Source organism: Triticum urartu, chromosome 1A, assembly GCF_056163025.1.
Source record: "Triticum urartu cultivar PI428250 chromosome 1A, HENAU_Tu73, whole genome shotgun sequence".
Lineage (NCBI taxonomy): Eukaryota > Viridiplantae > Streptophyta > Magnoliopsida > Poales > Poaceae > Triticum > Triticum urartu.
The window spans coordinates 462249017-462321105 of NC_141873.1; the positions used below are offsets into that span (position 1 = coordinate 462249017).

General features: G+C 44.2%; 3 protein-coding genes across 3 annotated transcripts; 2 read left to right on the forward strand and 1 right to left on the reverse strand.

Annotated features, from left to right (window-relative positions):
• The first annotated feature begins 17494 nt into the window (after positions 1-17494).
• On the forward strand, positions 17495-28462 carry LOC125518868 (zinc finger CCCH domain-containing protein 19). Its single transcript, XM_048683753.2, has 21 exons — positions 17495-17853; positions 18487-18566; positions 18903-19099; positions 21377-22247; positions 22559-22692; positions 22912-22971; positions 23729-23779; positions 23990-24060; positions 24210-24379; positions 25202-25255; positions 25444-25500; positions 25595-25648; positions 25710-25754; positions 25835-25888; positions 25953-26009; positions 26096-26149; positions 26217-26279; positions 26915-26971; positions 27253-27315; positions 27477-27539; positions 27904-28462. Exons 1-21 carry the CDS (start codon positions 17678-17680, stop codon positions 28227-28229), a joined length of 2757 nt encoding a protein of 918 aa, XP_048539710.2. The 5' UTR covers positions 17495-17677; the 3' UTR covers positions 28230-28462.
• Positions 28463-32467: 4005 nt separating this feature from the next.
• On the forward strand, positions 32468-33353 carry LOC125535497 (uncharacterized). Its single transcript, XM_048698561.2, has one exon. The coding sequence runs from the start codon at positions 32591-32593 to the stop codon at positions 33131-33133; it is 543 nt and encodes a 180-aa protein (XP_048554518.1). The 5' UTR covers positions 32468-32590; the 3' UTR covers positions 33134-33353.
• A 10704-nt stretch (positions 33354-44057) lies between these two features.
• Positions 44058-46253, reverse strand: LOC147991705 (protein FAR1-RELATED SEQUENCE 5-like). Its single transcript, XM_087538773.1, has one exon. The coding sequence runs from the start codon at positions 46236-46238 to the stop codon at positions 44058-44060; it is 2181 nt and encodes a 726-aa protein (XP_087394899.1). The 5' UTR covers positions 46239-46253.
• Between the last annotated feature and the right edge of the window lie 25836 nt (positions 46254-72089).

The following is a 72089-nucleotide window of genomic DNA, read 5'->3' on the forward strand; positions in this document are numbered from 1 at the left end:
TTCTTCGGGCTGGTCACTTCGTGGTTAGCTTCATTAAGACAAGATGTCAGTCTAGTCACCTCTTCTTCAAGCATTCCGACTGAAGCAAGCTTCTTATCTGCAAGAGCGGTTTTGTCTTGGGCTGCTTTTTGCGCGGCGGCGAGGTCCGAGTCCTTGTCCAGAGCCAACTTCATTTTCTCTGCAAAAGAAATAATCGAATCAAAAAAGAGATCAAAGAGATATATTGAAATTCAGTCGGCAATCAGTTACCTTCCATACCAGCGGCCTCGTCTTGAGCTTTTTCCAGATTTTGTTGAGCCAATTCCAAGTCTAAGTTGAGTTACCTCTGCTTCTCTTCGAGTTCGGCAAACTTGGAGATAAGAGTACAAGACTTCTGCAGGAGGCAAGAGACAGATCAATCGATAGGTTCAAAGGCAGTTCATTTCCGAGTGAATAAAACCTAAAGAAGTGGACAACAAGCTGTTCAGACCCCAGTCGACTGCCAGCAGTCGACCGCGGTCTTGGGGACTACACCCAGTGGGTGCACTTGGCGTGCCCCCACCGGTTCTGATCCCACTCGACCGGCCCGCCGGAGTCGAATGCAAGGAGTAAAAAAGAGAGAGAAAGAACAATTGCGCCGTCAAGAAAGAAGAACTCAGACCACAGTCGACTGCCAGCAGTCGACCGCGGTCTCAGGGACTACACCCAGTGGGTGCACTTAGCGTGCCCCCACCGGTTCTGATCCCACTCGCCCAGACCGAGTGGAAGAGCAAAACTACCAAAAACGACAGCAACACCCAGTGGGTGCTCTAATTCAACGCGAACAACAGGAAATTGTGCAGAAGAAGATTTTTCAAGAAAAAAACAGTCAGAAAGTCTACTCACCTGGACGTTGGCCCGAAGGGCGACACTAGCGTCGTAGGCAGCCTGACTGCTCTCGTGCACTATCTTCACCCGCTCCATCATCATATCAGCCTATCGGATGGCTTCCACAGCCGCTTCCGACTGGTTGTCTGGGACGGGGTAGCTGGTGAAAAAGTGTGCAGACGACCCAGGTGCGGCTCCTTGAGGCTCCATAGTGTGGAGTTGGATAGTTGAAGGAACCATAGGCGCGGTCGACCACGTGGGATGCCCACTCGACAAGGGTGCAGCGAACGTCACAGTGGCCCTGCCCGCGTCTTCAGCTTGACGGACAGGAGGCGTTGCAGTTGGTTCTTGCCGAGCCACCCTGCCAGCTGTTACCTTCTTGCTCTTCCTAGGGTTAGGAGCCACATCTTCGTCGTCGTCCGGAAGATCAATGATGTTGGGTGGAGCTGCAAGACAGAACATTTGACCCCAAGTGAACCACTCGACCCTAAAAGGATCAAGAATCGAAATCGCAAGAGTTCATACCTGGGTTAGAGGTTACCGCATCCTCCATTTCCTCGTCCCGATACTGGTATGAAGAGGTCCCTGACGTAGTAGCACTACAAAGGCCCGCATTCAATCGGTTACACCCAGTTAATTGAATCCACATAAAGGACAAGTCAGATGGTTACCCGGAGATAGTAGGAACGGTCACTTTGATCCGGGGCAAAGCTTTGGGCGGTTTGGAAGAGATGGCTTTCGGCACTTTCGGCGCTGGAAGCGGCGCGACCTTGGATTGCTTTGGAGGCTTCTTAGCCGGCGTCGGGGAAGACGTCCTGGGGCGCTTCGAGGATTGCCCGGTCGGCGCAGCCACCAAGTCCGGAGCGCGTGCCGGGTCATGAGTGTGCTTGGACCTCCTCTCCCTGCGAGGAGGTGAGTCGACTTCTTCCTCATCGATCGATTCATCGCTCTCCTCGTCCTCCTCGGCTTCCGAATGCTCCTCGCTGCTCTCGCCCCCGCTCCCTTCTTCTTCAGCACCTGGGTCCTGCACTCCGTTGGGCATCGAGTACATTTCAATGAGGGCCTGAAAGGATAACAATCAAAAGACATTCAGTCGACCACAAACGGGACATCACGTGGTGAATCGGAAAGATACTTGATAAAACAGAAATATACCTGCTCCGGCTGGTGCGAGTTGTCGAATGGAATCACCCTCCTGGATCCCCAAGGGTTTTCTTTGTTGCCAGTTATTCCCCTCAACCAGTTCTCCAAGATATCCTCGCTAACCTCCTCCAGGTGGATCCGAGTGGTATCCTCAAGCCCAGAGTACATCCACATCGGATGATCGCGCGCCTGAAGAGGTTGGATGCGTCGACCGAGAAAGACCTCCAGCAGATCCATCCCGGTCACTCCGTCGCGGACAAGCTGGACGACCCGTTCAACCAGCTCCTTGACCTGCGCCTTCTCTTCTGGAACTACCTTCACGGGAGCAGGCTTCTCCACTCGACCCAAGGAAAAAGGAGGAAGTCCAGTCGACTGGCCAGGGGTTGGCTGATCCTTGCAGTAAAACAAAGTCGACTGCCAGCCCCGGACCGAGTCAGGAAGGATCATGGCTGGGAAAGTACTCTTGCTCCTCATCTCGATCCCCAGACCACCGCACATCTGGATCACCCGCGTCCTCTCGTCACTCGACTTGGCCTTTTTGACCGACTGGGAACGGCAAGTGAAGATGTGTTTGAAAAGCCCCCAGTGCGGTCGACAACCCAAGAAGTTTTCGCACATGGACACGAAAGCGGCCAGATAGACTATGGTGTTCGGAGTGAAATGGTGGAGCTGAGCCCCAAAGAAGTTCAAAAAACCCCGGAAGAAAGGGTGGGAAGGCAGTGAGAATCCGCGATCTATGTGGGTTGCGAGGAGGACACACTCACCCTCTCTAGGCTGCGGCTCGGTTTCGTCCCCCGGGAGCCGAGCCGACTTGTGAGGGATCAATCCCCCCTCCACCAGGTCGTCGAGGTCATCCTGCGTGATTGCCGAGCGGATCCAGTCGCCCTGGATCCAGCCCACCGGCAGGCCGGACCTTGACTAGGATCCGCCCCGGCTGGTCCGCTTGCCCTTCGCCTTCGCGGTCGCCTTCTTCACTTCCAGCGCCACCGTCTTATCCTTCCCCATGGTGGCGGATCGAGCTCGAGCGGAGGTCCGGCGATGAGGCGGAAGCGAGAGTGGCGGAGGGATTGGGAGAAAGAGAAGAGAGAATGGGAGCGTGCGGAGCAGAGGCCTGGCCCGAGACCTTTTATAAGGCCTTCCACCGAGTGGCTGACTGGTGGACCCAAGCGATCTAAACAAATCCCGCAACAGTCGCGCGCGCAGTACGTGGCGAAAAAGGTGGTGCGGGGATCGAGGAGACTTGCCTAATCCGTCCCGATAACCTCGGTTCCTCCTGTCTGGCGCACTTCCCAAAATTCGAATCCCGCGAGATCCGCGGAGAGTAGAACAACCTGTCAGACTGAAGACAAACACCCTCTACATCATCATTCGGAATTCTACCATGAAAGTTCACTCGAGAACAACCAAGAATGGACCAAGGCGATTGAGAAAGGAGTCGATGTCGTCACCTCAACTCATTGTTTCAGGACAAGGCATATTCATAGCACAAAGAGTGGGTCGGAAGTGTTCTCAACCCCTTCCTCACTCAAACCCTGATCCATTCGGGGGCTAATGATGAAGCTATGTACCTAGGGTAGGGCCATGGATCTGTCCAGCATGCCCTCCCCAAGGACATCTTTACAAAGAATCAAAAGCAGTCGAAGAGAAACCATCATCCACTCAACCGTGGAGATGCGCTCACTCGACCACCTTGAAGACACTCGACCACCAAAAGATGAGGAACCCTCCACTCTGCAACGGTTGGGACTTAAACCATAGCATTATGAGCATTTATGACACTTTACTGTAGACATTACCAGTAACGTCTTTCCTTTACGAGCATTGAACCCTGTGTAACGGAGGGGAGCTGGGGTCCTGGCGCACTCTATATAAGCCACCCCCTCCTCTGGGACAAGGGTTCGCACTTTTGTAAACTCACACACACACATATAATCCAGTCGACCGCCTCAGGGCACCGAGATGTAGGGCTGTTACTTCCTCCGAGAAGGGCCTGAACTCGTAAAACTCGTGTGTACAACTACTCCATAGCTAGGATCTTGCCTCCTCATACCTACCCCCCATTCTACTATCAGTCTTAGATCCACGACAGCAGCCTCACACCGAAGCTGAACCAGTGAACCCTCGTACTCCTCTCAGCGTGGGCATCCACTGACGCATCGTCCCCGGCTCCATGTCGTCCCCTTCCTAGGCCTCACCGTCGTACACCGCCTTGGTGTTCTCGGCGCGGCGTGGTCAATGTGGTCAAGGAACGACTTCCATCGGAAGAGTACTGTATGTGGCGAGGCTGACAGCTGGGTCCACGGCTACAGCAAGGAAGTGCCTCCTTATTACGCATAAAATAATGATTCCTTCACCTGACAGCAGGGACCCACCGGACATGCCACCCTATTTCACGAAAAAACGTTTCCCCCCTGACTGCTGGGACCCACCAGTTACATCTTCGCACGCATGGAAGTGCGTCCATATTTCAGGCAAAAAAATGATTCACCCCCTGACTACTGGGACCCACCAGCTACATCTTCGCATGCAAGGAAGTGCCTGACAGTCGGGACCCATCTGGTCGAAGCGTACGTAGCGTCGTCATTCTGGTCGCGAACGTGTATGTACATACTGGTCGATCGATCGGTCTACAGGCTGCAGCGATGAACCATGGCCGTGTAAGGAAGGGCGCGTGTCGTAGTAGAGGCGCGCACATAGCATGTCACGCAGTCCCGTTAATATCGTGTACACGTACGTACATCGGCCAGGGTGCAAGAAAGTAAATACGGCCACGTACGTACATACGGGTGGGGTCTCGAACGCCTACTCGCGCATACGTACGGCCAGGGCTCATGTACATGGCTGGGTCGGAACGGAGAAACCGCTTCATCGTCGTGTTCATCGGGAGCCAACCGGCTTGAACGGAACAGCCGATCAAAACGAGGCCTGACGTACCGTAGAACGGAGGAAACGGCCTTGTGTTCGACCGGCCATGGTCGAAACGGGATCCTGTTCATTAGGAGGTGGTGTACCACAAAACGGAGGAAACAGACTTCTCTTGGACCTCCTACTGTCGAAATGGGGTCCTGTTGATCAGGAGGGGTGTGGTGTACCGCAAAACGGGACTCCACGGGATATTGTTCATCTCCACCTCGACTGCCTCCACGGGCTACTGTTCATCCACCTGAAGGAAATATGCCCTAGAGGCAATAATAAAGTTATTATTTATTTCCTTATATCATGATAAATGTTTATTATTCATGCTAGAATTGTATTAACCGGAAACATAATACATGTGTGAATACATAGACAAATAGAGTGTCACTGGTATGCCTCTACTTGACTAGCTCGTTGATCAAAGATGGTTATGTTTCCTAACCATAGACATGAGTTGTCATTTGATTAACGAGATCACATCATTAGGAGAATGATGTGATTGACTTGACCCATTCCGTTAGCATAGCACTTGATCGTTTAGTTTGTTGCTATTGCTTTCTTCATGACTTATACATGTTCCTATGACTATGAGATTATGCAACTCCCGTTTACCAGAGGAACACTTTGTGTGCTACCAAACGTCACAACGTAACTGGGTGATTATAAAGGTGCTCTACAGGTGTCTCTGAAGGTACTTGTTGGGTTGGCGTATTTCGAGATTAGGATTTGTCACTCCGATTGTCAGAGAGGTATCTCTGGGCCCTCTCGGTAATGCACATCACTTAAGCCTTGCAAGCATTGCAACTAATGAGTTAGTTGCGGGATGATGTATTACGGAACGAGTAAAGAGACTTTCCAGTAACGAGATTGAACTAGGTATTGAGATACCGACGATCGAATCTCGGGCAAGTAACATACCGATGGCAAAGGGAACAACGTATGTTGTTATGCGGTCTGACCGATAAAGATCTTCGTAGAATATGTGGGAGCCAATATGAGCATCCAGGTTCCGCTATTGGTTATTGACCGGAGACATGTCTCGGTCATGTCTACATAGTTCTCGAACCCGTAGGGTCCGCACGCTTAAAGTTTCGGTGACGATTGTATTATGAGTTTATGTGATTTGATGTACCGAAGGTAGTTTGGAGTCCCAGATGAGATCAGGGACATGACGAGGAGTCTCGAAATGGTTGAGACGTAAAGATCGATATATTGGACGACTATATTCGGACATCGGAAAGGTTCCGAGTGATTCGGGTATTTTCGGAGGTACCGGGGAGTTACGGGAATACGAGGAAGAAGTAATGGGCCTCATGAGCCAAGTGGTGGGAGAGAGGAGGCAAGGCGTGCGGCCCCCCTAGCCCAAACCGAATTGGACTAGGGGGCGACCCCCCTTTCCTCCTTCTCCTTCCTTCTCCTTCTCCTCCTCCTTTCCTCCTCCTAGTAGGAGTAGGAAAGGGGAGTCCTACTCCTACTAGGAGGAGGACTCCTCCTCCTGGCGCGCCCATAGAGGGCCGGCCGGCCTCCCCCCTTGCTCCTTTATATACAGGGGCAGGGGGGCACCTCTAGACATACAAGTTGATCAGTTGATCTCTCCCAGCCGTGTGCGGTGCCCCCCTCCACCATATTCCACCTCGGTCATATCGTAGCGGTGCTTAGGCGAAGCCCTGCGTCGGTAGCAACATCATCACCGTCACCACGCCGTCGTGCTGACGGAACTCTCCCGTGAAGCTCTGCTGGATCGGAGTTCACGGGACGTCATCGAGCTGAACGTGTGCTAAACTCGGAGGTGTCGTGCGTTCGGTACTTGGATCGGTCGGATCATGAAGACGTACGACTACATCAACCGCATTGTGCTAACGCTTCCGCTTTCGGTCTACGAGGGTACGTGGACAACACTCTCCCCTCTTGTTGCTATGCATCACCATGATCTTGCGTGTGCGTAGGAAAATTTTGAAATTACTACGTTCCCCAACAGTGGTATCCGAGCCTGGTTTTATGCGCAGATGTCAGATGCACGAGTAGAACACAAGTGAGTTGTGAGCGATATAAGTCATACTGCTTACCAGCATGTCACACTTTGGTTCGGCGGTATTGTTGGATGAAGCGGCCCGGACCGACATTACGCGTACGCTTACGCGAGACTGGTTTTACCGCCGTGCTATGCACACAGGTGACTAGCGGGTGTCAGTTTCTCCAACTTTAGTTGAACCGAGTGTGGCTACGCCCGGTCCTTGAGAAGGTTAAAACAACACTAACTTGACAAACTATCATTGTGGTTTTCGATGCGTAGGTAAGAACGGTTCTTGCTCAGCACATAGCAGCCACGTAAAACTTGCAACAACAAAGTAGAGGATGTCTAACTTGTTTTTGCAGGGCATGTTGTGATGTGATATGGTCAAGACGTGATGAGATATAAGTTGTTGTATAAGATGATCATGTTTTGTTGAAGTTATCGACAACTGGCAGAAGCCTTATGGTTGTCTCTTTATTGCATAAGATGCAAGCGCCAAATAATTGCTTTAGAATTATCGCTATGCGATAGCAATAGTTGCAAGAGCAATAGTTGGCGAGACGACCATGTGACGACACATTGATATAGATCAAGATGACGGAGATCATAGTGTCATGCCGGTGACAATGGAAATCATGACGATGTTTTGGAGATGGAGATCAAAGGCACAAGATGATGATGGCCATATCATGTCACATATTTTGATTGCATGTGATGTTTATCTTTTATGCATCTTATCTTGCTTTAATTGATGGTAGCATTATAAGATGATCTCTCACTAAATTTCAAGATAAAAGTGTTCTCCCTGAGTATGCACCGTTGCCAAAGTTCGTCGTGCCCAGACACCACGTGATGATCAGGTGTGATAAGCTCTACGTCCATCTACAACGGGTGCAAGCCAGTTTTGCACACGCAGAATACTCAGGTTAAACTTGACGAGCCTAGCATATGCAGATATGGCCTCGGAACACTGAGACTGAAAGGTCGAGTGTGAATCATATAGTAGATATGATCAACATAGTGATGTTCACCATTGAAAACTACTCCATTTCACATGATGGTCGGTTATGGTTTAGTTGATTTGGATCACGTGATCACTTGGAAGATTAGAGGGATGTCTTTCTAAGTGGGAGTTCTTAAGTAATATGATTAATTGAACTTAAATTTATGATGAACTTAGTCCTTTTAGTATTAGCATATCTATGTTGTAGATCAATAGCTCGCCTTTAGCTCCCCTGTTTTATTTTTGATATGTTCCTAGAGAAAACTAAGTTGAAAGATGTTAGTAGCAATGATGCGAATTGGATCCGTGATCTGAGGTTTATCCTCATTGCTGCACAGAAGAATTATGTCCTTAATGCACCGCTAGGTGACAGACCTATTGCAGGAGCAGATGCAGACGTCATGAACATTTGGCTAGCTCAATATGATGACTACTTGATAGTTTAGTGCACCATGCTTAACAGCTTAGAATCGGGACTTCAAATACGTTTTGAACGTCATGGATCATATGAATGTTCCAGGAGTTGAAGTTAATATTTCAAGCAAATACCCGAGTTGAGAGATATGAAGTCTCCAACAAGTTCTATAGCTAAAAGATGGAGGAGAATAGCTCAAGCAGTGAGCATGTGTTCAGATTGTCTGGGTACTACAATCGCTTGAATCAAGTGGGAGTTAATCTTCCAGATAAAATAGTGATTGACAGAATTCTCTAGTCACCATCACCAAGTTAGTAGAACTTCGTGATGAACTATAGTATGCAAGGGATGATGAAAATGATTCCCGAGCTTTTCATGATGATGAAATCGATGAAGGTAGAAATCAAGAAAGAGCATCAAGTGTTGATGATTAACAAGACCACTAGTTTTAAGAAAAGGGCAAAGGGAAAGAAAGGGAACTTCAAGAAGAAAGGCAAGCAAGTTTCTGCTCAAGTGAAGAAGCCCAAGTCTGGTCCTAAGCCTGAGACTAAGTGCTTCTACTGCAAAGGGACTGGTCACTGGAAGCGGAACTGCCCCAAGTATTTGGCGGATAAGAAGGATGGCAAAGTGAACAAAGGTATATTTGATATACAGATTATTGATGTGTATTTTACTAGTGTTCATAGCAACCCCTCGATATTTGATACTGGTTCAGTTGCTAAGAGTAGTAACTCGAAACGGGAGTTACAGAATGAACAGAGACTAGTTAAGGGTGAAGTGACGATGTGTGTTGGAAGTGGTTCCAAGATTGATATGATCATCATCGCACACTCCCTATACTTTCGGGATTAGTGTTGAACCTAAATAAGTGTCATTTGGTGTTTGCGTTGAGCATGAATATGATTTGATCATGTTTATTGCAATACGGTTATTCATTTAAGTAAGAGAATAAATTGTTGTTCTGTTTACATGAATAAAACCTTCTATGGTCATACACCCAATGAAAATGGTTTGTTGGATCTCGATTGTGGTGATACACATTCTCATAATATTGAAGTCAAAAGATGCAAAGTTAATAATGATAGTGCAACTTATTTGTGGCACTGCCGTTTAGGTCATATTGGTGTAAAGCGCATGAAGAAAATCCATGCTGATGGGCTTTTGGAATCACTTGATTATGAATCAGTTGATGCTTGCGAACCGTGCCTCATGGGCAACATGACTAAGACTCCGTTCTCCGGAACAATGGAGCAAGCAACTGACTTATTGGAAATAATACATACTGATGTATGCAGTCCGATGAATGTTGAGGCTCGCGGCGGGTATCATTATTCTCTGACCTTCACAGATGATTTGAGCAGATATGGGTATATCTACTTGATGAAAAATAAGTCTGAAACATTTGAAAAGTTCAAAAACTTCAGAGTGAAGTGGAAAATCATCGTGACAAGAAAATAAATTTTCTACGATCTGATCGCAGAGACAAATATTTGAGTTACGAGTTTGGTCTTCAATTAAAACAATGTGGAATAGTTTCACAAAATTGTGCCACCTGGAACACCACAGCATAATGGTGTGTCCGAATGTCATAACCGTACTATTATTGGATATAGTGCAATCTATGATGTTTCTTACCGATTAACCACTATAGTTTTGAGGTTATGCATTAGAGACAGCTACATTCACGTCAAATAGGGCACCATCTAAATCCGTTGAGATGACACCATATGAACTATGGTTTGGCAAGAAACCTAAGATGTCGTTTCTTAAAGTTTGAGGTTGCAATGCTTATGTGAAAAAGTTTCAACCTGATAAGCTCAAACCCAAATCGGAGAAGTGCGTCTTCATAGGATACCCAAAAGAAAATGTTGGGTACACCTTCTATCACAGATCCGAAGGCAAGTTATTCATTTCTGAGAATGGATCCTTTCTAGAGAAGGAGTTTCTCTCGAAAGAAGTGAGTGGGAGAAAAGTAGAACTTGATGAGGTAACTGTACCTGCTCCCTTATTGGAAAGTAGTTCATCACAGAAATCTTTTCCTGTGACTACTACACCAATTAGTGAGGAAGCTAATGATGATGATCATGTAACTTCAGATCAAGTTACTACTGAACCTCGTAGGTAAACCAGAGTGAGATCCGCACCAGAGTGGTACGGTAATCCCGTTCTGGAGGTCATGTTACTTGACCATGACGAACCTACGAACTATGAGGAAGTGATGATGAGCCCAGATTCCGCGAAATGGCTTGAGGCCATGAAATCTGAGATGAGATCCATGTATAAGAACAAAGTATGGACTTTGATTGACTTGCCCAAAGATCGGCGAGCCATTGAGATTAAATGGATCTTCAAGAGGAAGACGGACGCTGATAGTAGTGTTACTATCTACAAAGCTAGAATTGTCGCAAAAAGGTTTTCGACAAGTTCAAGGTGTTGACCACGGTGAGAATTTCTCACTCGTATCTATGCTTAAGTCTGTCCGAATCATGTTAGCTATTGCTGCATTTTATGAAATCTGGCAAATGGATAAACAAAACTACATTCCTTAATAGGATTTATTAAAGAAGAGTTGTATATGATGCAACCAGAAGGTTTTGTCGATCCTAAAGGTACTAACAAAATATGCAAGCTCCAGCGATCCATCTATGGACTGGTGCAAGCATCTCAGAGTTGGAATATACGCTTTGATAAGTTGATCAAAGCATATAGTTTTATACAGACTTGCTGTGAAGCCTGTATTTACAAGAAAGTGAGTGGGAGCACTACAGCATTTCTGATAAGTATATGTATGACATATTGTTGATCTGAGATGATGTAGAATTATTCTGCAAAGCATAAAGGAATGTTTGAAAGGAGTTTTTTCAAAGAAAGACCTCGATGAAGCTGCTTACATATTGAGCATCAAGATCTATAGAGATAGATCAAGACGCTTGATAAGTTTTTCAATGAGTACATACCTTGACAAGATTTTGAAGTAGTTCAAAATGGAACAGTCAAAGAAGGAGTTCTTGCCTGTGTTACAAGGTGTGAAGTTGAGTAAGACTCAAAACCCGACCACGGCAGAAGATAGAGAGAGAATGAAAGTCATTCCCTATGCCTCAGCCATAGGTTCTATAAAGTATGCCATGATGTGTACCAGACCTATTGTATACCCTGTCCTGAGTTTGGCAAAGGAGTACAATAGTGATCTAGGAGTAGATCACTGGACATTGGTCAAAATTATCCTTAGTGGAATAAGGATATGTTTCTCGATTATGGAAGTGACAAAAGGTTCGTCGTAAAAGGTTACGTCGATGCAAATTTTGACACTGATCTAGATGACTCTAAATCTCAATCTAGATACATATTGAAAGTGAGAGCAATTAGCTAGAGTAGCTCTGTGCAGAGCATTGTTGACATAGAAATTTGCAAAATACTTACGGATCTGAATGTGGCAGACCCGTTGACTAAACTTCTCTCACAAGCAAAACATGATCACACCTCAATACTCTTTGGGTGTTAATCACATAGCAATGTGAACTAAATTATTGACTCTAGTAAACCCTTTGCGTGTTGGTCACATGTCGATGTGAACTATGGGTGTTAATCACATGGTGATGTGAACTATTGGTATTAAATCACATGGCGATGTGAACTAGATTATTGACTCTAGTGCAAGTGGGAGACTGAAGGAAATATGCCCTAGAGGCAATAATAAAGTTATTATTTATTTCCTTATATCATGATAAATGTTTATTATTCATGCTAGAATTGTATTAACCGGAAACATAATACATGTGTGAATACATAGACAAATGGAGTGTCACTGGTATGCCTCTACTTGACTAGCTCGTTGATCAAAGATGGTTATGTTTCCTAACCATAGACATGAGTTGTCATTTGATTAACGAGATCACATCATTAGGAGAATGATGTGATTGACTTGACCCATTCCGTTAGCATAGCACTTGATCGTTTAGTTTGTTGCTATTGCTTTCTTCATGACTTATACATGTTCCTATGACTATGAGATTATGCAACTCCCATTTACCAGAGGAACACTTTGTGTGCTACCAAACGTCACAACGTAACTGGGTGATTATAAAGGTGCTCTACAGGTGTCTCCGAAAGTACTTGTTGGGTTGGCGTATTTCGAGATTAGGATTTGCCACTCCGATTGTCAGAGAGGTATCTCTGGGCCCTCTCGGTAATGCACATCACTTAAGCCTTGCAAGCACTGCAACTAATGAGTTAGTTGTGGGATGATTACGGAACGAGTAAAGAGACTTGCCGGTAACGAGATTGAACTAGGTATTGAGATACTGACGATCGAATCTCGGGTAAGTAACATACCGATGACAAAGAGAACAACGTATGTTGTTATGCGGTCTGACCGATAAAGATCTTCATAGAATATGTGGGAGCCAATATGAGCATCCAGATTTCGCTATTGGTTATTGACTGGAGACATGTCTCAGTCATGTCTACATAGTTCTCGAACCCGTAGGGTCCGCACGCTTAAAGTTTCGGTGACGATTGTATTATGAGTTTATGTGATTTGATGTACCGAAGGTAGTTTGGAGTCTCAGATGAGATCGGGGACATGACGAGGAGTCTCGAAATGGTCGAGACGTAAAGATCGATATATTGGACGACTATATTCGGACATCGGAAAGGTTCCGAGTGATTCGGGTATTTTCGGAGGTACCGGGGAGTTACGGGAATACGAGGAAGAAGTAATGGGCCTCATGGGCCAAGTGGTGGAAGAGAGGAGGCAGGGCGCGCGGCCCCCCTAGCCCAAACCGAATTGGACTAGGGGGGCGGCCCCCCTTTCCTCCTTCTCCTTCTCCTCCTTCCTTTCCTCCTCCTAGTAGGAGTAGGAAAGGGGAGTCCTACTCCTACTAGGAGGACTCCTCCTCCTGGCGCGCCCATAGAGGGCCGGCCGGCCTCCCCCCTTGCTCCTTTATATACAGGGGCAGGGGGGCACCTCTAGACACACAAGTTGATCAGTTGATCTCTCCCAGCCGTGTGCGGTCCCCCTTCACCATATTCCATCTCGGTCATATCGTAGCGGTGCTTAGGCGAAGCCCTGCGTCGGTAGCAACATCATCACCATCACCACGTCATCGTGCTGACGTAACTCTCCCGTGAAGCTCTGCTGGATCGGAGTTCACGGGACGTCATCGAGCTGAACGTGTGCTGAACTCGGAGGTGCCGTGCGTTCGGTACTTGGATCGGTCGGATCGTGAAGACGTACGACTACATCAACCGTGTTGTGCTAACGCTTCCGCTTTCGGTCTACGAGGGTACGTGGACAACACTCTCCCCTCTCGTTGCTATGCATCACCATGATCTTGCGTGTGCGTAGGAAAATTTTAAAATTACTATGTTCCCTAACACCGCGTCGACCTCCACCATCCTCCACCTGTGACTGTTCATCTACGGGCTCCTGTTCATTCAGCCTCCACCGCTCCTCCACCGGCTATTGTTCAACCAGCCCTCTCCACGGGGTCCTGTTCAACCACCCCTCCACGGCTACTGTTCATCCAGCCCTTCACGGGGTCCTATTCATCCACCCCCAACCGGCTCGATCGGGGTCCTGTTCATCCAGCGGCAACGAGCTCTACTACCACGGGGTCCTGTTCATCCAACCCCCCACCGGGAACTGTTCATCCAAAACCCCCAACAATGCTCACTGTTCGTCCAGAGGCAGCATCGATCGGCTTCAGTTAGCAGCAGTAGAGAAGGAATCGCTCGATCGCATTCAGTTAACAGCCATCGATCGATCGCTCGGATTCAGTAACGCGTGGCCTGTAGTGCAATCGCTCGGGTTCAGTAGGCGAACGCCTCACTCGGGTTCAGTTAGAGCCCAACGCCTCGCACCCACGCGCGTACGTACGTGTACAAGAGAAACGTGCATCGCTCGGCCCCCAACCACCCACCGTAACTGGGAACTCCCCCGATATTTTCCTCGCCCTCGCTTCTACCATGGTTTTTTCTGTCATGGACGGCCCAAGGAATGTCATGCAGTTGCGTCTCCGGCCCGCCCAGGACGAAAAGCCCATTTTTCTGTCATGATTTTTTATCATAGAAGTAGGAGCCCACCACATCTATGATGATACCAGGTTTTGTCACAATTATCGTCATAGAAGTGTCATAAGCATGACAGAAACAAATTCTGTTCGACCCAAAATGTCACGGCTGTGTCTTTTTTTGTAGTGAACCCTAGAGTTCGCACTAAAATAACACCATATGATACACATCAATCAACTCTAATGTCACCTAGATACTTCAATGTCACCACAAGTATCCGTGAGTCAATTATACAATATGCATCAAACAACTTCAGATTCATAATATTCAACCCAACACAAAGAACTTCAAAGAGTGCCCCAAAATTTTTACCGAAGAAAGTACGACGAAAACGTGCATCAAGCTCTATGCCTAGATTACTCTAATGTCACCACGGGAATCCGCAAGTTGATTGACAAAACATATATCAAGTGAATCAATAGAACACCCCATTGTCATCACGGGTATCCACATGCAAGACATACATCAAGTGTTCTCAAATCCAAGAAGTATTTAATGCAATAATAGTAAAACCTCAAAGGTAAAAACTCAATTCATCACAACAAGATAGAGAGGAGAAACACCGTATGATCCAACTATATTAACAAAGCTCGCGGTACATCAAGATCATGCAAATCAAGAACACGAGAGAGAGATCAAACACATAGCTACTGGTACATACCCTCAGCCCCGAGGGTGAACTAGTCCCTCCTCATCATGGAGACCGTCGGGATGATGAAGATGGCATCTGGTGATGATTTCCCCCTCCGGCAGGGTGCCGAGACAGGGCTACAGATAAGATCGCTTCAGTACAAAGGCTTGCGGCGGCGGAGCGGAAGTTCTAGGGTTTTCTAGATTTATACGAATTTTTGGCGTCGGTTTCACGTCAAGGGTGCCCATGAGGAAGCGACAAGCTCAGTAGGCCCTCCCTACCCCCAGGGCGCGCCTACTAGGCTTGTCGCATCCTCGTAGCTCTTCTGGTCCCTCCACGAAGCTTCGGGGGTCTCTTCTGGTCCATAAAAAATCACCATAATTTTTCAGCCCATTCTGAGAACTTTTATTTCTACATAAAAAACAACACCATGGTAGTTCTGCTAAAAATAGCGCCAGTTCGGGTTAGTTCCATTCAAATCATACCAAAACCATATAAAATTATTGTAAACATGACATGAATACTTCATAAATCATAGATACATTGGAGGCGTATCAAGATGGAGACGGCTCCGTATTGTAAAACGCAATGAAACTTTCTTTCTGATTTTTTCCCTCAAGAAGACAGATTATATAGCGCTGGAATTAGGTCAGGAACAGGTTCAGGGGACTCATAAGCATGCCCAGTGCATTGGGGGTGGGGGGTAGGCGCGCCCCTAGGCTTGTGAGCGCAGGGTGGCCCCCTCCGGCACTTATTAGCTCTAGTATTTTACATTCATTCCAAAATAAATCTTCATAAAGTGTCATCCAATTTCGAGAATGTTTTATTTCTACACAAAAACAACACCAAGGCAGTTCTGATGGAAACATCGTTAGTCTGGATTAGTTTCACTCAAATCATGCAAATTAAAGGCCAAAACAAAAGCAAAAATATTTGGAAAAGTAAATACGTTGGAGACGTATCAGGGGTCAACATCCAAGTCCTATGGCCCAACCCTCAATGGCTTATTCCCTAAACTAGCCATAGCTAATAAGACTACAACCACGAACTCACCACTCCTCTTACGTCCTATGTGACTCCTCGAAATGATGAAATATCGTCTGATCACCAAGGAACTCTTATCCAACTCTCGGATCGGTGATCTCCAGTTCTCATCACTATCTCCCACTGTGTCGGGCTTCCATCAACTGCTTATTGTACTCCCTTGTCGCCCGCAACAGGCCACCCACTGGAGGAGGACGTGTTGGTTCTAGACTAATAATCCATCATCACTTGAATTTCAGACTTTTTTGTACCTTTTCAAAATGTAAACACTATATATTGTACCAATTGGATAGCCATTTGGTATAGGATACTCGTTGGGTATGGGCATGGCCGCATGGGTATCAATTTGTGCCGGTGAATATTGAAATGGGTGGGTATAGAAAGTTTTTATGGGTATAGATTTGGGCAGAAGGGGGTTGTACCCACCCATACCCTACGGTCCCTACCCATTGCCATCCCTAACTCCAATTTCAGCCGTTATACTCTATGGCCCACTTTTGAAAGTGAAAGGATCCCAAAAGCCGAAGCACATACGAGATTAGGAGAATACTATGGGTGGAGAGATATGGCACGCGTGAGTAATATATATGATACATATAATTTTTGCTTCGAATCCACATTCATTCTTAGAAGATGGTATGCAAGGACACGAAGTCGTCAAATATGGACATATGTACAAATTTTGGTCAGCCATAGATATAGTATTGTTAATACCTGGCGGGCTACTTTTTCTTACAGATTATCCCAGGTTATCAATTCGAATTATTCAATAAAATGTCTAATTAAACCAAAAACTGCAATCATTACATGTAAATATAACATAGTCCTCGTGCGAGCACTATCATCGACATACAAAGTCGTGGTCATCGCATCACCATACATCTGTGTGTCGCCGGTTGCATTTCTTCGATGGTCCAGTGGTCCAACAAGATGGACAACGTTGTCGCCGATGGTATGACCAATGGAGATGAGCGGTCTGCTTAACATGGTTTCCTAGATAAATTTCTTGTTCATGTTGTTTGCCCAATAGAAATAAAAGTATGTCCCTTCGCGTGCATTCGGCTGATATATTTTATCCGTTTCCATTCCGAATTCATAGTCCGGCATAGCCCGCATCCGAATCGGCATCCGGTCATTATCCGATTCGCTTCAAACCCGACAAATAAGAATGAGCCGAAGCGTTATCCAATCCGACCCGATCCGCTTACACTAGCGAAGAAACAACGGCGCAGATCGTCCCGGCTAGATCGGACGGTCGAGAGGAGCCTACGGGCGCACCATCTCCCCTCCTTTTCCCTTTCGAGGGGAAGGGAAGCAGACATATCTGGTGTACCCACCCGCACTGCAGTCACAGTCAACACGACCCCTGCCCCCTCGAAAACCTCGCCCCTCCCCCCGCTTAAAACCCCCCTCCCCTGTCTCCACTCTGTCTCCACTCTCCACTCACCACTCCGCCGCCCTCATCGCCAAGATCCCCTCCGCCCACAAATATTTTCTTGATTCTCCCTCCACCCACACCTTGATCGCCCCCGGTCCCTTAATCCCCCCGCCGGCTTCGACCGCCTCCGTCCCGTCCCGGAGTCGGCGCGCGGGATGGGGAAAAGGAAGGCCAAGAAACCCGCCGCGAGGCCCCGCAGCGGCGCGGGCGGGAGCGTGCCGCGGCCGGTGAGCGAGGGCGAGACCGAGACCGAGCCCGAGCCCGACGGGGAGGAGGGCGACTTCTGCTTCGTCTGCAAGGACGGCGGCCACCTCCGCCTCTGCGACTACAGGTTCGCGCCGCTCTCGCCCCGGGCCTCGTCTTCTTGTCCGTTCCTGCCCTGTCCCCGCAGCCTGAGGAGAAAGCGGAATGCCGGTCGATGATCTAAGAACCGGCTCGTAGGTGGAGTTCCGTCGGGTCAGAATTGATGGGGTTCGTGCTGTGTGGATTGAATTTGTGTGAGGCACGCTGTTGGTTGCTGGGTTGGTTGGTTCATCCGCGTTCTCCTAGCCAACTGCATTGTACGACGACATGTCCAGTAAAACATGTGCAATGGCAAGTCGTGGTGGGATGAGGCCCAGCCCCTTCTCTGCCTATAGGATAACAGATACAACAAACTGCGCTGCTGAAGCAGCAGCCTGTTTACCTGGTCCTGGACAGAATCCTGATCACCTTTGGCCCGTCGCTGTCTATTTTTTTCTTAGCATGAGTCTGTAAATAATTGTGCATTTTGGCACTCCCTTGCGCTTTTCTGACCAAAGCCTTAAGCGCAGTTATGCGCACATTAAGCGCAATCAAGTGTGCCTCTTTTAACTATGGTTTTAGTATATGCTAAATGGGTGGAAACATTGTTTTAGTCCATTGCATTGTTCCAGAGTCCCAGACATTTTCACAGCATATATTAATACCTATCAGTATCTTCCAGGAACTGCAACAAGGCTTACCATCCCAAGTGCGTGGAAAAGGATGAGGATTTCCTCAATTCAGATGAGGACTTCATCTGCGGTGAGTATCTACATCACTACATGTACTTTATTTACCATTGCTACAACTGCCACTGCTGTGGAACTCTTGTGGTTATGTGGGTGAATAAAGTTGCTCTGTGAAACCTGAAATAATTTTACTTACCTTTATTGCTCTGTTTAGCTAGTTCCTTCAGACACTATGACATGGCGCAGCAGTATGCTAAAACACGATACCTTAGAATTCCTAATGGATCTAACAAAACATGGCTCCTGATTTTTTGTTAACAGTAGTTTCAGCTGTCCAAGTTGTCTTTAATTCCACCAAATGTTATTATTTTTATTTATTACTGACCCTACTGGTTGCTAAATGTGGCAGGTTGGCACACATGCTGTATCTGCAAAGGGCATTCATACTATCGGTGCCTCTGCTGTCCAGTTAAATCGGTTTGTTATGGTTGCCTGAGAGAAGCAGACTTTGTCCAAGTCGGAAGAAGGCAAACAAAGGGATTATGCGCTAACTGTCTAAGGCTGGGAATCATGATTGAGAATAATATTCAAACCGACTCTGATGGGGTAACTAAGTACATATCCTTCAATCCTTGATAGAATTTCAATCCACCGTCCAGCCAGGTGCAGATCCCCTTGGAGTGGCCCCTAAGAGCATCTCAAAGGGCACCCCTCAAACCTCCCCCATATGTCTGGGCGGACAGTCTGATTCTGTCCGGACACAAAACGCCTGCCCAACGGGCTTCCCCAAATCTGCCCCATATGTCCGGACTTCCCCAAACCTGCCCCATATGTGCGGGAGAAATGAGGCTGTCCGGACATGTCTGCCACATCAGCTCCGGCCCATGTTGGACCACTTTCTTTCTTTCCTTTTTCTCTCTCCTCTCTCCATCCCCACCCATCATATGCATGTGTTGGACAATTGGGGGATAAAATTGGGGAACATAATTGGAGGGGAGGACAAATGGGGCTCAACTCTTTGCTGTCCGCGCACATACGGGGACTGAAATTTGACACTTGCGGGCTTGCCCTTGGAGTTGCCCTAATTTCATCAAGTGGATTTCAGCAGATTGATCCTGGCACTTTGTTTAGATACCAAAGCCACTCTTTTTGTTTGCTTGAATCACGTCCCTGCCTTCTTCCCATGTCATAACTTCTCTAACCATTTAGATCTGGAGTAGCTAAAATCTCTGCCCCGCCTTTTTTTTTTGAATTTTCACCGGGGGGGGGGGGGGGGGGGGGGGGGCGGAGGGAAGCCCTTCCACCACCTGTATATATTGCGTAAAGGGGGCAAAAGCCACCAGAGAATTCAGTCGTTACAAGAGGGGGCGAGAGCAGAGTGCAACTCTCAGGATCCGCAAGCCTCGCGGCTCATCTAAGTACAGACAACCAAACGTCGATGTGGGACTGATCGTCGGTCTTCATCCGGCCACGCCAAAGCACTGCATCATCTCGACAGGCTTTGAGCGTAGCAGCAAGGGACATCGTGTCATCCTGGAAAACAATTGCATTGCGACGCTTCCAAAGCCGCCAGCAGCATAGCAGGACGAAGCCCGCAGGAGAGTTGGTGCCGACGGCCGGGGACGCGTCAAAGCGATGAAGCGCACAAACCGAACCCGCAGCGGGGGGCAGCCCGATCCTACGCCAAAACTGCACCGCGAACGGGCACCCGAAGATGAGGTGGTCGGCCGTCTCGAGCTCCGCCTCGCAGCAGGGGCATCCGGCCTCCGCCGCAGTGAGGATGGTCTTGCGCAGCAGCACGTCCCGCGTATGCACACGAGACTGAGTGAGCAGCCACCCGAAGAACTTAACTCGCGATGGGGCACGGGAAGACCAAAGGAAGGAAGCCGCACCACGCCGCCGTAGTGGTAGAGGGCGTAGGCGCCCCGTGAAGAGAACCCACCACCACGGCCCGCACAGAGCGTGACAGACCGGGCGTCGGGCTCACTTGGGGGGGGGGGGGGCACGCCGCAACTAGCAGTTGAACCGCCTCAAGTTCCTGGGCCGTCCGCCACCAGCATGGTGATATTCTCAGTAGAAAGTGGTTGCAGCAGCCAAGGAGACGTTGTCGAGAAGTAGATGATGTGGGTGCTTTAAAAATCTGGGCATCTACAGCTATGTTTTTAAATGCAATGGTCTTTACACAAATGATTCAAGTTTTCCAGCGGTCATTCTTCTCCAGTCACATGTTTGTGTGAAAAGATAGAAGGAAATTCTAAACACCACCAAAAAAGAAGATCCAAAACTATGTAGTGTTGGGCACTTTTTGTTGTCGATGTGTTCTTGGGAGTTCTCTTTTGAGGACCAAGCACAGTTGATAGGTAACAAGAGCATGGATTTTGGATGGAGAGAGAAGGCTAACATGGTGCTGATAATACATAGAAAACAATCACAGGTTAAAATCTGCTGATATCCACTTGGTGGAGTAGGGATAACTCTAGGGGATCTTGACCATTGGGGATTAACTGTTTTTATTTTTTTATTGAACACGGGCTTAACTGTTTCCTTTCTTTTGTTATTTGGCTATCTTTGATAACCTTCTATACTGGATATATTTGTTGGCTTGCAGCAAACATCAGTTTGTGCAGTGTTGTTTAACTATATATTGTGGTATTTAACTATATATTGTTTCCTTGCATAATGCATATTGTATTTCCTTGTAGCAATTGCTCTAATGCAGAATGTAACATCTGACATGTAGAATGCTGCTGCCATTAAATTTATCTTATGTGCACATTTCTGATGGTACTTAGTAGTTACTCTTTGGTGATGGCATTTGGCCCTTCGAGTTTCTTTTTACTCTATATATGCATATGTTCTGATGGTAGATTCTCTGTTTTCTAGGAGAGGGTTGATTTCAGTGACAGGTCAACTGTTGAATTTTTGTTTAAGGAATACTGGGAGATAATTATAAAGAAAGAGGGCTTAACATTGGATAACCTTCAAGAAGCTTATGCTAGTTTAAATGATGGCCCGGATCAGATGTCAGATTCTGAGAATTTTCCTAAAGTACAGGACAGCTCAGATGATGATTTCTTGGGCAATAGTGATGGTGGTGATGCTGAGCCAATTTGCCCATCTAATTTAAATGGAACATCAAATAAAGTGAAACCCTTTCTGAAGCATGCAAAATCAAAGAAGAATGTCTATGTTGGCTGGGGTTCAAAAGAGCTGATTGGATTCCTTGAATCAATAGGCAAAGATACATTCAAATCTCTAGATCAATTTGGTGCTGCTGAAGTTGTCAAGGAGTACATTCGACAGAAGGATCTTTCGCAGAAAGATAAGAAAAAGCATGTCATATGTGATGAGAAACTCAAGAAATTGTTTAGAAAATCAAAGATTAAGTACAACAAGATATATAGCTTGCTCGAGAGGCATATTGCTGCAAATGACACATCTGAGGATGAAACATTTGCCAGTTCTGAGGATAACAGTGATTCATGTATGAAAAAGAGAACTCGGACCATGACCTCTGGCTCTGGGTTCACTACTTCGAAAGGGACTTCTGAAATAAACAAGAGATGCTTTGCTTCTCTTGTTTGTGACAACATTAAGTTGATATATTTGAAGAAATCCTTAGTTGTGGATCTGCTAAAGCAGCCTGAGGCATTTGAAAATAAAGTTATTGGTTGTTTTGTTAGAGTAAAGAATGACCCCAAAGACTATAGTTACCACAAGCCTAAAGCATTCTACCAGATTGGACAAGTAACTGGTAATATTCAACCTTTTACGTTCCCTATATTCCGTTTTACTACTCTATGCTCCATTTGCCTGGTTTAGTGTTCTTCCCCTAATAGAGAACTGTATCAGTTTCATGTGCATGTTGTTTAGGTCTATTCAAATATACTGTCTTCCAGCAAGTAAATAAGAAATAATGATGAATTCTACAATCCATACATTACCAGGAGCTTAACTCATGGGAATAAAACTCCATTTCACAGGGCATGTGAATAAATACTCTATTCTGTATCTTTTGGCTACATCGCATTTAGTTATTGTTTGCTGATGAGAGATATGCAACAGGCATTAGGAAATCCTCAGAAGAATACAAGGTAAAGGACAAGGTAAAGGACATGTCTACAGATATGCTTTTGTGTGTTTCCAGCTGCTGGTCTGAAGTCAAAATTTCCATGTTATCAGAGGAAGATTTTGGGGAGGTAATTTATAACGCTTTTTATTGTGAGAATTACACTTCTTAATGTTCCAACACTACTAAAGCAATTCATAGAGATAGAAGATTGGCACCGATGACTATTAAATATGAATCAAAACAAACTTATGATCTATAGGTTCTTTCTGCTATTATTTTATTTTCTTCATGTATGCACTTAAACTTTGCACATGTTGTTCAAGTTTTTTGTTGTTGATAATAACAGGACGAATGTGAAGATTTTCGCCTGTTCGTCCAGAAAGAAAACTCTAAAAGGCTCACTGTTGTAAGTTAATCTTTTCCAATTTCTAGTGTCCCAAAATGCAGTTGTCCTGATAGTATTTGATGTAATGCAGACTACTATTATTTTTGTTTCAACATGCATAGAAAGTTAGAAGTTATAGGAAAAAGATAACTGTCGATGCTTGGCTATATTCTTTGTCCAACATGATATGTAACTAATGAAGCATATTGCAATTTGTAAAGTTAAATAGTGGTATTGGTATCAGTGCCTCACATGTAATTATTTCGGATTTCTCATCATATGTCCATAGATACTTAGATATACACAGTTTGTGTTGTATCTGAATTGTCTTTGTCACAAGTGCATTCTTCATTGGAAAATAGATGACAAGCCCTGCCAGCCTTGAAGTGCTCGGGTGTGAAACTGTGATATCTGCGGATGTGCTAGACAGCCTGGGATGTTTGAATCGGAGTTCCAAGTTATGTTTTTATGGGAAACAGGGCCAACAACTTCATTTAATGACAAGAGGGTTAAATGTGCAAAATAACTCAAAACAAAATCTGGTGTGACAGTTAGCCAGTTGCACCTTGCAATGTTTTTTATATATTTGTGTAATATCCTTATCAGAGAGTGAGACCAACTCAAGTATTCAGTATTTGCTTGGAGTCTTGGATGCCAGTTATTTGACATATTTCTTTCCTGCGTTTCCTTCTTTTCTGGTTTTGGAAAATGTTACAGATATTTGTTGGGTCTCTTTTTTACTTGATTGTTGATTCCATGAACGTGCTGGTTTTTACAGGCTGAGCTTGAGGAAAAAGCGAGAAGTGTACACAGAGATATAGTCACTCATGTAAGTCTGTTAGGAAATTATACCAACATTATGTATTTGTCTGGTACATTCTGCATTTTTTTATGCATCATCATTTGATATTAGCTCATTTTATATTCAAAATAGTATTTCAGTGACATATTCTAGAGTCTGAACTCTCCTATTTTAAGTTTACCTATTAATTCTTTTTTCTGTTAGAATGTTAACGAAATCGCCCTTTCCCCATTCCAGTGGATCGATAAAGAACTTAAGAGACTGGACAATTTAATTGAATTGGCCAATGAAAAAGGTTGGCGCTGCGAATATCCTTGTCAGATAAATATCTTTCTTTCATTTAATGATCTTTTTAATAAAAAAAGTTCTTGGTTTCCTTTTTATACTTCAGTACGATACACCTATCTTAGGACATGCAAGTGGACTTTGTACAGTTATATCCTTAACTAAATTTTACGAAGCTCGAGTACATTGATAAGAGACAGCTATTGCGCTCGCCATCCGAAAGACAACGTCTTCTTGAAGAGGTCCCTCGAGTTATTCCAGATCTGGAAGATAATAAAGACACAGAATTATTAGTCGCAGCATCAGAGAAGTCTTTTCAGATGAATACAGCTACTTTACAAGGTGATGATGCTCCTATCTCTATTACCTGTGTGGGCTGCCACGTTGGCTACTAAAATCAATCTAGTGTCATATTGAGCTTCTGCAGAGATCTGCGGGAACAAATGGTGGATTAACTCACCATTCTATTTGCACAGTTATATCTCATATATGCTTCCTTATGTTATTTACATTTGTTATATTTAGGTTAACTTATTACAGCATGTATCTCTACTACTGTTTCCACCAATAGATTACCTGTACAAAGACACTAAATCTAGATATTGTATCTACTAGTGTTTCTGTTGTTTTACAGCTACACTTTGTCCTGGACAAATAGTGAATTCTGTTATGTGTGTGACTGTGTGTTCAGTAACATCCTACATTTTATAGACCACTACATAAGGGCAGTTAGTTACATGCAGGAACCCCAATCTAACTCAACTTACTTTGTTAAGAATGGGAAATTTCTTTATTTATTGATTTTCGTGCCAGGTTACTGTTCATCTTAGAGCTAGTCGTCTAGTTTCTATTTGGAAATGGATGCCAAGTATAACAGCTGGTTTACTTTGGACAATTACCACTAGCAAAAATATCCACTCCAATAGATTATATGGCCTCTATCCACTCCAATAGATTATATGGTCTCTATCAGTTATGCACGTGTTTTTACTCGTCTTGCGACATGTGGTTGTATGACCATTGTCATACTGATCTTTGATTTCTAATCCTTTTCATCACAATTGAAGCTGCTCCTTTTTAACCTTTTTTGTTGCTTATTTCAACGGTTTATCAGGAATTTCTCAAGTTGTTCTAAAATAGCAGGTAAATACTTATTTTGTGTAGGTGCCAGTGGGGACAGAGCTGTTTTCTCGGAAAGATACTCAGAAGAATCTAAAGGTTTGCTTCTGTAATTTGCTTTCAACTTTTATGGTTGATTGATAGATTCTGATATTTATATAGGTGCCAAGAGTGTGAGTTGTTTATTGAAAAAGTTACCCGGAAGAAATACCTAAAGATTTACTTTTAGATAGAGTATCCATTCAGTCACAATTCACGAACAGGAGATAATCACTGTTTTTGTGTAGGTGCCAATGGGGAGAAAGCTGTTCGTTTGACACGTTGCTCAAAAGAAAAGCCTAGAGGTTTGATTACAATACCATACACTAAATTATTATTTTTGGAAAAGGCTCTAAAAGTTGTAGTCAATGTTGCTAAAACACACTGATTTTTGTGTAGGTGCCAATGAGATAGCTGTTTGCTTGAGAAGTTGCTCGGAAGACAAATCTGAAGGTTTGATTAGATACTATGCACTAAATTGTTGTGAATGTTGGTAAAACTTCTTTTTGTGTAGGTGCCAATGACGAGAGAGCTGTTTGCTTGAAAAGTTACTCAGAAGGTGTGGCGTTCACTAAATTGTTCACATAGTGTTCACTAAATTGTTCCAAATGCTGGTAACCATTCTGACTTTTTGTGCAGGTGCCAATGAGAAAGCTGCTCACATGAAAAGTTTCTCTGAAGAAAAGACTAAAGGTGTGCTTACATGATGTGTGGTAAATTGTTCTGAAAGGTTGTAAAACACTCCTGATTTTTGTAGGTGCCAGTGAGGACAGAGCTGTTTCCTTAGAAAGTTGCCCGGAAGAAAATTCTAAAGGTTTTACTTGTATAATGATTATCTGCATTCAGCTGGATTTTGTAAAGTTGTATTTCTGTTTTACATACTTGATACTTTTTGTGCAGGTGCCAATGAGGAAGCTGCTTACCTGAAAAGTTGCTCTGAAGAAAAATCTGAAGGTTTGCTTACATGATGTGCAGTATTTTTTTTCAAAGAGGTTGTAAAACACTCCTGATTTTTGTGTAGGTGCCAACGACGGCAGAGCCGTTTCCCTATCCTTAAAAAGTTGTCCAGAAGAAAATTCTAAAGGTTTTACTTATATAATGATTATCTGCATTCATCTGGATTTTGTAACGTTGTATTTCAGTTTTACATACTTGATGTTGGATGACTAGTTTGAGTTAATACTTACGTTACACTTCTAATGCTATGCCTATTTTGATATCAATGGTAGTGGAGTTCAATGCTGCATGAGACCGTTAGTGCTATTCTCTTCTGCTGTGAACCGTAGAGTTTAATATTGTAGAATGCCCACTAAAAGAACACTAGAAGATTCATTCCAATCATTTTATGCACCTGTAGATTAGACAACTTAGCAACTATCGATAAGTGCTATCCACATTTGCGGTCGATAAGTAACCATTACTCTGTATGATATGCCCTCTAATAAATAATGCATCTTCAGTTAAGTAAGTTGGCTCTTTGGTTACTATTGACATCATCTCAATCATTGGTTGTCATTTTAATTTGGATTGATAATTGTTCTAAATTATACCCCTAAATAGTTTGAGCCGAGGCTCAGAAAATTCCTTGTCTAAACAACAGCTTTACTTAACCTTGGTTTGAAGAAAAGAATATTACAGAATCCCCATGTCACCTCTTTCTCTCCCCCTCTCTTCTTTGAGTTACCTTCCCAGTTTCATTGTTCATATTACATTATGCAGGTACTGAAGGTGACACTGATACACCGAAAACGTGTGTTCAAAATCAGGGCACTGCAGGTCTGTGCTTACTGCCCATCCTTTCGCTAGTTTTTTTTTGAGCAAATATCCTTTCACTAGTTATGCTGTACTACCTCTGTAAATTAATATAAGACCTTTTAGATCACGACTTTAGTGATCTAAAAAGTCTCATATTAGTTTACGGAGGGAGTACTCCTCTGAGGATTAGATGATTAGTCTTCTTCAAGCCTTTATTCCAGCTGATGTTGCAGTTTCATTCTAGTGACATACTGACCATTCCGAGCTACCTGTTTCTCATTGTTCATGTTTTAATGACGCAGACACTAAATCCAATGCTGCTGGCGATACACCTAGAACAAATGTCCAAAGCCAGAGTACTCAGGGTAAGGTCATGCTACCTGTCATTTCACTAATAATTGCATTGCTCTTGGAAGGATTGGTCCTCCACCTTCCCTGTGTCGAGCTGCTGTTGCATTTTCATTCTGTTGAGACACCGGCCTTTGTCAGATACCCCACTTTTCACTGTTCATATTTCACAATGCAGGTAGTGAAGAGAATGCTGCTGGTGATAAACTGGGAGCAAATGTCCAGAAGCAGGGTGCTGAAGGTTCTCTCTTATTACCATCCTTTTATTTGTTACTATTATATATGAGGGAAAATGTAGTGAGTTTTTTAGAGGCGCTGTGTTTTACCCATTGAGCTACTATTAAGTAACTTAAAAGTCACCTGTGAATTTCTATGGTAAAACATATGTGACCTACAGTGAGAAAAGAAAACATCATGTGACCCTAGTTTTGTAAATGAATGGTTTTGAATTTTGCGCACATCTCCCATCGTTCACATATGTAAGCAGTTTAGTGAACCCATGAGGCCACGAGTTTGATTACAATTTTCCAGCTTTATTCCTAATTTTGCTGGTTCTTATATAATTTTAGCATTCTGTTCTACCTGACCAACCATGATTGATGCAGGCAATGCCGCTCGCATCCCAGCCGAAGTAATCAACATTGATGACGACGAAGATGATCCGACGCATGATCAAGGTGCAAACGTGGTTGTTGTTGATATGGATGCCGATGAGTCTGGGAATATTCATGTGGCGCAACGCAAGACAAGGCAGTCGGGCATGTGGCATTACAGGGATCCTTTTGGTGACGAGCAAGGCCCCTTCTCTCTAGAGCTGTTGGATGGTTGGAACATGCAAGGGTACTTCGACGATGACTTCAGGGTCTGGAGAGCCGGTCAGTCTAGCGACTCTGCCATCTTGCTCAAGGACGCTCTGCGCCTGAAGCGCTGAGAAGGATGGCAGCTACTTGGGGTTCCCATGCTAGCAAGTTAATGTGAAAGAGGGGGCTTCTCCTGTAATATATTCCTGCCCAGATTCTCCTACTTTGTTCCTAATATTATGGTGGGAGGACCAGTCAGACTTACATTACCTGGTCCTACGAAACTTTGGCCTCTGCTGTGAATTGTGGGATGGACATCAGTTGGTTTCAGAGGTTGATGCAAGTCTATGTCTAAACATGTTCAGTTATGCGTTCTGCTCTCTCCTTTTTCTTGTTATATAAAAAATGCTAACCTGGTTTGAAATGTTCTGAATGTTGTGATGATGATACTGTTTTCTTCAGAGCGATGATCTGGTTCCATTGATAAAATAGTGATGGTATAGCGTCTAAGGAACTGACATGAACACCAGCAATACATGTCCTAGAGTTCTCAAGTGGCCTGCAGCCTCCACCTTTAGAGATTTTGAAGTGTCAGAAAGCACTGTGGCAATAGGCAGGACCCCTCACAGTATAGGTTGTCGAATTGCTTTTTCGTCACAAGCCCGACAGAGAAGAAAACCGAGAGCACTTGCACAAATGGATGCATGTATGTCGATAATTAGGAACTACACAAACATGTTACAAGCAAGACATGTCAACGCACCAAACAACGAACAATCGGCTCAAGGGTCGTGGGATACAAACACCACTGGCTCCCTGGCATCTGCTACAAGGATGGCCTTGTGTAACGCCCTGGCAAACCCATCGGTTTCTGGTCGTTGCGGCTGGACACACAGACCAACACTATTTTTTTCCGGTGCACTCTCTCACAAGCCAAACGTACTTAATTTTGAGGTTCTTCTTCGATGGGCTCCCGAAAAAGAAGATGCATCTTATTGATATGAGTAGTCTATATATCATTCTCTTTAAGATGTCACACCTTGGGACCTAGGAGGCTTTCATTCCATGCATTGTAATCTCGAGGCTTTTCACTTTAAGTGTTGACGAGGCATTACTGTTCATATTGCTAATCTCCTCAACTATGAGAAAGTGGAATTTCCCATTACATACCTTGGTCTTTCGTGCTCGGATAAACAGTTGGTGGCGTCAAATTGGGATCCCATGGTTAGTAAAGTTGTTAAGAGAGTAGACCCTTGGCAAGGGAAACTCATGTCTTAGGGCATACGACTAACTCTTCCAACCCGTGATTATCTACTATCCTGATCTCAGCAATGGGCCTCTTTATTCTAGGAGACGGTGTTCATGTGCAATTTGACAAAGTTAGGGCTAGGTTTTTCTGGGAAGCGGACATGGCTAAATGAAAATATATATGGTCTGATGGGCAAACATTTGCAAACCTAAAGTCCAGAGAAACCTGGGTATCACTAACCCCAAGAAGATGAACTTGACTCTAGTAACCAAGTGGATTTGAAAATCTTCCCTGAATGATGACAACATGTGGGCTCGAATTCTCAAAGGGAAGTACATCCCAGATGTTTCTTTCTTAGCTTCTAAGACTAAGGGCTCCCAAATTTGGAGAGGGATCCAAAAATACAAAGGGATTTTCAACCTGAGCATTCGCTTGGAGGTCGGGAATGGGAGAGACACTAAATTTTGGCTTTCTAAGTGGATCGATGACAAGCCTCTCTACACTAGATATCCTAACTTTTTAATCATAATCTGGCCCTGAGATCCTTGTCAGCAATGTGTTTATTGACAGTATGTTCAATCTCGCTTTTTTTTTCTCGAACACGCATAGCATGTGTATTATTCATTAAAGATAGAGAAAAGGATATAGGAAACCCTCCACCGATGGTCCAATTACAAATTACATGTTGCACCTCCACATCTAGTCCACTCCACACAAGAACAAGAGACTAGAAACTACTCAGGACATACCCCATTTGCTCAACTTTTATAGAGACTCCTCTACATCACCTCGAATGAGTCCTGCAGTACGCCAGGCATGTCCCTCCTGTTCCACGCGACGCACAACCCTAGCAATCTCCAGGGTAGCACCATCTAATACCACCGAGTTTCGGTGCTTTCACAGCTCCCATAGGCCTAAACTTGTTTCTTGGGTAGGGTTACAAGGGAAGCTCGTAGGTTTCTCCTATCCAAAGAATGGGATTTAGGGAAATGGAACCTGGAGATGCCAGGTGTCTTCACATTGAAATCTTTTTACGCCAAACTAAACCAAGGCCCTAGGGTGCGATATGCTAAGGCATGTGGGCTTCAAGGGTTCCGCTAAAAGCCTGCATATTCCTTTGGCAAGGTTCGTTAGATTGCCTACCATCAACATTTAATCATCAGACATGGAGCGGCCCGGGCAATGACTGTTGTGCCTTTTGCGACAACCTAGAAAATGTCGACAACATCCTTTTCGAGTATGCCCCAGTTAAGTTCCTATGAAGCTGTCATGGGAAAAGCTTAGGCGCTAACTAGGCTCCAAATTCCTTGGTAGATCAACTAGCACCACTTCCCATCTCACGAGGCCAACACCTTAGATTAGCCTGGCGCTCGTTTGCGCCCTTAGATTGGGCACTTTGGACCACCCGCAAGAAAATTGCTACCGAAGGAAAATTGCCTACTCATCCAGATAACTACATTTTTAAATGGCCTCTTTTCTTTCTGTAGTGGTGCCCTCTAGGGAAGAGGACTATGATGAGGCCAACGAAGTGCTTTGCAAGATTAAATGCCTCCATGCAGAAGATTACATATTCAAATCAACAAAGTGCTCTCATGCAAACCAAACCGCCTTAAATGCCTCCATGCAAAAGAAAAGAGACGGTTAATCTTTTGCAAGAGATTAAGGAGCTCTGTCTTGAAGCCTCGATGCTCTTAAGATTACATATTTTGTAGTAGGGTTTCGCCTTTATGCGGTTACATTATGTTTTCCCCCTAGCCTTATTATTTGGCTAGTTGTTTCTATTCCGGATGTAAGACTTTGTAAGAATCTATAATTTGTGTTGGCTTCATTAGTTTAAAGCCGGACATCCTTGCGCCTTTCTTCCAAAAAAATCTCTAAATAGCCGGAGCGACCTCCTCTAAGGGCACACAATTGTACCGTAAAACCGAAACCCTAATCTAGATAATGTGTGCCGATCAAACGTTTACAAAACCTGGAACGTGGTGGCTAGCACTCAACTATCAAGGGTAGCGAGCTCTATTGTCCTTGCCTTGTTTGTTGAAGTATGATGGCGTCCTTGTGACATCTCTGTTGTCACCGATTACCAAGTTAACAGGAAGATGATACTATATACTTAAAACAGAGCTGTAGTTTTAAGGCGGTTTGGTTTGCATGAGAGATTTCGGGAGTCTAATAAATTGCGTTGCAAGGGTACGCAGCTAAGAGCATCTCCAACAGCCGCGCTAAACAAGCGCCGCGCCGCAAATTTGGTTATTTTAGCGCGCGTAACCCGGCGGGTTGCTCCAGCGGGCGCACAATAATCGCGCACGCGGTATAAGGAGTTGGGCGCGCGGTCGGATTCGCTATCTCGCGCGGTGTATTTGGGGCACCCGCTTCCGCGCGCGGCACACTCGAGCGCTCGCACCGCACTCTCTCCTCTCCGCCTCCTACGCCCGCGCGCGCCGGCGCCGGCGAACTGCACCCATGGACACACGCGCCGGCACCCCGCTCACCCCATCCTATAGCCGCGACCCCTCCACCGCTGCCGCCGCCGTCGCCGCCGCCGCAAACCCTAGCCCGAGTGGCGTTGGCCTCGCCTCCGCCGGAGCTCCTCCGACCATCTTCGGAGGCGGAAGAATGGTCTTCCGAAGATGAGGACGAAGACGAGGACGAGGATTGATGTGTCTTTCACTTGTGTCTTGAACTTGGTTTGCATTTTGAACTTGATTGGACGAACTTGTGGGCATGATTTTAAACTTGTGGGCATGAACTTTTATTCATCAACTTGTTTGTGTGAAATTTTATATGTCATGTTCATTGCATTTTGAATGTTTCAAATTTATTTTGTGTCCAAAATGCCATATATGCAATGCCCCGGCGAGTCGCGCGCGCTGCTGGAGCGACGCGCACGCTGCATTTTAGCGCGGCTGTTGGAACCAGCGCTGGCGGCCGCGCAAAACCAGACGAACGGCGCGCGGCAAACTAGTTTTTAGCGCGCGGCGCGAAACGCGGCTGTTGAAGATGCTCTAATGATTGATACGTTTGCCTGCTGCAATGAGGTCCTTGTCAACTTACAACCCAAGTTAGAGCCAGACTCGGACCCAACCTCACGGCAACGCGACCTCAACACATGTAACACATCTCCGGATGCCCAAACTTAAACCCAAATCTACCCCCACACGGCCCTACCTCCTCACCAGCAAACCTGGCAAATAATAGCCGGCAAGAGAACACCCAAACAACCAGGAAAATCCACACGCCATCATGGCCACCACGCGACTCCGCCTCCTACTCCTCCTATTCACGCTGCTCGCCGGCACCGCCGTCTTCTCCGTCTCCGCCGCCCGCGACGCCCCTGCCGAGCCGGCCGTCGCGGGTCCGGTCGGCGCGGAGCCGAGCGCCTACGAGATGTTGGAGAAATTTGGCTTCCCAAAGGGAATACTCCCGGTGGGCGTCACCGGCTACACGCTCCGGCGGTCGGACGGCGCGTTCCAGGTGTTCATGGACAAGGATTGCGAGTTCGAGGTGGACGGCGGGTACAAGCTTACCTACAAGCGGACGATCTCCGGCAGGGTGGCCGGCGGCAGCTTGTGGGACCTCCGGGGCGTCTCGGTGAAGATCTTCTTCGTCAACTGGGGCATCGACCAGGTGGTCATGGCCGACGCCGACCACCTCATGTTCTACGTCGGCCCGCTCTCCCAGGCCTTCACGTCGGACAACTTCGAGGAGTCCCCGCAGTGCAGGTGCCGTGGCAACGGCGTCGCGGACGTTGGCGAGGGCGCCGGCGTGGGCGTGGCGACGATGTAGGATCGGGCAGTTGGTTACGTGATTTCATATACGTACGTGTACGCAACAAACTGTTGGTTAATTTGGTTTCCGGGATTGGCGCGCGTGCAATTCTTGCACGCGATGCTGTGAATTAGTTGATGTAAGTCGACGGATGCACAGCATGATTGGTGTGCGTGCAATGCGCTGCACACGGAGGAAAAGGACCCCATCAAATAGGGTGTCGATTCTATTTGCCTTATCTTTGTGATTCTTCTTCTTCTTCTTCTTCTTCTTCTTCTTCATAATGCGTGCAATTGTCATATTTTGCTTAGTACTCCCTTCGTCTCATAATATAAGAGTGTTTTTAATATTATTATAGTGTAAAAACGCTCTTGTATTATGGGAGGAGGAAGTATTATTTTTATTCAACGTTTTTATGTCGTTTATCGTCTTTCGTCCGTTGATGAGCGTTACATGAGTGGTGGTGTCGAGCTTGTCGGGGGAATGTTTGTAACGGAAAAACATTTGGATCAATTAACCAATCTCTAAAAAGGAGTTTTCTAAGCGCACATCACCCCTCCTCCGCAAGTGTAGGGGTGCCCGGATAGAGCTCTAGTTTCCCCACTTTGGTTTTTTTTATATGGTAGGGTTACACGCCTAGTGGAGGTGGGGGGAGGGGGGATGTCTCCTTGACGTCGGGAAGGACCTGGCACCACTGGGTGCCCAGATGGCGGCGCAGAGGGGCCGACGACTCCTCCTTGACGTGGCATCCAATTTGTACGCTAGTGTTAGGCGGAGGGTACAGTGGCTCCTCTTTGAATCGACACTCGATTTGGACGCCGGGTTGCGCGGAGGGGGCAACCATGACGAAGCCTAGTCGATCAATGATAGGCACAACACCTCCTCCATCTGCTGCCTGAACTTGTCGTCTGAGCGGGCCGCTGCGGTGAGCAACGATGGCTGCTTGTTCTCATCGTTCAACATCGTCTACACCTTTACGGTGGATGGAACTGTGGAGGACGATGATCCCGACGACCGTGGGTGACGGCGTGAACTGGATCCGAAGCCCCTTAGATCCGTCATCCTGGCGTGACGGCGGCTTGTTCGAGTGGTAGCCGTCCAGCAGCATCACGTCCGAGTCTTCTCGACGTTCGTCTTCTTGCCCATTCTGGCAGGCGGAGGTGTCGTGGTGTGTAGCGGTCGGTGGAGGTGTGGGAGAGGAGGAGGATTGTGTGGATATGATTTGTGAAGGAGGAGGCCGACAAACTTGAAAACCGGATTAGGCTTCTCTATCATCACGCCACAATGAATGCAGGTAGGCTAGTGGCCGGTGAGCCAGTCATGCCGGAAAGAATGCGCGGAGGGTTCTAGAGCGGAGACCGGAGAGGGTTTCTGGATGGGTCGAGGGTGTCTGAGTCCAACGTGGCAGACGTCCGGACTTCCCAGAGCCCCCCCCCTAAGGAAATATGCCCTAGAGGCAATAATGAAGTTGTTATTTATATTTCCTTATATCATGATAAATGTTTATTATTCATGCTAGAATTGTATTAACCGGAAACTTAGTACATGTGTGAAAACATAGACAAACAGAGTGTCACTAGTTTGCCTCTACTTGACTAGCTCGTTGAATCAATGATGGTTATGCTTTCTAACCATAGACATGAGTTGTCATTTGATTAACGGGATCACATCATTAGAGAATGATGTGATTGACTTGACCCATCTGTTAGCTTAGCATGTTGATCGTTTAGTTTGTTGCTATTGCTTTCTCCATAACTATACATGTTCCTATGACTATGAGATCATGCAACTCCCGAATACCGCAGGAACACTTTGTGTGCTACCAAACGTCACAACATAACTGGGTGATTATAAATGTGCTCTACAGGTGTCTCCGATGGTGTCTGTTGAGTTGGCATGGATCAAGATTAGGATTTGTCACTCCGATTGTCGGAGAGGTATCTCTGGGCCCTCTTGGTAATGCACATCACTATAAGCCTTGCAAGCATTGTGACTAATGAGTTAGTTGCGGGATGATGTATTACAGAACGAGTGAACAGACTTGCCGGTAACGAGATTGAACTAGGTATGAGGATACCGACGATCGAATCTCGGGCAAGTAACATACCGATGACAAAGGGAACAACGTATGTTGTTATGTGGTTTGACCGATAAAGATCTTCGTAGAATATGTAGGAACCAATATGAGCATCCAGACTCCGCTATTGGTTATTGACCGGAGACGAGTCTCGGTTATGTCTACATAGTTCTCGAACCCGTAGGGTCCGCACGCTTAAAGTTCGATGACGATTGGTATTATGAGTTTATGTGTTTCGATGTACCGAAGGTAGTTCGGAGTCCCGGATGTGATCACGGACATGACGAGGAGTCTCGAAATGGTCGAGACATAAATATTGATATATTGGATGGCTATATTCGGACACCGGAAGTGTTCCGGATGGTTTCGGAAAAAACCGGAGTGTCGGAGGGGTTACCGGACCCCCCCCAGGGAAGTATTGGGCCTTAGTGGGCCTGAGGGGAGAGAGAGAGGGCAGTAGCCCAGGAGGTGGCACGCCCCCTCCCATGAGGAGTCCGAATTGGACTAGGGGAGGGGGCACGGCCCCTCTTTCCCTCTCCCTCTCCCTCTCTTTCCTTCCCCCTTCCCCCTTCCTAGTAGGACTAGGAAAGGATGAATCCTACTCCTACTAGGAGGAGGATTCCTCCTCTCCTTGGGGCGCACCAAGGCCGGCCGGCCTCCCCCTTGCTCCTTTATATACAGGGGCGGGGGGCACCCAAAGACACACAAGTTGATTGTTCCAAGCCGTGTGCGGTGCCCCCCTCCACCATAATCCACCTTGATCATATCGTAGCAGTGCTTAGGCGAAGCCCTGCGTCGGTAGCAACATCATCACCGTCATCATGCCGTCGTGCTGACGGAACTCTCCCTCGAAGTGTTGCTGGATCGGAGTTCGTGGGACGTCATCGAGCTGAACGTGTGCTGAACTCGGAGGTTCCATGCGTTCGGTACTTGGATTGGTCAGATCGTGAGGACGTACGACTACATCAACTGCGTTCTCATAACGCTTCCGCTTACGGTCTACGAGGGTACGTGGACGATACTCTCCCCTCTCGTTGCTATGCATCACCATGATCTTGCGTGTGCGTAGGAATTTTTTTTGAAATTATTGCGTTCCCCAACGGTGACATCCGAGCCAAGTTTATGCGTAGATGTTATATGCACGAGTAGAACACAAAGGAGTTGTGGGCGTGGGTATATACATATTGCTTGCCGTCACTAGTTGATTCTTGATTCAGCGACATTGTTGGATGAAGCGGCTCAGACCGACATTACGCATACACTTACGCGAGACTGGTTCTACGATGTGCTTCGCACACAGGTGCCTAGTGGGTGTCTGTTTCTCCAACTTTAGTTGAATCGCATTGAATCAACAGGGTTCTTTCTGAAGATCAAAAAGCAATCACTATACCGCGTTGTGGTTTTTGATGCGTGATGACCCACAAGTATAGGGGATCTATCATAGTCCCTTCGATAAGTAAGAGTGTCGAACCCAACGAGGAGCAGAAGGAAATGATAAGCAGTTTCCAGCAAGGTACTCTCTGCAAGTACTGAAATAAGTGATAACAGATAGTTTTGTGATAGGATAATTTGTAACGAGCAACAAGTAACAAAAGTAAATAAAGTGCAGCAAGGTGGCCCGATCCTTTTTGTAGCAAAGGACAAGCCTGGACAAACTCTTATATAGAGAAAAGCGCTCCCGAGGACACATGGGAATATCGTCAAGCTAGTTTTCATCACGCTCATATGATTCGCGTTTGGTACTTTGATAATTTGGTATGTGGGTGGACCGGTGCTTGGGTACTGCCCTTACTTGGACAAGCATCCCACTTATGATTAACCTCTATTGCAAGCATCCGCAACCACAACAAAAGTATTAAGGTAAACCTAACCATAGCATGAAACATATGGATCCAAATCAGCCCCTTACGAAGCAACGCATAAACTAGGGTTTAAGGTTCTGTCACTCTAGCAACCCATCATCTACTTATTACTCCCCAATGCCTTCCTCTAGGCCCAAACAATGGTGAAGTGTCATGTAGTCGACGTTCACATAACACCACTAGAGGAGAGACAACATACATCTCATCAAAATATCGAACGAATACCAAATTCACATGACTACTAAAAGCAAGACTTCTCCCATGTCCTCAGGAACAAAAGTAACTACTCACAAAGCATAAACATGTTCATAATCAGAGGGGTATTAATATGAATATAGGATCTGAACATATGATCTTCCACCAATTAAACCAACTAGCATCAACTACAAGGAGTAATTAACACTACTAGCAACCTACTAGCACCAATCCCGGACTTGGAGACAAGAATTGGATAGAAGAGATGAACTAGGGTTTTGAGAGGAGATGGTGCTGATGAAGATGTTGATGGAGATTGCCCTCTCCCGATGAGAGGAGCGTTGGTGATGACGATAGCGATGATTTCCCCCTCTGGGAGGGAAGTTTCCCCGGCAGAACAGCTCCGCCAGAGCCCTAGACTGGTTCCGCCAAGGTTCTGCCTCGTGGCGGCGGAGTTTCGTCCGAGAAGATGGCTTATGATTTTTTTCCCATTGAGAGACTTCATATAGCAGAAGATGGCCACCGGAGGGCCACCAGGGGGCCCATGAGGTAGGGGGGCGCCCAGGGGGGTAGGGCGCGCCCCCACCCTCGTGGGCATGGTGTGGCCCCCCTGGTGAATTTCTTCCGCTGAGTATTTTTTATATATTCTGAAAACGTCTTCCGTGAAGTTTCAGGACTTTTGGAGCTGTGCAGAATAGGTCTATAATATTTGCTCCTTTTTCAGTCCAGAATCCCAGCTACCGGCATTCTCCCTCTTTATGTAAACCTTGTAGAATAAGAGAGAATATGCATAAGTATTGTGATATAATGTGTATTAACAACCCATAATGCAATAAATATCGATATAAAAGCATGATGCAAAATGGACGTATCAACTCTCCCAAGCTTAGACCTCGCTTGTCCTCAAGCGAAAGCCGAAATCGAAAAATATGTCCACATGTTTAGAGATAGAGGTGTTGATACGTCTCCAACGTATCTATAATTTTTGATTGCTCCATGCTATATTATCTACTGTTTTGGACATTATTGGGCTTTATTATCCACTTTTATATTATTTTTGGGACTAACCTATTAACCGGAGGCCCAGCCCAGAATTGCTGTTTTTTTTTGCCTATTTTAGGGTTTCGAAGAAAAGGAATATCAAACGGAGTCCAAACGGAATGAAACCTTCGGGAACGTGATTTTTAGGAACATTATGATACGGGAGACTTGGCCCCTACGTCAAGAAAAGAAACAGGAGGCCACGAGGTAGGGGGCACGCCTACCCCCCCCTCCCCCCAGGCGCGCCCTCCACCCTCATGGGCCCCCTGTTGCTCCACCGACGTACTCCTTCCTCCTATATATACCTACGTACCCCCAAACGATCAGATACGGAGCCAAAACCCTAATTCCACCGTCGTAACTTTCTGTATCCACGAGATCCCATCTTGGGGCCTGTTCCGGAGCTCCGCCGGAGGGGGCATCGATCACGGAGGGCTTCTACATCAACACCATAGCCCCTCTGATGAAGAGTGAGTAGTTCACCTCAGACCTACGGGTCCATAGTTAGTAGCTAGATGGCTTCTTCTCTCTTTTTGGATCTCAATACAATGTTCTCCCCCTCTCTTGTGGAGATCTATTCGATGTAATCTTGTTTTTGCGGTGTGTTTGTTGAGACCGGTGAATTGTGGGTTTATGATCAAGTCTATCTATGAATAATATTTGAATCTTCTCTGAATTCTTTTATGTATGATTGGTTATCTTTGCAAGTCTCTTCGAATTATCAGTTTGGTTTGGCCTACTAGATTGATCTTTCTTGCAATGGGAGAAATGCTTAGCTTTGGGTTCAATCTTGCGGTGTCCTTTCCCAGTGAAAGTAGGGGCAGCAAGGCACGTATTGTATTGTTGCCATCGAGGATAACAAGATGGGGTTTTCTTCATATTGCATGAGTCTATCCCTCTACATCATGTCATCTTGCTTAAGACGTTACTCTGTTTTTAACTTAATACTTTAGATGCATGCTGGATAGCGGTCGATGAGTGGAGTAATAGTAGTAGATGCAGGCAGGAGTCGGTCTACTTGTCTCGGACGTGATGCCTATATACATGATCATACCTAGATATTCTCATAACTATGCTCAATTCTGTCAATTGCTCAATAGTAATTTGTTCACCCACCGTAGAATACTTATGCTCTCTAGAGAAGCCACTAGTGAAACCTATGGCCCCGGGTCTATCTTTATCATATTGATCTCCTACTACTTAGTTATTTCCTTTGCTATTTCCTTTGCCTTTATTTTACTTTGCATCTTTTATCATAAAAATACCAAAAGTATTATCTTATCATATCTATCACATCTCACTCTCGTAAGTGGCCTTATAGGGATTGACAACCCCTATCTACGTTGGTTGCGAGGATTTATTTGTTTTGTGTAGGTACGAGGGACTCGCACGTAGCCTCCTACTGGATTGATACCTTGGTTCTCAAAAACTGAGGGAAATACTTACGCTACTTTGCTGCATCATCCCTTCCTCTTCGGGGAAAACCAACGCAGTGCTCAAGAGGTAGCAAGAAGGATTTCTGGCGCCGTTGCCGGGGAGGTCTACGCAAAAGTCAACATACCAAGTACCCATCACATACCCTTATCTCCCGCATTACATTATTTTCTATTTGCCTCCTATTTTCCTCTCCCCCACTTCACCCTTGCCGTTTTATTCATCCTCTCTCTCTCTCCATCCTCCCTCTCTTTCCGTATTTGCCTCTTTTTGCCCGCTTGCTTTTTGTTTGCTTGTGTGTTAGTTTGTTTGCTTGTCTTTATGGCTAGTCCTTTACCTTCTGCCTCTATGTCTGAAATTGGGGAAACTATTGTAGATAATAATTCTGGTGCTCCTACTAAAGAACCCACTATCTCACATATAAAAAGATGCCATGTTGGTAGTGGTAATATTATTGGAAAAGGAGTTATTCAAGATTTCTTTACTTGTGCCGGTGCTTTACCCTCTATGGGTAGTTCTATCCTTCATAGAACTAGTAGTCTTGCGGACGCTATTGCCATGCTTGTAGTTGAACTTGAAAGACAATTAATGCACATGCATCCTTCCATACAAAGGATTTTTCTGGAATTTTCTAATATTGAGCATTTTTGTGTTAAGTGTGCCGCTACTATCTTTTTGGCTCATGAGTTAGATGCATAATAAAAGAGGCCAAAGAAATCTTTGCACATTATAGGGGGGACTCTTGCCGTCGTCCCATAGAGGCTATCCTCTTTGATCAAGAAGAAATAATGCGTTTTCAATCTCTAAAATATGTTGCTTTCAATGAAAATCTTAGAAAAAGGGTTCCTACCAATGTTCTAGTTGATAGAATTTCTGAACTTAATGATGATTTGGCTATTCGAAATAACGAACTAGGATATTCTGCTAGATTGTATTAACCGAAAACTTAGTACATGTGTGAATACATAGACAAATAGAGTGCCACTAGTTTGCCTCTACTTGACTAGCTCGTCGAATCAATGATTGTTATGTTTTCTAACCATAGACATGAGTTGTCATTTGATTAACGGGATCACATCATTAGAGAATGATGTGATTGACTTTACCCATCCGTTAGCTTAGCACGTTGATCGTTTATTTTGTTGCTATTGCTTTCTCCATAACTATACATGTTCCTATGACTATGAGATCATGCAACTCCCGAATACCGGAGGAACACTTTGTGTGCTACCAAACATCACAACGTAACTGGGTGATTATAAAGGTGCACTACAGATGTCTCTGATGGTGTTTGTTGAGTTGGTATGGATCAAGATTAGGATTTGTCACTCCGATTGTCGGAGAGGTATCTCTGGGCCCTCTCGGTAATGCACATCAGTATAAGCCTTGCAAGCATTGTGACTAATGAGTTAGTTGCGGGATGATGTATTATGGAATGAGTAAAGAGACTTGCCGGTAACGAGATTGAACTAGGTATGAGGATACCGACGATCGAATCTCGGGCAAGTAACATACCGATGACAAAGGGAACAACGTATGTTGTTATGCGGTTTGACCGATAAAGATCTTCGTAGAATATGTAGGAACCAATATGAGAATTCAGGTTCCGCTATTGGTTATTGACCGGAGACGAGTCTTGGTCATGTCTACATAGTTCTCAAACCCGTAGGGTCCGCACGCTTAAAGTTCGGTGACGATCAGTATTATGAGTTTATCTGTTTTGATGTACCGAAGGTAGTTTGGAGTCCCGGATGTGATCACGGACATGACGAGGAGTCTCGAAATGGTCGAGACGTAAAGATTGATATATTGGACGGCTATATTCGGACACCGGAAGTGTTCCGGATGGTTTCAGAGAAAACCAGAGTGCCAGAGGGGTTACCGGAACCCCCGGGAAAGTATTGGGTCTTAGTGGGCTTGAGGGGAGAGAGAGGGCAATAGCCCAGGAGGTGGCGCGCCCCCTCCCATGAGGAGTCCGAATTGGACTAGGGGAGGGGGGCGCGGCCCCTCTTGCCCTCTCCCTCCCCCTCTCTTTCCTTCCCCCTTCCCCCTTCCTAGTAGGACTAGGAAAGGATGAATCCTACTCCTACTAGGAGGAGGATTCCTCCTCTCCTTGGGGCGCACCAAGGCCGGCCGGCCTCCCCCTTGCTCCTTTATATACGGGGGTGGGGGCACCCAAAGACACACAAGTTGATTGTTCCAAGCCGTGTGCGGTGCCCCCCTCCACCATAATCCACCTCGATCATATCGTAGCAGTGCTTAGGCGAAGCCTTGCATTGGTAGCAACATCATCACTGTCATCACGCCGTCGTGCTGACAGAACTCTTCCTCGAAGCTCTGCTGGATCGGAGTTCGTGGGACGTCATCGAGCTGAACGTGTGCTGAACTTAGAGGTGTCGTGCGTTCGGTACTTGGATCGGTCGGATCGTGAAGACGTACGACTACATCTACCGTGTTCTTATATGCCGCCTTGGGGAGTTACTATATGACGGATCCTATTTCCCACATAGGTTTTTTTAAGAAATGATTCCCACAAAGGTTAAAGGACGGGACCTCCTGTTCGGCGCTGCAAGCTCGCACGCGAAGTGCAGCGGGCGAAGGGAAAAAGGTCACGTTAATTCGGGAGTAGTGGAAGTCAAACTCCTCACACTAGAGCCACTACCAGACACGTTAAACCACTTGACCAAGAACAGTTCATTGACTGCAGGAGGAAATAGCTCTATTTGACCTTTGTCACTATAAACATTAAACATATAGTACTCCTGTATGGCGAAGTATCAAATGAAAACGCTTGATCAGTAAAAACTGAAAACTATCATCCTAGCCCATCGGATCGAGGACGTACAGCAGAGATCGGAGGTGGGAATATGGCCATCCACTTAACAATTCTTTTGCACATAACCCCCCGTGCTTACGTTCTGTCTTGTGAAAGATTTAGCGAACTAGAAAGAAAAGAAACAAGCAAAACGAATCTCGACCCAGGCGAGGGCGAGACTTGGCGGTGGCTACTGGACTGCGACTTGGAGGCCGGCGCCGCACCCCTAGCGACGGCGACTTGGAGGCCACGGTGGAGCAACGACGCGACCGCGATGCCCCCAGGCGATCTGGCGCATGCTGGCGGTATCCCCACCCAACGGCGACAAGACGGCCACCGAGATGACCCTGGCCAAGGCGACGTCCACGACCCAGCGACCTGGCGCTGGCCCAGGCGAGGGAGACCCAGTGGCGGCGGCCGGCGGCGCTGCCTCCATGCGACGGCGACCCGGCAACTTGCTTGCCCTCTGGAGCTGTTGTTTTGCTGTAGATTAAAATCGTTGGTGTTCTTGCTGTGTAGCTGACTGAATGGTGATGTACAGATAAGATAAATCTTTGTTGTTTTACTTCACCTGAAGTGAAAGTGAAAGTGGGTATTCAAAAAACACGTGAGTCGATGTACATACAGAAACATTTGCTCTTGCTACTGTTGTTGTTTTGCTATCCACGTCGATTTGGATGTACATTTAAGTATGAACATGTTGCTACATACTGAAATATTTGGCTGTACAAACAACAGTTTCAAAAAACACTTGAATTAATTTGGATATATACAAGAAATATTTGCTCTTTTGCTACTGCTGTACATACTGAATTTGCAGATTTACAGAATGAATGTGAATTGGTTGCAGAAATATTCCCTTGTTAAAAGTGAGGCATGCACTGGTGATTTAACATCTTTTGTCTTTCTAATTTCAGAATTCCGTAAGGCACATGTGCTAAAACCAACAGGACGCAACGTTAACCAATGAACCTCTTGTGCCTTATTATCCTGTCTAAGTCTAACCCTTTTCAGTAAAAGCAAACAGTTGCCAGCTAAAAGATAGCAGCAGGAGGAGTAGGCAGGGGGATCCTGGTAAGCTCAATGCCCTCTGTTATCTACAAACCTTTCCCACACTTGACATAAGCAGGCGATGATTTCAACATCACTTGTACACAGTAAACTGGAGCAAACAACTTGCCATGCGAAATATTATTCTTGCATCATGAAACAAAATTTCTCTCTGGCCATTTTGATGAATCTTCAGACATAAATATTTAAAAATACAATATTCAGACATAAATATTCAACAGAACTACAATATTTGGAAATAAAATAATAATCTCCTAGGAAATATAGCGGAAAGTTCATGTAAAATCCGTCCAACACATGAGCTTCAATGCAAAGTTGTCGTTTCGAAATGCATCGTGGAGTTGGAACAAGACCTGCAGTTTGACATAAACAGATAAGTTTGTGTCTGTGTATACATTTTTGAAAGAAAAATAAATTGTATGGTCATGAAAAGTACCAGTAGTTTTCTTAGTTATTGTTAGGGCAATTACGGCTATCATGGAAGCCAACTTGCTTACACTTCTTGCACGTTCTAGGCACTTTCTTTTTTTGTCCATCAATATTTTTCTTCCCCTCTCCATCCTTATTTTGCTTCCCTTCTACATCCTTATTTTGATGCCCACCCTTGTCTAAGTGCCCCTTAATTCTTTTGCATCTCCCTTTTGTATGGACATCTGTTGGTGGATGAATTTCAACTTGATTAGGCATAGTACAACCAATATATGCCTCAAACTCATCTTGTCTACTAGGATGATTGGCAACAACCCTTTCAGAAACATTTCTTTTCATGTCGATGAGAATGTTTCTTATTGCTTCCAATTCTTCAGGAGAGTGTTCAGCCAACCTAATTGTATCATCCACTGCTTGGTGTATCTCAGAAACCATTTTTCGCTTTGCCAAATCAGAGGAACTACTTTCATTCTCTTCAAGCAAGTTGCCGTAGCTATCATATAGTACCCTCCTGTTAACTGTTTTCTTCCACCTATCTAGAATAAAATGGCTAGTTAGCTCATTCATCTTTGCACCTCTCAAAACAACAATGATATGCCGGCATGGAATTCCACGTGTCTGAAATAACATGCAAGAGCAATGACCACTCATGGATGTTGTGTTGAATTGAACTTCTCGAGACTTCAAAGAGCGGTCACCACCTATAACCGTGGTTCTCACATCACCTTCATGTGATATGATTTCAATCAAGCAATGATCTCTAGCTGCACGCACCTCCTTCTGAAAATATTTGAAAACCTCATGGGTGAAGACCAGACTAGCATGCTTCTCAATCTCCCAAGATGTAATCAATGGAGGCATAGAATTGAGGCACTCATGGTCAGCCTTGAGTTCATTCTGACGTTGTTCTTCTAGGGCTGTACCAATCCTAATCCAAAACTCCACCAAAGCATGTTTGTAGCCAATAAAGTGATTGAAAAACGAGTTAGCACTCTCTGACCTTGAAGTGGTTCTTAGAGTCTCACCCAAAAAAACACCTCTGAAGTAGGCTGGTATCCATGATTCACGAAGTTCGTATCTCCTAGCAAACCATGTATTTTCCTCAAGCCCAAATTCAGAAATCAATGAAGACCATTTTGCCTCAAATTCAGCTGGGTTTTCAGAGCCCCATACACATGAGTTAATTGTACTATAGAAATGTTCATCCTCTCTCAATGGAGGGCCAACCTTTTCTGGAAGCTTTCTCATTATGTGCCACATGCATAACCTATGGATAGTGTTTGGCATTATATGTTCAATTGCAGCCTTCATGCTTTGGTCTTCATCGGTCACTATAAGCCTTGGTGCTGCCCCATCCATTGCTTTCAAGAACATTTCAAATACCCATTCATATGACTCTATCTTCTCATCTACAATCAAGGCGGCATCATAAAAAACAGATCCCATGTGGTGGTTTATTCCTGTGAATGGGCAAAAAATCATGTTGTACTGGTTGGTGCTATATGTAGAGTCAAAGGACACCATTTCACCAAACAAAGCATAATTCTTTCTACAAAAAGCATCAGCCCAAAATACATGTGTCAGACAGTTTTTATCATCAAGAACATACTCAAAGAAGAACCCCGGGTTGATTTTCTTCCTCTTCCTGAGGTTGTCAATGAACATTTGAGCATCTGAATCCTTGAAAGTACTTCTCATGTCACGATGATAATTTTGCAGGTCTCTTTTTGTGCACCCCACGAACTCAAATCCACCCTCACCAACATGAAGCAATCGAAATGCCCCAGATGTACCAATGCTAGCTGCATGACATGTGAATAGTGTGCCCTTGGCCTTCTCGCTGACTTTTCTGTTAGACTTGATTAAATGTTGCTTCCTAGGTGTGACAAAATCATGGGTGTGTTCTTCATGAAAATCTGATATTGAGTATTTGCCATCCTTTATATGCTTCACAGTTATCATGGCCTCACAACCACATCTAGTGATCTTTCTTGCATGTGTTCTTTTCTTCTCTCCGTTCAAATTCGTCCTGGGTTCATCCACCTTCTCTGTTCGGAATCCTGATTTTGAACAAAGAAAACGCCTCCAGACTATCACATTATCTACAGTCTTCCTCTGTCCAATTCGAACTGAAAATCCAACATTGTGCGCATAAGCCTTGTAAAACTCCTCGACCTCTTCCATACTATCAAATGGCATTCCTATAGCTGGCTTCAAGTTCTCATCGCATTTGGGTGTACATGATGAACTCTAAAAATTACAACAGCCATTAGTCATACAAGTTAGTAATTGTTAGATGCATTTGAACTAAGTTGTATGACACTCACACAAACTAGGACGTCCGTGGCTCTTTTTTTGGGTGTCCGGAAGCTATCCAAATTGATGGGAGGACGATGTATTTCAATGTCATGGCGTACTCCTTCATCGCAATTATGGTTTTGAAAAACCAAATCACCACCAAGCTAACAAAAGTAACCATGTCATTAGCATGATCAGTTCGTATCAATGGAGGAAGAAAATAAACCATCAAAAAAAATCATTGCTTACCGCGGAGGCCGGCAGAGGACTCGCGCTGCTGGACGGCACCGCCAGAGGGTGTGGAATCACGGCCGACGGAGTGATCGCGCTGCTGGACGGGGCCAACGGAGGACGGGGGATCATGACAGCCGGAGCGCTCGTGTTGCTAGACAGTGCCAACGGAGGACGGGGGATCATGGCCGCCGTAGCGCTCGTGCTGCTGGACGGGGCCAACGGAGGACGGGGGATCATGGCCGCCGGAGCGCTCGCGCTACTGGACGGGGCCGACAGTGGGCTGACGATCACGGGCGGCGGAGCGCTCACGCTGCTGGGCGGTGCCGACGGAGGACTAACACTGGTGTACATGGCCGATGGAGGATGAGGAAGAGGGCTCAAGGACTGAGCCATTGGAGAGCTAGGGCACATGGCGTTCTGCACATGACGAGGCTTCATGGCGGCCGCCAAGTCGCAATCCAGTCGCCGCCGCCTAGGTCGAGATTCGTTTTGCTTTTTTTTTTCTAGTTCGCTAAATCTTTCACAAGATAGAATGTAAGCACGGGGGGTTATGTGCAAAAGAATTGTTAAGTGGATAGCCATATTCCCACCTCCGATCTCTGCTGTATGTCCTTAATCCGATGGACTAGGGTGATAGTTTTCAGTTTTTACTGATCAAACGTTTTCACTTGATACTTCGCCCTCTTGTATATCCGCTATAAATTATTGAATACAAAAATATAAATTTGAAAAGGCATTCACAAAAACCACGAATTGATAGAAATCAAAATATTGAAAACGTTTGTACCAATTGAAAAAGTTCACAAAATGTAAAAATTTCATCAAATTTGAAAAAATGTTCACCGAATTTGAAAAAGGTTCACCGAAATTAAAAAAAAGTTCACTGCTTCTGAAAAAAGTTCATCTGTTTTTTAAAAAAGTTCATTGCTTTGGATAAAAAAGTTCATCAAATCTGAAAAAAAGTTCATCAGTTTGGAAAAGTTCATCGATTTTGAAGAAAAAGTTAATCGATTTTGAAAAATTTCATCAATTTCGAAAAAAAATCATTTATTTTGAGAAAAAATTCAAAAAAATGGAAAAGTTCATCAAGTTTCAAAAACAAGTTAATCGATTTTGAAAAAGGTTCATAAATTTTTTTTTAAAGTTCACTAGTTTCGAAAAAACTAGTTCATGGATTCTGAAAAAAAATCATCTATTTGAAGAAAATAATTACGAATTTGGAAAAAGAAAAGGACAGAGAAAAAATAAAAAGGAAAAAGAGGGATGAAGAAAAGGTTGAAAAACATGTACGTTATCACACCTGGTGAGGTGGTCGGGTTGGTTAGAGGTTGATCACTTGTAACCCTAGACGCGGGGTCGAACCCAGTTTAGAAAACAGAAGAAAAATGAAATATGGCCAGCCCGCAAGTAGCTCCTGCAGCCGCTGTTACAACAGTAGAAACCGGGGCCTGCAGCGTTAAATAGGAATTGCCTTGAAGGACAGATTTATAATGCGTACCCTATAGCGGACCGCTAGATACTATTGGGCTAGCCTAGGCCCCTCTTCAGGTTACTGATTTTTTATTTTGGTTTTCTCATCTTGTTAATTTTCGTATTTTGTATTTTTGTTTTTCCTTTATTTTTTCATTTTTAAATTCAGAAGAATTTCTTGATTTTGCAAAAAAAAATTCAAAACTTGCAACATTTTTTTAGATTCCTAAATATTTTATGATTTCGTGATCATTTTTATAAAATTCATAAATATTTTTAGAAATGCGCCAACATTTTTTGAATTCAAAATTTTGTTTTTATATTCGTGAACATTCTATGAATTCGTGATTTCCTTTTGAAATTTGAAGAACATTTTTTAAAATTCTCGAACTGATTTTTAAATCTGCAGACATTTTTGAAATTGCCAAAACTTATTTGTAATCTGTGATTTATAAAAATCATGAACAATTATGAATTCATGATTATTTTTGGAAATTCATAAAATATTTATTAAATACGGTAACATTTTCAAATCCATGAACATTTCTTGAATTCATAAATATGTTTTGAAATTCATGAGCATCATTTAAATCCATAAAAAATATTAAATACAGAAACAATTTCATTTTCATGAACATTTTTCATATCCGGGAACAATTTTTGAAATTTATGAACATTTTTTTATATTCGAACCCTTTTAGAAATCCCATACATTCTGTAAAGAAGCAAAAAAAAACGAAAATAAATGAAAGGAAAAAGCAGCGGCACCCCACCCCGTAGATGGGCGGAGCCAAAGCGCCCACAGGAAGGCAATGGGCTTCGGCTCACTTTCTACCGAATCGGGGAACAGGAGGTCTCGTCTTATATGACACATTTTGCGTCAAATAGACCCCAGACATACAGCGTATGGGCGAACGGGCCGTCCCATTTAGCGACATTCAGTTCCTTCCGTTCTTTATTTTCCGTTTTTTTACTACACACTGTGGCGGATCAAAGTATATAGTCAAACACTTGAGCACACGTTTTTTCTGGTCATTTTAGGAAGGAAAAAAAATTAAACATGAATAATTTTGGCGATTTTAGTTTTACCAAGCCCGAACATTTTAAAATTCTGATTTTTTAATAAAAGGAGATCTCTAAAAGTCATTCTTTTTTGGATTACTAAATTTAAAAAATGTGAACATTTGTAAAAAAATTAAACAATTTTTGAAATTGTGATTTAAAAAAACATTAACACATTTAAATTTTTGTGAAAATGTTTTGAAATAGTGAATTGTTTTTTAAATTCAAAACATTTTTACAAAGAATCAATCATTTCTAAAAAGGAAAGGAAAATTTTGAAAAAACAAAAAGGGAAAGAAAAACAGAAATTCGACCAGAAACTCTATAGAAGGTCCGTAAACCTGATAAGAGCTGAACAGGAATGTGACATTCTCGCTTAATAGGAATGATAGACTACTCATATTAATAAGAAATTTCTTCTTTCTTAGGAGCTCATCCGCAAGGAATCTCAAAGTTAAGCGTGCTTGACTTCTAGCAATTTAAGGATATGTGATCGACTAGAAAATAGATTTCGGGTGCGTACAAGTGAGGACAAAATGTGCAGAAAAGACTGGTGTTGGTCTATATGGCTAGTCTGGATCTCGCCAGACGTAATAGCCGGGAACTAGTAGCTGTGGCCGAGGCATTACAAATGGCATTAGAGCCAAACCTCGCGGTTACACGAGCATGTGTGGGTCATTGGCGCAAACATGTACATGGCATGTATGGCCCGACATGACACGTAGCATCTGCACATGTGGATGTTGGCATCGACACACATAGACGTGTGCTAACAGGGAACGTTTTTGTTGAGCCGACGAGGACATTGGTTTTTTAAGTGAAAGTATATGTGACATGCTGACTTAATAGAAATGATAGGATACACATGTCAATAAGTAATTTTGTCTTTTCTGGGAGCCATCCACAATTCTAGAAAGTTGATCCTTGGTGCGCATGAATGAGGGCGTATGTGACATCTTGGCTTAATAGAAATAATAGATTACTCGTCTCATTAAGGAATTCCTTCTTTTTTACAGAGTCCATCTACAACTATTGGGAAATTGATTTCGGATGCGCACAAGTAAGAACAAATGCGCAGGCAAGACTATTGTTGGTTTGTGGGGCGAGTATAGATCTCGTCGGGCGTAACGGTCAGGAAGTGAGAACCGTGGATGGGGCGTTACAAGGAACCTCCTAGAAAGTTCCTAAAATCTGATTCATGCAACTGCTAAATGGGCCAATCCATCCGGCACTTGTCATTCATAAACGATATTTTGACATATATTTGTCGTACACTTCTCGGGTCACAACTATGTTCTCTCGTGCTAATTTACCCAATTCATTTTTGCGTTGATGAATGATATGTACGTGGTTAACCTATCTTCCCTAGTTCCTCTTGCAGGTGATATTCCTTAGAGAGTTTGGTCGGGGAAAAAGGTATCATACGAGCACTTGAAGGTACTTGATTGCAGGGCATTTGTACATCTGCCAAGGGACGGGAGATCGACGCTTGATAGCAAGATAAAGCAATGTATCTAACTCAACCAACCAAGTGAAGAGCTTGGCTACACGTTGTGGGATCCGGTCAATAGGAAGATTGCGAGAAGCCTAGATGTTGGGTTCATTGAAGATGACACAATAAAAGATATTGGAAAACCAGAGAAGCTAATGACCATCACACCTTAGATTCAGATGGAACCAGTTTGTCCTACCCTTGTGTATGACAATCACGGGGGAGATGATGACGCTGAAGAGAGTGAAGATGCAACCGACCAAGGCAGTACAAGACAAAGTGATGAGCAGTCATTATAATGATGATAATCCACCTAATTCACCACTAGTGCAACAACAAGGAAGAAGTTAAAGATGTCACATTCCTTCTCATAAGCACCCACCACATCAATATATGTTGATGATTGATGGAGATGAGCCCTTATACTATGAGGAGGCAGTGTCTGATGAGCACAAGACCGAATGGTCAGAAGCCATGTAGGATGAGATGAAATCCCCGTATGAGAATGACACCTTTGAATTGGTGAGTTTTCTAAAGGGAAAGAAAACATTAAAGAACATATGTGTGTACATAGTGAAGACTTAATAAAACACCTCACACACTTGTACAATGCGAGATTGGTTGTGAAAGGTTTTAGTCAGAAAACAGGTATTGATTATGTTGAAATATTCTCTTCAGTGGCCAAGATGTCTTGAATTCGAGTTGTTCTTGGCATGACTTCCACCATGGAGTTGGAAATTGAACAACTTGATGTGAAGACAACATTCTTAAAAGGAAGAGATATATATGGAGTAGCCAGGGGGTTAATGGTTGTATGCAAGGATGACTTAGTTTGGAAAATGAACAGGAGCTTGTGTGGCTTGAAACAAGCTCATCAACAATGGTACAAGAAGTTTGAGTCTTTTATGACATGACTTGGTTACCATAAAGCACAACCTAAGCTTTGTGTCCTTATGAAGAGGTATGTTGAGGGTGATTTCTTTATTCTCTTGCTATATGTTGATGACATGTGATTGTTGGGAATAACACAAATAGGATTGTTCTCCTCAAGAAGACATTGAGTATATCATTTGTCATGAAGGAGTTGGGGCCAGGTAAGCAAATACTTGGACTAAAAATCTACCGTGATAGATAAAATAATCTGCTTTGGCTCTTACAGAAAAAACACATTGACAAGGTACTTCAAAGATTTAGTATGAAAGATGCAAAATTTGTGATGTCTCCGCTTGTAGGCCATCATACACATTGTCCTACAAGGAAGAAGGAGAAAGAAGAAATGAGTGAGGTATCATACCAATCTACTATGGGCAGCATGATGCATGCCATGATGTGCACTAGGCCTGATAATGCCTATGCAGTTGGAATTGTTAGCCCGTTAATGAGGCAAAACTCAATCAAAAGCAGTGAAGTGGATACTCAGGTATCTCAAAGGAACTTCTACATAATGTTCATGCTTTGGAAAGTGGTGATTCTGTATTGCAGGGCTATGCAAATTTAGGTAATGCTGGTGACAAGGATTGTATGAAGTTCACATATGGATATCTGATGACATATGCAGGGGAGCAATGTCATGGCAATCAAGGTCGGAGAAATGTGTTTCTACATCAACTACAGAAGCTGAGTACATGAATGCAGATGATGGTGGCAAGGAAGTGTTGTGGATGAAAAACTTCTTGCAAGAGCTCGACACAAAGCAAGAGAAGTAAGCTCTGTTTTGTGACAGTCAAAGTCATATTTACGTTGCTAAGAATTCAACCTATCAGTAATGAACCAAGAAAAGTGATGTGATGTATCATTGGATTCAAGATGGTGTGCGTTTGAAGTTGCTACAACTTGAGAAGAGCCATATCGACAATAGTGGTTCGGATATGATGAACAAGATGTTGCCAAAGGAAGCTACACGCATGTTGCCAGGTAGCAGGTGGCGGTGCCCCCTCATGAGTTGGAGAGGGGATTTGTTGGGAGAGTCTCCTCATATGGGTATGCGGAGATGGCCATTTGAAACCTTTTAAACAGTCAAATGGTGTGCATAAACCAACTAACCATTATGGTTATGACTTATGATCATTTTGGACTTTACACACGAGGGAAGGGGCTATTTAGCCTCCCATCCAACAGCCACCAAGAAGTGTGTCAAATCTGAGTTGAGCCTCCATTGGACAAGAAAAGAGAAAACCAACAAAGAGGGAAGGAGAGGAAGATTAAAGGTACCCCTTTCCCAAGGCCATGAAGATCGAATCCACCACCTTGTCTCCTTCAAATTATGGTCCCATCATCTTTGATGAGATTATTCTAGTCTCTATCTCTTGCAACCCCAAATTTTATTGTTTCTATCCAAGATGCAAAAATCTTGATGTAAGAGAGCCTCTAGTGCTACCTAGAGAAGAACTTATTATATCTCACATTTGGTAGTAGTGAAAGAGGATTTGGTTGGTTTGGGCCCAATCCATGGTTATTACCCCAACTTGGGGGTTTCCACGTTAAAAATTTGGTGCCAAATAGTTTCTCATGACCTCAGATATCGTTTGAGAAGTGTCTGGAGTGTTGCTAACGCTATTTCCTTCATATATGCTACTGCATTTGGTTGCTTTTGTGCTGAGTAGCGATTCTTCTTTTTATAATAATGATCCATAATTAACAGAAATTATAACTAGCGAACTTCAAAAAGTTCATCGCCCCAGGTGATCGCCCTCTCCGCCGTCAGATGCGATGCACAGTCTGGGGGGTCAAGAGATGAGACACGTCAACTTTTGAAACTCTTTCGCTAGAAAATAAAAGTGGTACGAACGCTAGCTTATTAAAGCACACCCACTCACCCCAGTCGCCAGTGCCTGAAGCATCCACCCGGGAGACCTTCCTTCCTTTTTTCTCTTTTTCCCCAGGGTTGGCAGAATGTGCAAAAAGTTGTTTCAACGTACATGGTAATTTTAAAAAATGTACATGGCAAATTTTTGCACTAGATACAAATGGTCATCTCCACAATTTGTTTCAATTTTTTGTAATGTTTTTTCAAACCCCAAACTACATGGCAAATTTATTTTCATGCATCACTCCAAATTTGCCATATGTCTATGGAAAATATAGTTTATACAACATTGCAATTTTTCAATTTGACCATGGCAATTCAACTATTTAGACCATGGTAGTTTTCTATAGGTAGCATACCATTTTCATTGTTTAGACCAAGCCACTTTTATCAGTTGGACCATGGAAAATTTTCCAATTCAACCATGTCAATTTTATAAATTACACCATGGTAATTATATTGCAGGTACCATGGCAGTTTAATTATTTAGACCGTGATAGTTTTCTTTTATTAGTTAGATAGTGGCAATTTCAAATTTTAGACTATGGTACTTTCTATTTTGTAGAAAAAATTGGAAAAAATCTAGAATCATGACAAACTAAAGAAATTTAATGATTTTTATATAGCTTGGATTTTTATGTTTTGGGGCCCAACTCTGTTTTTTACACTTTGTTTGGTGAATGGGCTGGGGATGGTCCTTTTTTGGGCCTGAAGCCACGCTGGCTAGTCTATGAGAAATGGGCTAGGAGTAAACATTCGAGAAAACCAAATTGGTTCTCTCATTGAGCCATCGTAAAAGCATCTACAATCGAATTTGGCAAATCGGACCCCTCAAACGCCCGTAGATGCGACCGGGCGCGTCTGCTAAGAGTGACCGGTCACGCGCCAAATATCCTTCTCTAAATATGTGTCTCTTATATTTCATCCTCTAGATCCATACAAATCATACAAAATAAACCTACGTACTATGATATGATATCTACAATTCGTCGTCGGAGATGTCCACGACATCGATGTCGGACGTCAGGTGGACGGGTGCGTACGAGGGCTCCGACTCCTCCTCATTCATGTACGCGGGCATCTCGTCGACTTCCGCGGCTTGCTCCGCCTCCATCTCCGGCCGACGACGACGTCTGGCCTCCGGATGTAATCGAAGATGGCCTACTGCTCTGCCAACAGATCCACATCCCCAACGTTCCCCACATCCTCCTCCGGCTCTTCCTCCTCCTCCTCCTTCTCGATCTGATCCTCCTCTTCCTCCAAGTCCTCATCCGAATCCACCGCATCCGGAGGTAGCCCCGCAGTGATCCGGGCTTCGCGCCTTGCCCGGACCTGCTCAAGGAGCAACAGTCGGCGCTCTGACGTATCATATATGGGTGCTCCTTACCCGGCGGCGTGGGGGCATGGCTACTAGTGGCGGCGGACGACGGAAGGGGGGGAGGGGGTGTGGATGGGTAGGGTTTCTGTGCCGGCGATCAGCTTAAATAGCCGGGTTAGGCACTGCGTGGCTCGCTGGAGTGGCGCCATTGGTCCGACGGAGGAGACGAGTTTCGGACCGCCGTGGTTCGGAGTGTTGTCCTGTGGGACCATAGTGTCAGTCCGATGTGACGGACGCATGCTCGAGCGTGCCCGATCGTTCCATATCCGCCTCATATTTGGACTGGATATAAGGGGTGCTGGTTAGCCCGGGCGTCTGAGGCCCGTTTAAGGAGCCCGTCTGGGTCAAAATTTTGTGACCGGTCAATGGCTGGGCCGTTACGTTTATGACGGATTTGAGACGTCCGGTTGTAGATGCTCTAAGAGAATGAATTGGAGGCAAACGCGTGCTAGTTATGTGGGTCTTAAATTAATACATGAAATGGTGCTAAGACTACTTTGTCTCCCCTGCAAATTTAGACCATACCGTGTGCTAACTTCTAACATTATGCTTAGTCAATTGTCATCATGGATAAACCTACGTGAATAAACCACATGTCTTGTTAATTACCATAGGAAACCGAGATTCAGCCATGCATGTTGAATAGGGCGCGACTAAACATTTGATGAAAAGATATCAGAAAATACGGAGCTGAAAACGTCGGCGTAGCCCTCGCACCAGGCCACCATTTCCCATCAACGTACAAGCTTTGTCCCGTTGCCAGACCATCTAATCGCCCCGTTGTCTCGTTGCCCCGGTTCCAAGCTCCCGGTACAAAAGAAAAATTCCCCGACGCTGTTCATGCATGGGAGGGCCGGGCCCGGGCTCCGGCAACGTCGTCGGGTGGCGGCACAGTATCCTTGACGCTTCGCCGACGCCGACCCTTCCTTCCCCGCTGCAGTGCAAGTACAGTGGCGGCACGGCGCAAGTGCCCGCGCCCGTCCGTCCGGAGCCTCGACGGCTGCGGCGCCAGACACGTGGGCACGGCTGCACGGAACCAAGGAAACTGTGGCCGTATCGCCGTGTCCCCCCACCCCACCCCCCACGGGCGGCTTCGTGCATGCACCTCGCCGACACGCATTCTCCGCGTCATGTGACGCTGCTCGATCAGCGGCGGCCCTGTCCACATTTCGTAATCCATCCAAACTGCATACTAATGCGTAGTCGAAGACAGGTCTAGTTTTTGTCGGTTACATCACAATATCGAGTATTTGCCACCCCCCCCACACACACACACCCCCCTAAAAAGAAGAATATCAAGTATTTTCTTTTGAACACAATACAATACAGACCCTAACGTTCATACATACGGGCATACACTCATCTTTATAAACGTACACTCTACCGCTATGAGCACCCCCAAGAGATAAAACCGGCATATCATCTTGAGATTTACGAAGTCATCATAGGCGCCTCGTCGTCGACGGAAACATTTACTTCCACTGAGAACATATAGCCGAAAATTCTAAAATAAATTCATGAATAATGCGAGCACTAGGACTTGAATCCTGATAGACTGGAATATCACTATCTTTTTAACCATCCAATCACATATTAGTTGATGAAGAATATCAAGTATTTCCATGGTGTAGTGAACACGCGTATCTCAACAAGATATACCGCCGGCCGTGTGTGTACGGCGTGGACAACCTTGTGGCGGAGTGGGTAGGCGTATGTGTACGTATACGGCGACTCGGCGAGGACAAACCTATGGTCTGTGGGCGCGAAGGATCGGAGAAGATATACGCGGCAGCGGCGCCCGACTGCAGCCAGCGGCGGAGCCACAAACTTTACGACGAGCTAGATGGGATCGGAGGCCAATACGGAGGATCCCCCGGTCCCTGGGCTGCCTCCGTCGCTGTCTTGGGTCTATGCTCTATGGATGACCCATGATCCTCCGATCAGGACAAAGAAGAGATTACACGGGCAATATCGGAAGGAGATTCAGAGGAGATATACAATGGCGAGCAACAGCAACTAGACGACTATACAGCTAGCGGCAGCACGTCATTATCAACGAGGTATGGGGAAGCAAGCGGATCCATCCGATACCTGGGCTTCTAGCTTGGCTTGGCAGTTTCCTTTGGGCCTACCACCATTGTTTCTTGCGTGAGATGCATGACACGTGGGTTGTTGGCTCGTACCAGCAAACTACTCTTCGTTTTGTTTCAGCCCTTGGACCATTTCAGGAGCAAGTGTCAAATACACTCCTTCACAAATGCCCTCCTTCATATGTCCGCAAACATTTGTACACACACTATTTGTACGAAAAATAGGGCGCCCACAGAACTTCCTTCCCATGTATATGTCCGGTCATTTTGTTTATAATAATTTCATTATCAAAAATCCAATTCAAAAAAAAATACTGAAACAATCACCCAATGCGAAGCAGGGGCTAAGTCGGTAAATCTGGAAAAAAAATCCCCACATCGCCCCCGTGTGCGACGGGGAGGGCGCCCTAACGCCGCCGCCAACCCTCCCACTCTCCTCCCCCCTTCCAGGCAGCCACCAGAGGGTGTGGCCGGGCAAAGCCCGGTCGACACCGGCGGCGGCGGGATCTCTGCGTCTCCTCGTTGGTATATCGGGGCAGTGCCGCCAGCCCGTGCCGTATCCAGATGTCAACTTGTCGCACAACTGGCATCTGGACCCGCAACGCATCCCCATCCTGGCAGCGCCACGGTCCGCGCGGGCGCACACTGAGGAGGTTCGCCGGCGGCGCGAGCTCCTCACGCGAGAGCAACGCGGCATGCGTGAGTACGCGCCAGACTCCTCCAACTGGGAGCGCTGGTTTGCCTAGAGCACGAGGAGGAGCTCCTCCTTGGCGTCCAAATCAACCACGACCTTCCACCGCCGCCCCAGCAGGTACGACCAGAGGAGGCGGAGGCGGAGGCAGAGTACCAAACTGCCCTCAAGGAGGCCATGCCGCACGTGCTGGAGGCGAGTCGGCTCAAGGAGGACGCCCATTGGGATGGGCTCGAGCAAGCCCTAGCTTTGTCCACGGCGGAGGACTCCGTCCAGGCGCCCCTGTTCGTGCCGCCACCGCGCAAGCAGTCACCACCGCCCCCCACTTGGCCGGAGGAGTCCTATTCATGGACCGGCCAGCTCTGCGATGTTGGTAAACGTAGCAGACAATTTCCAAAAAAAATCTACGCACACGCAATGATCTATCCATGGAGATGCATAGCAACGAGGGGGAGAGTGCGTCTACGTACCTTGTAGACCGTAAGCGGAAGCGTTTCTCAATGCGGTTGATGTAGTCGAACCTCTTCGCGCTTCAACCAACCAAATACCGAACGCACGACACCTTCGTGTTTTGCACACATTCAACTCGGTGTCGTCCCTCGCCTTCTTGATCCAGCAAGATGTCGAGGTAGTAGATGAGTTTCGTCAGCACGACGGCGTGGTGACGGTGATGGTGAAGTGATTCTCACAGGGCTTCTCCTAAGCACTACGAAAAAATGACCGAGGGTATAAACGGTGAAGGGGGGCACCGCACACGGCTAAGCAATTGTCTGTTGTGTGCTAGGCGCCTCCCTTCGACATATATATAGGTGGGAGGGAGGGAGGAGAAGCCAAGGGGGGCACCTAAGTAGGAGGAATCCTACTTGGGGTCTCTCCCAAGGTGGCGCCCCCCTGCCGTGTATAGGAGCAGGGAAAAGGCAGGGGAGGGTGCCCCCCTTTCCTTTCTCCCATGAGAGGGAAAGGCAGGAGGGGCTAGCCCTCCCCCTTTTCCTTCCCTAGGGCTGTTTGGCTAGGGAAAGGGGAGCACCAGCCCCCTATGGGCTGGTTTGTCCCTCCCTTGGCCCATTAAGCCCATATATACATGTCGGGGGTGCCCGGAACCCCTTCCGATGACCCGATTTTTTTCGGTACGTCCCGAAACACTTTCGGTGTTCAAATACCATCGTCTTATATATTAATCTTTACCTCTCGACCATTTCGAGACTCCTCGCATGTCCATGATCTCATCTGAAACCCCGAACAACATTCGGTCATCAAATCATATAACTCATATAACACTATATCGTCAAGGAACGTTTAACGTGCGGACCCTACGGGTTCGAGAACTATGTAGATATGACTGAGACACCTCTCCGGTCAATAACCAATAGCAGAAATTGAATGCCCATATTGGCTCCTACATATTTTACGAAGACCTTTATCGGTCGAACCGTTATGACAAGATACATGGTTCCCTTTGACCATCGGTATGTTACTTGCTCGAGATTCGATCGTCGGTATCTACATACCCAGTTCATTCTCGTTACCGGCAAGTGTCTTTACTCGTTCCGTAATACATCATCTTGCAACTAAATTGTTAGTCACTTTGCTTGCAAGGCTTCTTATGATGTGTATTACCGAGAGGGCCCAGAGATACCTCTCCGATACTCGAAGTGACAAATCCTAATCTTGATCTATGCCAACTCAACAAACATCTTCAGAGATACCTGTAGAGCATCTTTATAATCACCCAGTTACATTGTGACATTTGATAGCACACAAGGTATTCCTCCGGTATCCAGGAGTTGCATAATCTCATAGTCGAAGGAACATGTATTTGACATGAATAAAGCAATAGCAATAAACGGAATGCTCATTATGCTAAGCTAACGGATGGGTCTTGTCCATCACATCATTATCCTAATGATGTGATCCCATTATCAAATGACAACACATGTCCATGGTTAGGAAACCTTAACAATCTTTGATCAACGAGCTAGTCTAGTAGAGGCTCACTAGGGACAAGGTATTTGTTTATGTATTCACACATGTATTTAAGTTTCCGATCAATACAATTCTAGCATGAATAATAAACTTTTATCATGATTCAGGAAATATAATAATAACCATTTTATTATTGCCTCTAGGGCATATTTCCATCAGTCTCCCACTTGCACTAGAGTCAATAATCTAGTTCACATCGCCATGTGATTAATACCCATAGTTCACATCGTCATGTGACTAACACCCAAAAAGAGTTTACTAGAGTCAATAATCTAGTTCACATCGCCATGTGATTAACACTCAAAGAGTACTAAGGTGTGATCATGTTTTGCTTGTGAGAGAGGTTTAGTCAACGGGTCAGCCACATTCAGATCCGTATGTATTTTGCAAATTTCTATGTCTACAATGCTCTGCATGGAGCTACTCTAGCTAACTGCTCCCACTTGTACTATGTATCCAGATTGAGACTCAGAGTCATCCGGATCAGTGTCAAAGCTTGCATCGACGTAACCCTTTGCGACGAACTCCTTGTGACCTCCATAACCGAGAAATATTTCCTTGGTCCTCTTTAGGTACCTAAGGATAATTTTGACCGCTGTCCAGTGATCTACTCCTGGATCACTATTGTACCCCCTTGCCAAACTCATGGCAAGGTATACAATAGGTCTGGTATACATCATGGCATACTTTATAAAACCTATGGCTGAGGCATAGGGAATGACTTTCATTTTCTCTCTATCTTCTGCCGTGGTCGAGTTTCGAGTCTTACTCAACTTCACACCTTGCAACATAGACACGAACTCTTTCTTTGACTGGTCTATTTTGAACTTCTTCAAAATTTTGCCAAGGTATGTGCTTTGTGAAAGTCCTATTAAGCGTCTCGATCTATCCCTATAGATGTTGATGCCCAATATGTAAGTAGCTTCACTAAGGTCTTTCATTGAAAAACTCTTATTCAAGTATCCTTTTATGCATTCTAGAAATTATATATCATTTCCAATCAACAATATGCATCTACATATAATATCAGAAATGCTACAGAGCTCCCAGTCACTTTCTTGTAAATACAGGCTTCACCAAAAGTGTGTATAAAACCATATGTTTTGATCACCTCATCAAAGCATATATTCCAACTCTGAGATGCTTGCACCAGTTCATAGATGGATCGCTGGAGTTTGCACACTTTGTTAGCACCTTTAGGATCGACAAAACCTTCTGGTTGCATCATATACAACTCTTCTTTAAGGAATCCCTTAAGGAATGCAATTTTGACGTCCATTTGCCAGATTTCATAATCATAAAATGCGGCAATTGCTAACATGATTCGGACGGACTTAAGGATCGCTACGGGTGAGAAAGTCTCATCGTAGTCAATCCGTGATCTTGTCGAAAACCTTTTGTGACAAGTCGAGCGTTGTAGATGGTGACATTACCATCAGCGTCTATCTTCTTCTTGAAGATCCATTTATTCTCAACGGCTTGCCGATCATCGGGCAAGTCCCCCAAAGTCCACACTTTGTTCTCATACATGGATCCTATCTCAGATTTCATGGCCTCAAGCCATTTGTCGGAATCTGGGCTCATCATTGCTTCTTCATAGTTCGTAGGTTCGTCATGGTCTAGTAACATGACTTCCAGAACAGGATTATCGTACCACTCTGGTGCGCACGTGCTCTGTTCGGCCTACGAGGTCCAGTAGTAACTTGATCCGAAGTTTTGTGATCATCATCATTAGCTTCATCTCTAGTTAGTGTATGCATCACGGGAACAGATTTCTCTGATGTGCTACTTTCTAAATTGAGAGAAGGTACAATTACCTCATCAAGTTCTACTTTCCTCCCACTCACTTCGTTCAACAGAAACTCCTTCCCTAGAAAGGACCCATTCTTAGCAACAAAAATCTTGCCTTTGGATCTGTGGTAGAAGGTGTACCCAATAGTTTCCTTAGGGTATCCTATGAAGACGCACTTCTCAGCTTTGGGTTTGAGCTTATCAGGCCGAAGCCTATAAACGTCGCATCCCCAAACTTTTAAGAAACGATAGCTTAGGTTTCTTGCCAAACCACAGTTCATATGGTGTCATCTCAACAGATAGAAGTTGATGTTGGACAAGGAAGACAACATAATGAGTTATGTTTTCTTACATCCGCATAGAAGTTATATTGTTTTGAATCATCCCATATGTTGAGCTTGCCTTTCCCCCTCATGCTAGCCAAATTCTTTGCATCAAGTAGAGATACCACTTGTGCTTCCGAATATCCCTAGACCCAGTTTTGCCATGAGAGTCCACCATACCTACCTATGGATTGAGTAAGATCCTTCAAGTAAGTTGTCATCGGTGCAAGCAATAAAAATTTCTCTCTCTAAATATGTATGATCTATTAGTGTGAAGAAAATAAGCTTTATATGAACTTGTGATATGGAAGCAATAAAAACAACGGACTACATAATAAATGTCCTTATCACAAGTGGCAATACAAAGTGACGTTCTTTTGCATTAAGATTTTGTGCATCCAACCATAAAAGCGGATGACAACCTCTGCTTCCCTCTGCGAAGGGCCTATCTTTTACTTTTGTCTTCTACCCTTATACAAGAGTCATGGTGATAATCACCCTTCCCTTTTACACTTTTTTCTTTTGGCAAGCTCTATGTGTTGGAGAGATCCGGATATATATATGAGATCCGGATATATATATATATATCCACTCGGATGTACGTTTTCATAAAGTATTATTGTTGACATTACCCTTGAGGTAAAAGGTTGGGAGGCAAAACTATAAGCCCCTATCTTTCTCTGTGTCCGATTGAAGCTTTGTACCCATAAGTATCGCGTGAGTGTTAGGAATTATGAAAGATTATATGATAGTTGAGTATGTGGACTTGCTGAAAAGCTCTTATATTGACTCTTTATGATGTTATGATAAATTTGCAATTGTTCCAATGACCGAGATCATAGTTTGTTAGTTTTCAATGAAGTTTCCGATTCATACTTTACCTTGTGAACGAATTGTTACTTAAGCATAAGAAATTATATGACAATATATGTTGTTGTTCTAAAGATGATCATGATGCCCTCATGTACGTATTTTATTTTTATCGACACCTCTATCTCAAAACATGTGGACATATTTATCGATATCGGCTTTCGCTTGAGGACAAGCGAGGTCTAAGCTTGGGGGAGTTGATACGTCCATTTTGCATCATGCTTTTATATTGATATTTAATGCATTATGGGGTGTTATTACACATTATGTCACAATACTTATGCCTATTCTCTCTTATTTTACAAGGTTTACATGAAGAGGAAGAATGCCCGCATGTACGTTTTCATAAAGCGAGGAATTCTGGACTCGAAAAGGAGCAAATATTAGAGTCATATTCTGCACAACTCCAAAAGTCCTAAAACTTCACGGATATTATTTTTGGAATATATAAAATATATTGGGCGAAGAAAGAACCAGAGGGGGCCACCAGCTAGCCACAAGGGTGGAGGGCGCGCCCCACCCCCTTGGGCGTGCCCCCGACCTTGTGGGCCCCCTGGCAGGCCTCCGGTGCCCATCTTTGGCTATATGGTGTCTTTTACTCCGGGAAAAAATAGGAGAGAAGCTTTCGGGACGAAGTGCCGCCGTCTCGAGGCGGAACTTGGGAAGAACCAATCTAGGGCTCCGGCGGAGCTGTTCTGCCGGGGAAACATCCCTCCCGGAGGGGGAAATCATCGCCATCGTCATCACCATCGATCCTCTCATCGAGGGAGGGTCAATCTCCATCAACATCTTCACCAGCACCATCTCCTCTCGAACCCTAGTTCATCTCTTGCATTCGATCTTGGTCCCGAAACCTCAGATTGGTACCTGTGGGTTGCTACTAGTGTTGATTACTCCTTGTAGTTGATTCTAGTTGGTTTATTCAGTGGAAAATCATATGTTCAGATCCTTCATGATAATTAATACTCCTTTGGTTATGATTATGAATATGCTTTGTGAGTAGTTACGTTGGTTCCTGAGGATATGGGAGAAGTCTTGTTATAAGTAATCATGTGAATTTGGTGTTCGCTCAATATTTTGATGAGATGTATGTTGTCGCTCCTCTAGTGGTGTTATGTGAACGTCGACTACATGAAACTTCACCATCATTTGGGCCTAGGGGAAGGCATTGGGAAGTAATAAGTAGATGATGGGTTGCTAGAGTGACAGAAGCTTAAACCCTAGTTTATGTGTTGCTTCGTAAGGGGCTGATTTGGATCCATATGTTTCATGCTATGGTTAGGTTTACCTTAATTCTTCTTTCGTAGTTGCGGATGCTTGCGAGAGAGGTTAATCATAAGTGGGAGGCTTGTCCAAGAAAGGGCAGCACCCAAGCACCGGTCCACCTACATATCAAATTATCAAAGTAACGAACGTGAATCATATGAGCATGATGAAAACTGGCTTGACAGTAATTCTCATGTGTCCTCGGGAGCACTTTGCTTTATATAAGAGTTTGTACAGGCCAGTCCTTTGCTACAAAAAGGACTGGGAGACCTTTCTGCACCTTGTTTACTTTATTTTCTTGTTAGCCGTTACGATTTATCTTATCACAAAACTATCTGTTACCGATACTTTTAGTGCTTGCAGAGAATACCTTGCTGAAAACCACTTGTCATTTCCTTCTGCTCCTCATTGGGTTCGACACTCTTACTTATCAAAAGGACTACGATAGATCCCCTATACTTGTGGGTCATCAAGACTCTTTTTTGGCGCCGTTGCCGGGGAGTGAAGCGCCTTTGGTAAGTGGAATTTGGTAAGGAAACATTTATATAGTGTGTGATACGTCTCCAACGTATCTATAATTTTTGATTGTTCCATGCTATATTATATTCTGTTTTGGACATTATTGGGCTTTATTATACACTTTTATATTATTTTTGGACTAACCTATTAACCGGAGGCCCAGCCTAGAATTGCTGTTTTTTTCCTATTTCAGAGTTTCGCAGAAAAAGAATATCAAACGGAGTCCAAACGGAATGAAACCTTCGGGAATGTGATTTTTGGAACGAACGTGATCCAGAGGACTTGTGCCCTACGTCAAGAAAGCAACCAGGAAGGCACAAGGTAGGGGGGCGCGCCTACCCCCCAGGTGCGCCCTCCACCCTCGTGGGGCCCACGTTGCTCCACCGACATACTTCTTCCTCCTATATATACCTACGTACCCCCAAACTACCAGATACGGAGCCAAAACCCTAATTCCACCGCCGCAACCTTCTGTACCCATGAGATCCCATTTTGGGGCCTTTTCCGGAGCTCCGCCGGTGGGGGCATCGATCACGAAGGGATTCTACATCAACACCATAGCCTCTCCGATGATGTGTGAGTAGTTTACTTCAGACCTTCGGGTCCATAGTTATTAGCTAGATGGCTTCTTCTCTCTTTTTGGATCTCAATACAATGTTCTCCCCCTCTCTTGTGGAGATCTATTCGATGTAATCTTCTTTTTGCGGTGTGTTTGTTGAGACCGATGAATTGTGGGTTTATGATCAAGTTTATCTATGAACAATATTTGAATCTTCTTTGAATTCTTTTATGCATGATTGGTTATCTTTGCAAGTCTCTTCGAATTATCAGTTTGGTTTGGCCTACTAGATTGATCTTTCTTGCAATGGGAGAAGTGCTTAGCTTTAGGTTCAATCTTGCGGTGTCCTTTCCCAGTGACAGTAGGGGCAGCAAGGCACGTATTGTATTGCTTCCATCGAGGATAACAAGATGGGGTTTATATCATATTGCATGAGTTTATCCCTCTACATCATGTCATCTTGCTTAAAGCGTTACTCTGTTCTTTTGAACTTAATACTTTAGATGCATGCTGGATAGCGGTCGATGTGTGGAGTAATAGTAGTAGATGCAGGCAGGAGTCGGTCTACTTGTCTCGGACGTGATGCCTATATACATGATCATACCTAGATATTCTCATAACTATGCTCAATTCTGTCAATTGCTCAACAGTAATTTGTTTACCCACCATAATACTTATGCTCTCGAGAGAAGCCACTAGTGAAACCTATGGCCCCCGGGTCTATTTTCTATAATATTAATCTTCCATCAACACGCTATTTCTTTTACCATTTTTTATTTTATTTACTTTGCATCTTTATGATAAAAATACCAAAAATATTATCTTATCATATCTATCAGATCTCACTTTCGTAAGTGATCGTGAAGGGATTGACAACCCCTTTATTGCGTTGGTTGCGAGGATTTTATTTGTTTGTGTATGTGCGAGGGACTCGTGTGTGGCCTCCTACTGGATTGATACCTTGGTTCTCAAAAACTGAGGGAAATACTTACGCTACTTTGCTGCATCTCCCTTTCCTCTTCAAGGGAAAACCAACGTAGTGCTCAAGAGGTAGCTAGAAGGATTTCTGGCGCCGTTGCCGGGGAGTCTACGCAAAAGTCAACATACCAAGTACCCATCACAAACCCTTATGTCCCGCATTACATTATTTGCCATTTGCCTCTCGTTTTCCTCTCCCCCACTTCACCCTTGCCGTTTTATTTGCCCTCTCTTTTCCGTTCGCCTCCCTTCGTCCTTTTGCCCCTTGCCCTTTTTGCCATTATCTCTGAAATTGGGGAAATTATTGTCGATATGGACAATAATAATATCATGGAAAATTCTGATGCTCCTGCTGAAGAACCCCCTATCTTACATACAAAAAAATTCTGAATTGGTAGTGGTAATATTATTGGAAAATGAGTTATCCAAGATTTCTTTACTTGTGCCGGTGCTTTGCCTTCTATGGGTAGTTCTATTCTTCATAGAACTAGTAGTCTTGCGAACGCTATCACCATGTTTGTAGTTGAACTTGAAAGACAATTTATGCAGATGCATCCTTGCATATAAAGGATTTTCCTAGAATTTTCTAATATTGAGCATTCTTCTGTTAAGCGTGCCGCTACTATCTTTTTGGCTCATGAGTTTAGATTTACAATAAAAGAGGCCAAAGAAATCTTTGCGCATTATAGGGTGGACGCTGGTCGTCCTCCCATAGAGGCTATTCTCTTTGATCAAGAAGAAATAATGCGTTTTCAATCTCTAGACTATGTTGCTTTCAATGAAAATCTTAGAAAAAGGGTTCCTACCAATGTTCTAGTTGATAGAATTTCTGAACTTAATAATGATTTGGCTATTCGAAATAATGATCTAGGATATTCTCTCGAGTATAGGCTCACAAAGTTCTGTTAAAAGAATGCTTATAATGATGAATTGGTTGTGCAATACGAAGGGCTGAAAGAGGAACCTATACCTCCCAAAATTGATCTTGGGGACTTTTGTCCCATTAAATTTAGCCCTTTTGATTACTTTTGCTTGCCTCAAAGAAAACTTGCTGCCGAACATAGAGAGTATGAAATGAGTTTTAATGATCTATCATATTATTATGGCAATACCTAGATCTATCTTCGCTTTTATGCCTAGCTAGGGGCGTTAAACGATAGCGCTTGTTGGGAGGCAACCCAATTTTATTTTTATTCCTTGCCTTTTGCTCCTGTTTAGTAATAAATAATTTATCTAACCTCTGTTTTGGTTGTGTTTTTTGTGTTTAATTAGTGTTTGTGCCAAGTAGAACCGTTGGGAAGACTTGGGGAAAGTTTTTTTTTATCTTGCTGTAAAAAACAGAAAGTTTAGCGCTCACGAGAACTGCTGCCATTTTTATTTGGGAAGTGCTATTTAGTTAATTATTTTTGCAGATGATTAATAGATAAATTCCTCACGTCCAGAAATTTATTTTAGAATTTTTGGAGTTCCAGAAGTTTGCGTTAGCTACAGATTACTACAGACCGTTCTGTTTTTCGTGTGTTGTTTGCTTATTTTGATGAATCTATGGCTAGTAAAATGGTTTAGAAACCATACAGAAGTTGGAATACAGTAGGTTTAACACCAATATAAATAAAGAATGAGTTCATTACAGTACCTTGAAGTGGTGTTTTGTTTTCTTTCGCTAACAGAGCTCACGAGATTTTCTACTTTAACTTTTGTGTTGTGAAGTTTTCAAGTTTTGGGTAAAAGATTTGATGGATTATGGAACAAGGAGTGGCAAGAGACTAAGCTTGGGGATGCCCATGGCACCCCAAGATAATCTAAGGACACCTAAAAGCCAAATCTTGGGGATGCCCCGGAAGGCATCCCCTCTTTCGTCTACTTCCATCGGTAACTTTACTTGGAGCTATATTTTCATTCACCACATGATATGTGTTTTGCTTGGAGCGTCTTGTATTATTTGAGTCTTTATTTCTTAGTTTGCCACAATCATCTTTTCTGTACACACCTTTTGAGAGAAAATCACATGATTTGAAAATTATTAGAATACTCTATGTGCTTCACTTATATCTTTTGAGTTATACAGTCTTTGCTCTAGTACTTTACTTATATCTTTTAGAGCACGGTGGTGGATTTGTTTTATAGAAACTATTATTCTGTCATGCTTCACTTATATTATTTTGAGAGTCTTAAACATCATGGTAATTTACTTAAACTGGGAAATTAATCCTAATATGCTAGGCATTCAAGATTAGTAAAAAAATCTTATGAGTGTGCTGAATACTAAGAGAAGTTTTCTACGTGATAATTGTTTTGAGATATGGAGATGGTGATATTAGAGTCATGCTAGTTGAGTAGTTGTGAATTTGAGAAATACTTGTGTTGAAGTTTGTGATTCCCGTAGCATGCACGTATGGTGAACCGTTATGTGATGAAGTCGGAGCATGATTTATTTATTGATTGTCTTCCTTATGAGTGGCGGTCGGGGACGAGCGATGGTCTTTTCCTACCAATCTATCCCCCTAGGAGCATGCGCGTAATACTTTGTTTCGATAACTAATAGATTTTTGCAATAAGTATGTGAGTTCTTTATGACTAATGTTGAGTCCATGGATTATACGCACTCTCACCCTTCCACCATTGCTAGCCTCTCTAATACCGCGCACCTTTCGCCGGTATCATACACCCACCATATACCTTCCTCAAAACAGCCACCATACCTACCTATCATGTCATTTCCATAGCCATTCCGAGATATATTGCCATGCAACTTTCCACCGTTCCATTTACTATGACACGCTCCATCATTGTCATATTGCTTTGCATGATCATGTAGTTGAGATTGTATTTGTGGCAAAGCCACCATTCATAATTCTTTCATACATGTCACTCATGCATCATTGCACATCCCGGTACACCGCCGGAGGCATTCACATAGAATCATATTTTGTTCTAAGTATTGAGTTGTAATTGTTGAGTTGTAAGTAAATAAGAGTGTGATGATCATCATTTTTTAGAGCATTGTCCCAAGTGAGGAAAGGATGATGGGGACTATGATTCCCCCACAGGTCGGGATGAGACTCCAGGCTAAAAAAAGAGGCCATAAAAAAAGAAAAGGCCCAAATAAAAAAATGAGAGAAAAAGAGAGAAGGGACAATGCTACTATATTTTTACCACACTTGTGCTTCAAAGTAGCACCATGATCTTCATGATAGAGAGTCTCCTATGATATCACTTTCATATACTAGTGGGAATCTTTCATTATAGAACTTGGCTTGTATATTCCAATGATGGGCTTCCTCAAAATGCCCTAGGTCTTCGTGAGCAAGCGAGTTGGATGCACACCCACTTAGTCCCTTTTGTTGAGCTTTCATATACTTATAGCTCTAGTGCATCCGTTGCATGGCAATCCCTACTCACTTACATTGATATCTATTAATGGGCATCTCCATAGCCCGTTAATACGCCTAGTTGATGTGAGACCATCTTCTCCCTTTTTGTCTTCTCCACAACCACCATTCTATTCCACATATAGTGCTATGTCCATGGCTCACGCTCATGTATTGCGTGAAGATTGAAAAAGTTTGAGAACACCAAAAGTACAAAACAATTGCTTGGCTTGTCATCGGGGTTGTGCATGATTTAAATACTTTGTGTGGTGAAGATAGAGCATAGCCAGACTATATGATTTTGTAGGGATAACTTTCTTTGGCCATGTTATTTTGAGAAGACATAATTGCTTAGTTAGTATGCTTGAAGTATTATTATTTTTGTGTCAATATTAAACTTTTGTCTTGAATCTTTAGGATCTGAATAGTCATACCACAATTAAGAGAATTACATTGAAATTATGCCAAGTAGCATTCCACATCAAAAATTCTGTTTTTATCATTTACCTACTCGAGGACGAGCAGGAATTAAGCTTGGGGATGCTTGATACGTCTCCAACGTATCTATAATTTTTGATTGTTCCATGCTATATTATATTCTGTTTTGGACATTATTGGGCTTTATTATACACTTTTATATTATTTTTGGGACTAACCTATTAACCGGAGGCCCAGCCCAGAATTGTTGTTTTTTTGCCTATTTCAGAGTTTCGCAGAAAAAGAATATCAAACGGAGTCCAAACGGAATGAAACCTTCGGGAACGTGATTTTTGGAACGAATGTGATCCAGAGGACTTGGACCCTACATCAAGAAAGCAACCAGGAAGGCACGAAGTAGGGGGCGCGCCTACCCCCAGGCGCGCCCTCCACCCTCGTGGGGCCCATGTTGCTCCACTGACGTACTTCTTCCTCCTATATATACCTACATACCCCTAAACTACCAGAGACGGAGCCAAAACCCTAATTCCACCGCCGCAACCTTCTGTACCCGTGCGATCCCATCTTGGGGCCTTTTCCGGAGCTCCACCGGAGGGGGCATCGATTCGATCACGGAGGGCTTCTACATTAACACCATAGCCTCTCCGATGATGTGTGAGTAGTTTACTTCAGACCTTCGGGTCCATAGTTATTAGCTAGATGGCTTGTTCTCTCTTTTTGGATCTCAATACAATGTTCTCCCCCTCTCTTGTGGAGATCTATTCGATGTAATCTTCTTTTTGCGGTGTGTTTGTTGAGACCGATGAATTGTCGGTTTATGGTCAAGTTTATCTATGAACGATATTTGAATCTTCTCTGAATTCTTTTATGTATGATTGGTTATCTTTGCAAGTCTCTTCGAATTATCAGTTTGGTTTGGCCTACTAGATTGATCTTTCTTCCAATGGGAGAAGTGCTTAGCTTTGGGTTCAATCTTGCGGTGTCCTTTCCGAGTGACAGTAGGGAAGCAAGGCACATATTGTATTGTTGCCATCGAGGATAACAAGATGGGGTTTATATCATATTGCATGAGTTTATCCCTCTACATCATGTCATCTTGCTTAAAGCGTTACTCTGTTCTTTTGAACTTAATACTTTAGATGCATGCTGGATAGCGGGCGATGTGTGGAGTAATAGTAGTAGATGCAGGCAGGATTCGGTCTACTTGTCTCGGACGTGATGCCTATATAAATGATCATACCTAGATATTCTCATAACTATGCTCAATTCTGTCAATTGCTCAACAGTAATTTGTTTACCCACCGTAATACTTATGCTCTCGAGAGAAGCCACTAGTGAAACCTATGCCCCCCGGGTCTATTTTCTATCATATTAATCTTCCATCAACAAGCTATTTCTTTTACCGTTTTTATTTTATTTACTTTGCATCTTTATCATAAAAATACCAAAAATATTATCTTATCATATCTATCAGATCTCACTTTCATAAGTGACCGTGAAGGGATTGACAACCCCTTTATTGCGTTGGTTGCGAGGATTTTATTTGTTTGTGTTGGTGCGAGGGACTCGTGCGTGGCCTCCTATTGGATTGATACCTTGGTTCTCAAAAACTGAGGGAAATACTTACGCTACTTTGTTGCATCACCCTTTCCGCTTCAAGAGAAAACCAACACAGTGCTCAAGAGGTAGCAGTGTGCTGAAATTTGCTGTCACTTGTTACTATGGAAAATAATCCTTTGAGGGGTTTGTTCGGGGTATCTTCACCTTGACCGGAACCACAATTAGTTGCTCCTCAACCTAATGAACTTACTAAAAATGTTTATTATGAAATTCCTTCGGGTAAGATAGAGAAATTGTTAGCTAATCCTCATACAGGAAATGGAACATTACATCCCGATATGCACCTAATCTATGTGGAGGAAGTTTGTGGATTATTTAAGCTTGCAGGTATGCCCGAGGATGTTTTCAATAAGAAGGTCTTCCCTTTATCTTTGAAGGGAAAGGCATTGACATGGTATAGGCTATTGGATGATATTGGATCATGGAAGTACAATCGATTGAAATTGGAATTTCATCAGAAGTTTTATCCTATGCATCTGGTTCATCGTGATTGGAATTATATATATAATTTTTGGCCTCGTGAAGGAGAAAGTATCGCTCAAGCTTGGGGGAGGCTTAAGTCAATGTTATATTCATGCCCCAATCATGAGCTCTCAAGAGAAATTATCATTAAAAAAATTTATCCTCGGCTTTCTCATAATGATCGATCCATGCTCGATACTTCTCGTACTGGTTCCTATATGAAGAAGGATATTTAATTCAAAAGGAATTTATTGGAAATAATTAAATGCATCACTGAAGATTGGGATCTCGACGAAGGTAAAGAGTCAGGTATAAACCTTAAATTTGATTGTGTTAAATATTTTACGGA

Bases quoted from the DNA above. Each gene is read 5' to 3' on its own strand.
- LOC125518868 (XM_048683753.2), top strand. From the start codon at position 17,678: ATGGGGAAAAGGAAGGCCAAGAAACCCGCCGCGAGGCCCCGCAGCGGC. The intron at 22,693-22,911 runs GTAATTTATAAC...TGATAATAACAG, and splicing joins CAGAGGAAGATTTTGGGGAG to GACGAATGTGAAGATTTTCG. The intron at 25,256-25,443 runs GTTTGCTTCTGT...GTTTTTGTGTAG, and splicing joins ATACTCAGAAGAATCTAAAG to GTGCCAATGGGGAGAAAGCT.
- LOC125535497 (XM_048698561.2), top strand. From the start codon at position 32,591: ATGGCCACCACGCGACTCCGCCTCCTACTCCTCCTATTCACGCTGCTC.
- LOC147991705 (XM_087538773.1), bottom strand. From the start codon at position 46,238: ATGCCATTTGATAGTATGGAAGAGGTCGAGGAGTTTTACAAGGCTTAT.